Source organism: Mustela erminea, chromosome 13 (genome assembly GCF_009829155.1).
Source record: "Mustela erminea isolate mMusErm1 chromosome 13, mMusErm1.Pri, whole genome shotgun sequence".
NCBI classification, from domain to species: domain Eukaryota; kingdom Metazoa; phylum Chordata; class Mammalia; order Carnivora; family Mustelidae; genus Mustela; species Mustela erminea.
The window spans coordinates 40,621,645-40,693,733 of NC_045626.1; the positions used below are offsets into that span (position 1 = coordinate 40,621,645).

The following is a 72,089-nucleotide window of genomic DNA, read 5'->3' on the forward strand; positions in this document are numbered from 1 at the left end:
AAAACTCTAAATGTAATCATTCATATTTTAGGTACTTAAAATGGCCAGATATCAGAATTTCTTCCACTTGGTTTTAATTTCTGGTATACCAAATACCAGATTATTCATGCTACTAGGGATAATTCTCCCTCCGTCCTTTATATTACCACGTTAGTCAAATTTGGAAAGAATATATACAAGTTGTATTAACCAAGAGACTCAGCCCAGCATTTGATCAGAAGCTAGAGGGAGGCTCCCCTGATCCAATCACAAAGGTGTTCCTGAAGGTGTTCCTGGCACCCCAGAGCGCCCGTGTTGGGACAGGGATACCTGCCGGCTGACTTGGTTCCTGCCGCGGGAATGCGCAAGGCGAGCGGGATAGGGGTCCGCCCCGGGACAATCCGGGAGGCCTGCGCGGGGCGGACCTGGGCGGGGCGGGAGCGCCGCGGGGCAGACGAGGGGCGTGGGAAAGCGGGCCGAGGGTGGGGCTGGGACCGCTTTCTCGCCAGCCAGCACTCGGCGCTGGCCCCCGGGGAGCGGAGGGGCAGGCTAGGGCAGCTCCCCAGCTCCCCGCGTGATAAAACTTGAGAAATAACCAGGAGGGGCGGCCCGGCGTCTCCTGGGTCCAATCCCGTCTCTGGAGCGAACGCGCTCCCGGGAAGGCGAGCCTGACGGAGGCCTAGGAGACTTAAAGAGGAGTAGCAGCGAGGCACGCCCGCACCGCGCGCGGCCGGACCTCCGTGCGCTCTCACCTCCGGCCTCCTGCCCGGCGCCTGGGTTCCCCCTTCCCGCCCTGCGCCGCGATGGCCACCGCGCAGCCTCGGATCCCCCCGCGCGGAGCCCTCGGCAGGCTGCTGCTGAGCCTCGCGGTGAGTGGGAGCCTGGGCGGGAGCCGGGCCACGGCAGGGCTGGACCCGCTCTGGTCCCGCGGGGAAAGCGGAACCGGGGCGAAGCGGACAGAGAGCAGACGGCCGCGGCTCGGCTCAGTCCTGCCTGGCAGGACGAGCCAAATTTGGGCCCGGACGCGGGAGAGCAGAAAACGAGCCTTGGAGGGACGACTCGGGCTGAGTTTTGTATTTGGGACTTAACGTCCGACGGTTTGAATTACGAGTGGCGCTCCGGCGTGGCTGCGCTCTCCTCTGGTCCTTCGCGGGCGCCTAGGGCTCGCCCTCTTCCCCTGGCTCCCCGGGCTAGGGATGACGATCGGGGCACGTCTGGGTGGAGAGGGACGAACTGTACTGGGTCAGGTATTTCAGTGAGTAAAAGACGTTGAGATGAGGTTCAAGAGGCTGCTCCACCCCAGGGTCGCCTGGGATGGCGACGTTAGTGAGCGGAGGGGCTGGAATGGTGCCCTCGGTCCCCGCGTGGAATTAACTCTGAACACCGGCTTCCAGATTGTTACAAGCCTACCTTTCTAACCTAATTCCCAGCTTCTGCTAAAGGCTATTCAGAGCTCACCCACGAGTCTCCCGGCCCTGGGCGAAGCGTGCCTGAGGCACGAGGGCGTGAGAAGGCTGGATCCGGACTAGGATTGGGCGGGGGAGAGGGGCTGTTGGGGTGCAGCGGAGAGGCTAGAGTCGGGGTGGGTGGAGGGGTGGGGTGGGCGTGGGTTTCAGTGGTACTTTGTGTCTCTCCGGGAAGGACTGCGCAAGCCCGGAGCCCAGCTTCGGGTCTTCTGTGTCCTGGAAAACCGCAACTCAGAACGAGATTCACCTGGAGAGGAAATTAGGGATAATTCTCCGAGAATATGAGAGACATACAGCGAAAAATCCGGAATTCCGAAGGCGCGATTACGCTTCAGACGGGACCAGGGTTGCGCTCGGGAAGGGCGGTGGAGAGGAGCCGCAGACCCACTTCCCCGCATTCAGGGATGGTCGTGGGGTCCCGCACAGGGAGGACCTGCCTAACTCGGGAGTGGGTCAGCTCTGGCTACAAGGATTCCTCTGCCCCCAGGCAGGGCGAGTGGATGGATCAAAAAGCCTTGTCTTCTCTTTGAATCAGCGAGTTATAAATTTGGGTTGGTACTTATGATCTAAGAAATGTTTATGGACAATGACTTGTACAAATGAGGGCGTTGAATTGCAAGGCAGCTGTTCCAACAAAAGGAGCTGATGAAATGACTCTTTACAAATGGGAACTGGCCTTAAAGTGTGCTCTTTTGTGATAAATTTGGAAGAATTTCCAATTTTTATGTTTAAAAGCATGAATTGAGTGTTTTCTCTGGGAAAGGGATTGGAGAATGAGGAGAAGAAACTGCAGAGGTACTGTGCTAGCAAGATCTCTCCTGTATTCCCTGGAGGGGAGGGTGTGGAATTCAAGCAACTGTCATGGTGACAGGAATGGCGGTGCAGGTGTTGGGGCGTGGCAAGGCAAGAAAGCGCGTGTCTGTCCAAATGGAGATAGCGTCAGCTCTAGTATTAGACATACTCGTTTAGGATTATTTTAAAAAACAATTTCCTTAAGTTTAGACTGAATGGGATTATCTGGAGACTCGAATACTGGAGAGTGTACATAGTATAATCTCTTTAATCCAAAACCCCCAGTGCACAAGTACCTTCCGTTTCTGCCCTAATGGGTAAAGGAAGACCTCTGTTGACCATCCACCGTATTTCCCTTTGACGCACAGGACTCAGTATAGTGTTAATGGTGTAACACTTTAGAGACAGTTTTCATTTTATAGATACTTTAATGGATCTCTCAAAAACAATTTCTTGTTTGAAGTGAGAGCTCTTCAAAGCAAGTCTTTAACACAAAACTGGTAGTTGTAACAGGTTAGCCTTCCCACTCAGCTGTCCCATAAGCAAAAGCATCTTCCCATTTACACCCTTCTCCTGCATCTGCTTCCCTTTCAGAGCTCTCTGTTCTCAGTACATTCTAAACTACTGTCACAAAATTAATTCCCAGTAGCACCCCCCCCCAAAGAAAACAGCAGCGAAGCCAAGTGGGAACTAGAAAGTAAACACATCAGACCATCCCATTGTTGTTGAAAGTACTGAATGTCTCTTAAAACACTTCCCTGAATGCAACTAAAATTGAGAACGAATTTGCATTAGGTCAGTTGCTCATCTGTCCTACCACATTGCAAAGAATAGTACCTTTCAAAGATATGTTTAATATTGTTCAGCATACCCAATCCACTTTGGGAATTGTCATCCAGTATATTTTAAAGAGTATGTTCTTGAGCACAGTGAATCTTCAGTTTTGCTAAAAGAACTCTTCAGAAGGAATTTAAATAGTGTTTTCCTTTCTAGCTTAACATACTGTTTTCCTTTGGAGTATCAGAATCCTGTCTGCACCTGTGCTGACAAATGGGCATTCTATCTTTCCAGATTTTATTGCATTAATTAACAAGAATAATGTGACTCCTTTAGCAGACTTGTTGTTGTTGTTGTTCTTGATGACATTTGAGATATGAATCTTTTTAAAATAAGAGTACAATAATTTCTATTAATTTTTGCATTAGTGACAAAAAGGCTAAGGCAAACAAAAGAAGTAACTATTTTATTTATTTATTTATTTATTTGACAGACAGAGATCACAAGTAGGCAGAGAGGCAGGCTGGGGGGGGAGCGGTGGGGGTGAGGGTAGTGGGGGAGAAGCAGGCTCCCTGCTGAGCAGAAGCCCCATGTGGGGCTAAGATCCCAGGACCCTGGGATCATGACCTGAGCGGAAGCAGAGGCTTTAATTCACTGAGCCACACAGGCTCCCCAACTAGTTTATTTTAAAACCACCACCCTGAGAAAGTCAAAATTTTGATATCTATTTGATGGGTGCATTATCAGCTAGCTTTCTAAAAGGAGATTGTTGATGTTCATTTTGAGATACAGCTAGATCCTGAAACACCTTCTGAATCACTAAATATATGTGAGCCTATGCACATTTTTGTGTCCTGTTGTAATCCCCTTGGTAGTTAGCATTCCATACATGGAATCTATGGTCACCTGTGGTTAATCATGCTTTCCATTTAACTAGAATTCCTGTCTTACAAAGAGTTTGGTTAGAAAGAAACTTATTTGCATGATCCAAGGAGTGAGAGTACAGAGAGCTCAATATTTTGATTTACCTATGAGCTGGTAAGAGTCTGAAAGGTAATATTTCCATTTTGCCGGAGGCAAGTGTCTATAGGAAAAATGACACTTTTAAAATTTCAAAACTATTATGCTCAGCGAAGTTGGTCCTGTTTATTTTTCAGTCTTCGTATGAATTTCCATTGTTCAGCTTCTTTTCCCTCTTGTAGAAAAAGGGTGTCATTTTAGAAAGCTTACTGGTATATTCACAATAAAACTGTACACAGGAGAAAAGTAAAACAATTTCAGATAACCCTTCTTATTTTCACTCTCCTTTTGGCATTGGATTTTCCTTATCAGGATTTAATTATTTGTATGATAAGCTTTCTATCACACAATAAAATTTGAATAATACTATAAGATGAAACAGGGTAATTAATTTTTCTCAGACCACATGGACAATACTTTATGTTATCATTTTTTAAAACTCAATTTGTTACATTTTCATGGAAAGTTCTGTAGCTTCAGGCTTTATAAGTCAGGTATTTAAAGCTGACCTGGAATATTTTCCATTAAAAGACAGTCTTTAAAAAAAAAAAAAAAAAAGGCCGTCTTTTATACTTCAATATTTTCCGTAATATAGCCAATCTCCACAAATAGTTATAGTGTCAAGAAGCATGACATAACTGAAAATCTATATATGAATATGATCCTTTTCAAAAATTATATTAATGAATTAATTGTACATTCTTTCTAATGATGTACTATATAGCACAGAATATGAATGAGCTACTACTGTAAGCTCAGCATGGATAAATTTCACAAACATCATTTCAGTGAAGAAATCAAGTAGCAATTAGCATATTACTGTATATATGTAAAAGCCAAAAATTGGCAAAATAAACCTGTATCTTCTTTAAGGACACATATATATGAGATAAAATTAAGCAGAGGTGGGAAAATAAATGGTTAACACAAAAGTTATCCATTATTTTTAGGATATTTTAGGATATTTGTGGGAACAACGAAAATACACCTGAGAAGAGGTATATAGAAACTTTGAAAATAGTAACATTCTATTTCTTAACTTTGAAGGTGAGCACCCTAGTATTCATTTTGCTATTTTTTAAAACATATGTACTATATATATATATAGTGTGTGTGTATAGTATATATGTTTAAAACATATGTGTGTGTGTGTGTATGACTTTCTGTATTTATGTCTTACAAAGGATGTTAAAAGAAAAAAGCAATAGAGATGATCAACAAAACCAAAGCTATTCTTTGAAAGTATACATAAACCCTGCTATGGCTGAGCAAGGAAGAAATAGAGAAGTCACAGATAAAGCAATATTAGGACTAAAAGGAGACATAGTCATAGAGAAGACAGATCTTTTAGATAAATAAATAATAATATTAATGTATTACTTCAATTAATTTGAAAACAGAATGAGCAATTTCCTACAAAATACAAATTACCAACTGGCTTAAGGAGGTATACAAAACCTAAATAAACTTAAAACCATTAAAATATGGAGTTAAAAGTTAAGTGTCTTGACCCACAGACACCTTCATATCCATCAAGTCCAGGACTGTGATAGGTAAATTCTTTCATGATTATATGGAACATATATTCTCTCCTGTATATAAATTGTTTCAAAGAACCAAAAAAGTGGAATAGTCTTTAATTCATTTTATAAGGATTGTATGATACTCAAGAGTTGTAACCTGATTTCACTTATGGACATATATTTGAAGTACCAAAATAAATAGCAGCAAACCAAACCAATAATATATTTAGAAGTTATCATGTCCATGTAATATTTATCTCAGGAATGGAAAGGTGGTTTTCTATTATCAAATCTATTATTGTTTTGTTTGTTTGTTTTTAGAGAGAGAGGGAGAGAGCGCGTGCGCGCGCGAGCGTGGGTACATGTGCATGCATGAGCTGGGGAGCCCAGTGCAGCTTGATGGCATGACCCTGAGATCATGACATGAGCAGAAATGAAGTCACTTCACTGACTGGGCTACCAGGTGCCCTAGAAAACCATTATTGTATTTTAACATAGTAATGTATTTAGAGAGAAAAACTATATGTTTCAAAATAAGTGGGAAATTACATTTATTGTTATAAAATATTCTTAGTTGATTAGGAATGTAAGGGAATGAATTTTTTTTTTTTAACTGAACCATACTAAAAAATCAACGAATGAAGAAAGAAAGAATGGAAAAGAAGAGAAGACAGGGAAGGAAGGGGAGAGAGGGACAGAAAGAAGGAGGGAGGAAAAAACTAACTCTTAATGAATGCTGAAGTGGTAAAAGCATTATCTTTAAAGTTAGAAACAAATCCATAGTGGTCACTATATCTACTTTGTCCTATTCAGCATCTACTGGAGGTCTTAACAAGCACCTATCAGATAAAATATGTCATAGCAATAATGAAAGAGGTTAAGGATTTGAAGAAAGAATCTGACTGCCATGTTGCTAGCTATAAGATTAGCTACATGTGAGATCTTAAACTATCTTCACAAACTACTGGAACTAATAAAAGTAAACAAGTTTCCCAGATAAAAAATGTAGAAAGATTTTTTATGGAATTGGTTAGCTGGTCATAAGAATTTTTTGAGGGTAGGAAACTTACAAAGCAAACCTAATTTAAAGGAAGATAATGGGGATTGGGGTCACCATAACAAATACTTCTATCTGTAATAAGCTATAGTAATTAAAACTATATAGTTTTGATACAGAGATAAACACATATGCTGATGAAATAATGCGGAGGGCCCAGAAATAGATTCTGTTACTGGGGTCCATACAGAGGTTGTATGCAGCTTTATCGTTTTTAGTTAAGGGAAGAGTCGCTCAGTGATGGTTCTCTATAGTTGTCTATCCATATAGAAAAGGGTAAGATTAGATATCTACAGTGACTCACACACAAAATACATTCTTGATGAGTAAAAGATTAAAACATTGAAAGTAACTTTAAAATTTTTATAAGAAAATACCAGATAATACGTTTATGACAGGGTAGAGGGGCAGATATTAATAAACAAAAGTATAAGCTAGAAGAAATGTTTAATGAAATTGACTACTTAAAAAAACCAAAGGAGGGGCGCCTGGGTGGCTCAGTTGGTTGAGTGTCCAACTTTTGATTTTGGCTCAGATCATGATCTCGTGGGCTGTGAGATGAAGCCCTGAATTGGGCTCCATGCTCAGTGCGGGTGGTTCAAGATTCTCTCCTTCTACCTCCTTTGTGCTCTCTCAAATAAATAAATACATAAAATACATGGGGGGTTAAGGGGGTAGAAGAAGAATAAATGAAACAAGATGGGATTGGGAGGGAGACAAACCATAAGTGACTCTTAATCTCACAAAACAAACTGAGGGTTGCAGGGGGCTTGGGAGAGGGGGATGGGGTTATGGACATTGGGGAGGGTATGTGCTATGGTGAGCGCTGTGAAGTGTGTAAACCTGGCGATTCACAGACCTGTACCCCTGGGGATAAAAATACATTATATGTTTATAAAAAATTTTTAAAAAAAGGAAACTAAAGGAGATGCTTAATAAATTTGACTACTTTAAAACTGAACCACTGTTTATTAGAAGGATACTACTAAAAGAGTAAAAAAAACAACCTACATAAGCTTACAAGCAAAATATATTTTAAAAAAAGACAATACATGAAATGATTAAATGAAATGAATGGATGATTTACAGAAGGTAAATGGAAAATTAACACAAGAAACGGTACTCTGTCTTGCTAGATTAAGGAAATGCACATTAAAGTGACAGTTATAGAATTGGCAAAAATTAGAAAAGCCAAATATAATTAATCGTAGTAGAGGATTTGAGAAACAGAGGGATCTAATATTCTGGGGACAATATAAATTGATGTTAGTACTTTGGACAGCAACTTGGGAATTGAAGTAATATATTTCTGTCCTAATACTCTGCAACTGAAAAGCTGTTTATGACAGTGTCATTTGTAATAGAGAAAATGGAAACAAGAATAAGGTCTATCATAGGGGAATGAGCAAAAATAAACTGTGGCGAAGTTATAGAAAAATCTTAAATATATTCTTGAGTGAAAAATGCAAGTTGCAAAAGTATACATAAAGACACTTAATTGCACACAGTGTCAGCTCCTATTTTATAGGTGCATACATATATAATAAGAGCACAAAAACCTACAGAGGAATTTTGAATGCCAACAGAGAGAAAACGCTTCCTTTAAGAAGAGAAATGGAAATGGAGTAGAACATAGCCGTATGTGAAATTTTAATTTAAAAAAAATGAAGCAATGGGGCAACTGGCTGGCTCAGTTGGACGAACATGAAACTTTTGATCTTGGGGTCATGAGTTTGAGCCCCATGTTGGAGAGATTGTTAACTATAAGCACTATACAGTAGATCTCTAGGATTTATTTTTCTTATCTGGAACTTTTTCTTTATTCTGTATTAATGTGACTTTTTTTTACTTCTAGGTCTTCAGCTTTGCTTGTGAAGGCTGCGAAAAGGTGACACTTAATATACCTTCCAAACTAGAGGCAGACAAAATAGTGGGCAGAGGTGAGAAATTTCAAAACAAATGTTTTTAAAACAAATTCAGTTTATTTATGCTGAAAAGAGCATATTATCGAAACATTGCCTTTGGAATTAGCCTTAATCTATTTATAAATAGATATAATTCAAGATAGCTTTAAATATATATTCTATTCTTTATAACTCCATTGAATTCTGTGGTTAATTCCCATGCAAATGTTCCAAATCCCCATTTTTGTAGTCATTCATGCTTTAACAGTTTAAAGATTACATAAAGGGTTACACGTAGGGGGCACTTGGGTGGCTCAGTCAGCTCAGTGTCTGACTCTTGATTTCTGCTCAGGTCATGATCCCAGAGTCCTGAGATCCAGCCCCACATTGGTCTCTGGGCTGGGTATGGAGTCGGCTTGGGATTCCCTCTTTCCCTCTCCCACTACCCCTCCCTCCACTCTCCAGTGCGTGCGCTCTCTCTCTCTAAATAAATAAATAAAATATTAAAAAAAAAAAGTTACAAGTGGAATGTAACACTTTCATTACCCTAGTATTCTAAGCATTAGAGAAGTATAGATAAGTGCTGAGAAAATCAGAACAGGTTTTTTTTTTTTTTAAATCAGTGCTAGAGCTGGATTGCGGAACATCACAAGATGAGCCATTCCATCCAAACTGTACTTAATGAGCCATTTTTACATGGAGAAACTGGGGGACTTTATAAACTTTCCCAGCAGCTGGGAAGTTCTGCCCAGGTGTTCTTTTCATGTGGTCTAGAAAGTATAAGAGGAAAGCATCATGTTTGTTTTGTTTTGTTTTGTTTTGTTTAGAGAGATATAACTTGTCCCAGACATGCCAAATTTACTTTTTCAGCAAAGTGTCTCATATCTGGTTAAGTGCCTCATTTAATTTGTATTAAACAAACGTCACTTTAATTCCTACGGGAAGGAAGAAAAAAGAGGATGTAAAAGAGAGGGAATGTTCCTTTGAGAATAGACAAGAAGTTATCCTTATGCTAAAAATGTCAAGATGAGAGAAATATGTTCATTAAACATGTTCATTTCTTTTTAAATCAATGTTTCCATCTGTGACGGATGGGATTAAAGTGACAAGACTTTACATGGGTAGCAGTAATCCTTTGAGAGGCACATTCATTTAAGGGCACATTCATATATCCGTTTGGTTGTTGTTAAAACTGACAGTTGAAGAATGAGATGAATTAGATACTTTTGATATAAGTTTCAAAACAGTACTGTTGATATTTATATCTCATTACTTCTTACTCCCAAGAGGAAAACTCCCAGGGAGAGAAGACCCACATGCAGAGCTTCAATGAGGAACCCTGGAAAGCTGAGACTAGGAACACAGAGAGGACCATGGGCATAGGGGGAGCTGGTGGGAGGTGGGAGGTGGGTAACGGGAGTGCCAGTGGGAAGATTTCAAAGAGAGACATTCCTTACTTGACTATTTGCCAAATTCATACCCCCTGTTGCTCTTTGGGCTCAGGTGTGTAACTTCTGGCTGAATCTTAAAAGACTCACACTATAGTGTTCAGGGGAAAACCTTCCTGTTTGTTTATTCAGCTGTGTGTGGGGGCGTGGATATTGGCTTTGTCATGATTGCAGCACACACGCCTCATTAATAGGAAGATCATTTGCATAACCCTCTAGAAATATATAAAGGTCTAAAAACACCTTACTTGATACATGTATACAATCAAAAATTATTATTATTTTTTTTAAAGATTTTATTTATTTATTTGACAGAGAGAAATCACAAGTAGATGGAGAGGCAGGCAGAGAGAGAGGGAAGCAGGCTCCCTGCTGAGCAGAGAGCCCGATGCGGGACTCGATCCCAGGACCCTGAGATCATGAACTGAGCTGAAGGCAGTGGCTTAACCCAGGTGCCCCTCAAAAATTATTTTTTAACTGAAGGACTGTTTTCATTTTTTATACATGTAAAGAATCTAAAATATTTGGTAAATGCAAAATGATTGGTTTATTTGATTCTACTTCTTGATTTTGAAGAAGTTGTATACTTTGTTTTAATACTTCTCTTTTCTTTTTGCATGTGTTTCTACTCTGCAACTTGGAAACTTTTGCTTGCAGTTAATCTGAAAGAGTGCCTCAGGTCTGCCAACCTTATCCAGTCCAGTGACTCTGATTTCAGAGTTCTAGATGACGGGTCAGTATACACAGCCAGCACCGTGGTGATGTCTGATGAGAAAAGATCATTCACCATATGGCTTTCTGACACCAAGACACAGACACAGAAAGAGATTAAGGTGCTCCTGGAACATCAGAAGAAGGTATTCAAAATACATTGATATGTTCAGGCATGCTTTTCATTTAAATCTTTAATTAAAAATTGCAAAGACGGGGGGCGCCTACGTGGCTCAGTCAGTCAAGTGTCTGCCTTAGATGGCTTAGGTCATGATCCCAGGGTCCTTGGATCAAGCCCCTCCCAAGGCACTTTGCTCAGTGGGGAGCCTGCTTCTCCCTCTTCCTCTTCCCCAGCTTGTGTGCTCTGTCAAATAAACACATAAAATCTTAAAAAAAATTTAAAAATTGCAAAGAGGACAAAAGATAAATTAGTTTTTTATCTTTTGCTTTTCCTTCCCCTTCAGTTTGCTCTCCCTCCCTCCGCCCCCTCTGTCTCTTACGCTTCTCCCCCACCAAGAGTGGCTAACCATTGGCTTTGGATGGTTAGCCACTCTTGGTGGGGGAGAAGCGTAAGAGACAGAGGGGGCGGAGGGATTTTTGTGATGGTGGAAATGTTCTATAATCTGCATGGTCTGATATGGCAGCCAAATATTAATGGCTAATGAGCGCTAGGCATGTGGCTAGTGTGACTGAAGGACGGCATTTTTTATTTTATTTAATTACAATCAATTTAAATTTAAATAGTCACATATAGTTAGAGCTACCATATTGGAGAGGGCAGAGGAGGGTGTTAAGGCAATGAAGAATGTATGTTTTCTTGCTCTGGTTCTCCTGAGTGAGTGAGGTTTTAGCAGAAAAGAACACTCTGTCTTCAGTATTATAAAGAGGACACATTAGCTTTCTCTATGTGAGGGTAAAAAGAGGAAAAACTAAGAGTGCAGTGATGATTTTCCTAACCTGAAAGTATGGTCAGTATTAGAAGGGTATAGAAAGTGAAATTCTTCAGTTTATGAAAACTTTAAACTTTGGATGTGGTCTTTCTTCCCCATCTAATGCCAAAAGACCGTATTATCTGGCATTTAGCTTCAGCTTGGAGAGCTGTGAACTGAGCCTCTTGGGCAAAGTGAGGTTGATGGACTGTCCACTCCTTTGCAACAAAGTCGGCTGTGATACTTTTATTTATTTAATTTTCTTTCTCTAAATTCAGGTACTGAGGAAAAGAGATGCTAAAGAAGCCGTTCTCAGGCGTTCCAAGAGGAGATGGGCCCCTATTCCCTGCTCCATGCAAGAGAATTCACTGGGCCCGTTCCCTTTGTTTCTTCAACAAGTAGGTTTTACATTCTTTCTGATTGGGAGTGTTTTAATTCCCAGAGTCTGCTTTGTTCAGGTTTTGTAAACTCTTGAGAGATTTAAAAGGAAACATATTTGATTGAAGATATTCATGAAGTGTAATCAAAGTAAGTAAAATGAGAAAATCTCTAAAAAGCTAATAATATGAAAAAGACTACAGCCATTAAAGGATGCTTATGAGCTTATTTGTTCAAAAGCCACTGGCTGTTGAGCCCCTGCTATGTCCCACGAAGGCACTGCTCTAAGTACGACCCTAGAAATAAATTTAGCCAAACCCTGGCTCTAGGTTATGAGCCTAGTAAGAAAGGCAGAGATAGGCACATGGTTATGATACTGGGTGATGAGTGCTGTGGCAGAGATGGTTTGGGTGATCTGAGAATTCATGGGATCCATACGAAGTCCTGGTGTGAAATGTGAAAATCAAGAAGAAGCTTAGGGAATCGTCCTTTAGGACCTAGGACCTAAAGAATGGTAAAGCGTTGTACAGGTAAGTAGTTATGGAAGAAGAGGGAGGAACAGAGGGTGAAGGTGAGCTCCTTAGTGGCTCCCAGGTAGCTCAGTCCTCCTGGTTATGATGGGGCTGGAGTAGGGAGACAAGGTTGAGAAGAGGCAGGTAGAGATCAAACCATGAGGGACTACTTGTGTACTATTAGGGAATTTAACTTTTTCATCAAAAGAAGAAGTTTTTAACCAGGTCAGGTTTACTTTTCATAAAGATCTAGATGAGACATATACAGTGAAAGCAGTTGCTGCAGTTGGGCTATGGCCCAGTGATTGCCTTTTCCTATTACTGTGCTTGATGTTTCATTCTGACTGTGTGACCTGTCTCCTCCCTTCTAGGGTCTTCCATGCTCCGGTGCTAGACCTTGTTTCTTATTTTCAAATTTTGTACTTGAAACACTCAGGAGGCATATTAAGAAATGGTTTCTGATTACCAGTTATACCGATCACAGCTAATATTAACCTCTGCATCGCTAAGCCAGTTGCTACCTCTTGGTCCTCTTTTCCTTGACCTGTGTCCCTTTGACATAGCTTATCCTTTCCTCCTCCTCCAAATACTCTCTTCACTGGGCTTCTAGGACACCACTCACCTAGTTTCCCACTTACCTCACTGGCCATTCTTTTCTTACTGAGTTCTGCTGGTTTTTCCTCATTCCTATGCCCATCCTTTCAAAACTTTGGAGAGCTCTAGGCTCAGCCTGTGAACCTTGTCTCTTGTTTATTTGTATTCATTCTCTTGCTAATCTCATCCAGTCTTACAGCTTTAAGTACTACTCTCTATTGGAGACGTAAGGCCTTATATTTCTGGGACAGACTGCCTAATTGATATTTCCACTTGGAAGCTTAATGGATATTTCATACTTAACATAGGCAGGGAAAAAAAGTTAGGGTATTCTCCTAAAAACACCCCCCATCTCAGTTAATGGCACCTCCATTCTTTCAATTGTTGAGGTATTAGAGTCTCTTGGGTTTTGGTTGTAGAGAACATACTTCTCTCTCAGCAGTTAACAGATAGGGATTTATTACACCATATAAGCAGTTGACAGAGTTGTTGGGAATACTGAAGAAAGGAAATTTAGATTGAACTTTCAGGAATGAATCCCCAAGCTACATTGCTGAATCCACAACCAGGGCACATGCTGTTTTCTCCATGATGGGACAGTCACTAATTCAGGAACTTATGCCACTAAGTGGCATAAGCATGACAGAGATTTATTTATTTTATGTGGAAGTGTGATCTGGTAAAGAGATTCTAATCTGAAAAATCACCAAAGACAAGACTTCTTTCTTTTTTAGATTGACCTTGAACTCTGCAGGTTCACGATGGCTCCTAATTGCGTCCAAATGGGGGAGCACATCCCTTCACTTTCAATACAGTTTAGGGCTTGCATATGTTATTTCTGCTCATATCCCATTGACCTGATCTTTTCATGTGGCCATACCTAATTGTAAGTGAGCCCGAGAAATGGGTCTCTTTTGGGCAGTCTTGCACTCAGCTATAAATTCCAACACAAAGGAACATGGGCAGGATAGATATTAGGGGATATCCGCACACTCTGACATAGTGTCATCTTCACACCACACATCCAACCCGTAGGCAAATCCTACCGGCCATACCTGCAAATTAGACCCAGGATCTATGCATTTCTCACCAGCTCTACTGCTATCATGAATTCTTGCAGTAACTAAATGGTCTTCCTGCTTTGTTGCTTACCCACCGTGTTTAGTCTTAACAAAACACCAAGTATTACCTTTTTAAAGTATAAATTAAATATATTACACTTGTCTAAATTTTCCAGTAGTTTCCCACCTGACTCCAAGGAAAAGTCAACACCGTTGGAATCACTTACATGATGTGGTCTCATGTCCTACTTCTTGCCCACTACCTTTCTCTGCTCCAAGCACTGTGGCCTCTTTACTGTTCCTTGAACACTTTGGGCACAGCCCTAACCCGGTCCCTTTGTGCTTTGTGTTTCCTCTGCCAGGAAGAATTGTCCCTATTTATTCTCATATGTCATTCTTTTAATTTTTGCCAGTTCTCCTCCCTAAGAAACATTCAAATTAACGTTCCTTTCACCAGTATATGAGTCTCTGATGGTCTGGCTCCTGCTAAAAATGGGCATTATTGTTCTTTTCCATTTGCCAAATCTCTCGATGGGAAATTATTGTTTATTGTTTTTAATTACATTTTCTTTGGTGACTTTTTACGTTGGACGTGATTTTCATTAAATCTGAGGTTTAAAAAAGTCTTTTGCCAAATGCTCCTTACTGTTTTGTGTGCTGATGAAGTGATAAATGTGATTACTATTTTATTAAATTCTCTTTAAAATAAAAATGATAGAAATGCATAAACTACATTTAAAAAATAACATTTTAACAGATTTTTAATTTAAAAGTTTTACAAATTTTTTTTTCCTCTTAGGTTCAGTCTGACGCAGCACAGAACTATACCATCTTCTACTCAATAAGTGGGCGTGGAGTTGACCAGGAACCTTTAAATTTGTTTTTCATAGAAAAAGACACCGGAAATTTGTATTGTACCCGGCCTGTGGATCGTGAAGAATATGATATTTTTGATGTAGGAGTTTTGTTGATATATGTGATTTTAAATGATTAAACTACGTTTCTTCTGATACTCCATGTCCTCTTTCCTGTCTTCTTGCATTCTTTCCTTAGAGTCAAAGAAAATAGGTTGTGGAATATTTTGGAATATTTGCTCTGCTCTTTATTTTAACTCTGGTAGGTAAAAGTGAAGCAAAGAGGTTAGTTGTATTTGGATATAAATTCCAGTATATTTTCAGAGTTGATTTTGTTTATGAAATACTTTCTCTAGTTACACATTTTCCTCTCTACAGGACATGGCCACCATTGATTGGAAGGGTCTTCGTCCCTCTTCTGTTCTGTTTTATTTATTTATTTAAAACTTTTTTTCCCATTCTTCCTTCTGCATATGTGATTCTCTGATCATGTCTGAGAACTAGATAAGAAAGCAAAAGTGGGAGACCAAACCCAATCAAGGTCAATAAGCCAGGCTTCTGTTATGAGTGAGCTTACAGTCAATGCGGAATAGCTCAGACGATTTTCAGTGTAATATGGTCAGTTCTTTGGGGTTATGTGGTCCTCACTGTGGTGAAGGAGGGGATGTTTCTCCATGAGAAAGAGGGATTCTTTCCCTAGACAAGGAACGGATGCTGGTAAGCAGACATAACTGATGTTTACCACATGGCATTGCTTTTGGTTAGAAAATTTTCAACTTGGTGTTGTAATCACGCTCTGAGTAGCAATACTCTATGTTGGCTGATAGAATTTAAATAAAAAAAAAGAAATACATTCTATTCGCCATTATATTGTCCTTTGATTAATTGGCAGTGCAGAAACTGGTAAATGTGTTCTGTTAAAAAAAAATCTCTTACAAATATGTGATCTATTAGGCAAAACAATAAAAGGTCTTGTTAGTTGCAAGATTGAGAATCATGGCTTTCTTTAGGTAATATAATAGGGATCGTTCCCACTGCATGAGTTTCATTGTTCTCCCCAATATAACGTTCTGATTATGGAGAGAATAAGAACTATACTCTGAGTCTAATGGACAGAGTTGTCTCTGACTTGACTGTACTTTGGAGTCTTATTTGAAGTGCATTTTTAACCAAATACTGAATTCCTCTTACAGCACTTAAAAGTGTTCTTCTATTTGATGTTTTGATGATTAAAAAAGAATTGAAGAGAATTTTTTAAGTCATTAATTACTGAAAAGATTTGCAGAGAAGGTAGCAGATAAAGCATAGTGTTCTCTCTTGCTAGAGTCAAGTATTAATGGACTATTGGCTTTGCTTTTTCCTGTTTTCCAGTTGATTGCCTATGCCTCGACTGCAGATGGGTATTCAGCAGACTTACCTCTTCCACTGCCCATCAGAGTGGAGGATGAAAATGACAACCACCCTATTTTCACAGAAGCTGTTTATAATTTTGAAGTTCCAGAAAGTAGCAGAGTTGGTAAGATAATTTTTTTTAATTGAACTTTTCTGTATGTGCTTTCTTTTGCCATTTATATTTTTTTCTCCTAGGAAATGTATGTTCATTTCCTTTGCTCTTACTTTCCTGGTATTTATCTTGCTCTTAACTGTTTTTTAAATCTAGTTAAAAATGCTTTTTACATAGTAAGGATACTAACCTATTGTCACCTGGCCAATATTTTCCCAGTGTATTGTTGCTTTTCAATTCTGTTTAAAGCTGCTTTTTTGAGGTAAAGAAGTTCAGGATTTCCATTTAGTTAAATCTATCCTTCCTTAGACCCATAAAGGCCTATTCTTTCGTACTTTATGGTAAGGAAATTTTATTTTTTTACTTACATTTTTTATTTAAATGCAATTAATTAACATACAATGTATTATTAGTTTCAGAGGTAGAGGTCAGTGATTCATCAGTCTTATGTAATACCTGGTGCTCATTATATCACGTGCCCTCCTGATTGTCCACCACCCAGTTTCCCCATTTCCTCAACTCCTTCCCTCCAGCAGCCCTCAGTTTGTTTCCTAAGATTAAGAGTCTTATGGTTTCTCTCTTTCTCTCTCTGATTTCATCTTTTTTTATTCTTTCCTCTTTGCACTATGATCTTCTGTTTCGTTTCTTAAGTTCCACGTATGAGTGAGATAATATAATAATTGTCCATCTTGGGTTGACTTATTTTGCTTAGGAAAATACCCTCTATTCCCAGCTACGTCATTGCAAATGGCAAGATTTCATTTTTTTGGTGGCTGAGTTTTATATATATATATATATATATATATATATATATATATACACACACACACACACATATATATTCTTTATCAATTCGTCTATTGATGGACATCTGGACTCTTTCCATAGTTTGGCAATTGTGGACATTGCTGCTATAAACATTGGGGTGCAGGTACCCCTTTGGATCACTACATTTGTATCTTTGGGATAAATAACTAGTAGTACCATTGCTGGATTATAGGGCAGCTCTATTTTCAACATTTTTTTTTAAATTTATTTATTTATTTGAGAGAGAGCATGAGCGGGGGAGAAGGGGTGACTCCCCAGTGAGCAGGGAGCCCAGTGTGGGACTTGATTCCAGGACCCTGGGATCATGACTTGAGAGCCGAGGACAGACATTTAACCGACTAAGCCACCAAGGTGCCCCTATTTTCAACTTTTTGAGGGACCTCCATAATGTGCTCCAGAGTGGCTAACCAGCTTGCATTCTTACCAGTGGTGTGAGAGGGTTTCCCTTTCTCTGCATCCTTGCCAATATGTCATTTCTTGACTTGTAAATGTTAGCCGTTCTAACCAGTGTGAGGTGGTATCTCATTGTGGTTTTAATTTGTTTTTCCCTGATGCTGAGTGATGTTGGACACTTTTTCATATGTCTGTTGGCCATTTGGATGTCTTCTTTGCAGAAATGTCTGTTCATGCCTTCTACCCATTTCTTGATTGGATTATTTGTTCTTTGGGTGTTGAGTTTGATAAGTTCTTCATAGATTTTGGATATTAGCCTTTTATCTGATAAGACATTTGCAAATATCTTCTCCCATTCTGTCTTTTATCTTTTGGTTTTATTGACTGTTTCCTTTGTTGTACAAAAGCTTTTTATCTTGATGAAGTCCCAATAGTTCATTTTTGCCTTTGTTTCCCTTGCATATGGGAACTTTTAAAAGTAAAATGTATTATATTAAATATTTTTGTCTACATTTTTTGAGACGTTGGGTTTTTTTTTACCCAAGACCAGATTATCTTGGGATGATACAGAACCAGTATCTACTTCCCAGAAAATATGAATCCTATCATATCCAAACAGAGTGTAACCTACAGGGTAGTACAGGAATCTCGTGTTGTCAATACGATACCAATTAATTATAAAAACAGATAACAGTTATTTAAGCTTTGAATTATATTTAGTTTATATACCTTATTTCACTTTGTCATTTTGTGGGCTTATCATTATTCTCACCTCCAAGACAAGACATACAGAATAAAGTCACAATAAAATTAAAATTAGTATCAATATTTTTATTAGGTTTTATTTAGGAAGGTATTAAATAACACCTACTGAAAACACAATTTTTTAAAGCTCTTATTTATATTATCTCCTTTCTTAAAACTACTACTATACTACTTCCAATTTAGAATGAATACGGGATAACTTTAGAGACAGTTACATCACGTGTTCTAAACACTTGTTCAGACACATGGAAAACCAAAGTATTCAGGCTAGTTGGCCCTTCAAATGTGGCATTATGATGTCTTCTGAGATTCACAATATGGAAAATAACCATTCACAATAAAGTTGAAAGAATGTGGACTCATTCATAAAGGATGACTTTGCTAACTTGCCTATTAAGTTTCAAGTAGTTACTTAGATCTTCACTAGATTTTTATATCTGCTATTCCTCTTTATATTTTACTTTGATAATTTGATGTCATAGATGCTAATCTCTTTATTACTCATATAGTACAATTAAAAAAATAAAAATTGTTGGTTTGGAGTTTAAAAAACCTAGTTTTCGATTTGGGGTCTGTTATTAACTCACTGTGGGAAATGGTGGAAGTCCCTTTGAGCTCTCTGAGCTGTAAAGGAGTTAATTACATTAGATGACATATAATATTTTTAGCTTCACAGTGACAATGACTCTGGTACTATTTTCTTTTTTTTGTAAAGAGAGATTATTGGTTGCCAAGTCTTTCTCGAGGATTCTGTTCTCTATGATAGTGACAGATAATAATCAAGGACAAATTCTTTGATGCCTTGATTCATCTAAGGCACTTGAAGCCTCTCACATGAGAAGGTTTGAGGCAGTTTGGGCTGTGATACTCTGAACTATTAGGTGTTCCTTGACTTTGTCTTAACTCACACACAGAGGTTTGGACGAAGGGTGCTCAACTAATATTTAAGTATAGCACTCATGAAGAGGACTTTTGAAGTCAATATTTTAGGAAGATTTTTCTGTGTAAGTAATGCAGTTCTTACCCAGAGAATTAAAATAGTGTTTGTGTCCTGTCAGTAAAATTTCAAGAAGAACGTATTCTGCCTTACAAAGATTAGAAACTTTTTCTATGCAAACATGGATAAACAGCATTTTTTTTCTTATCATAAGATGATTACTTCATGTCTTTGTATGGATCTGCTGCAAAAATCTTGTCATTATTTATAAATAGGTAATTGGATATTCTCTACTATTTTTATATGTATGTATATATATATATACACATTTATTTATACATACACACACATATATGCAAATTTTAAGGACGTATAGTGAAAAATTATTTAAAACTAATATTTCCTTACATTAATTAGTTTTTATTTCAACAAATCGTATATGTGTGTGATATGTATATATGTGACTGTACCTGTCTATGTATTTTTCCCCAGGTCAGTCTTACATACAGGGCTATAGGCAAAGTGGATCTATGTATTATATTTTCATGGGCACTGGAACACTGTCCTTAGCACTATACAATACCACCTCTTTGTATGCTTTGATAGCTGTAATCCTTTACCAGAAAAATTTTCTTACGTTCCGTACAGATGACAAGTATTAAGGGTTCCAACTGAAGAAGCAGTTGACTTAAATTCCTCCTGAAGGGTGAATAGTACGAAATCCCTTCCTGAGGATTAAGTGGGGCTGAGGGCAATGAGGTGTTGATGCTTAGTGGGTGAGAAAGAATGAGACACGTCAGAGACCAGTAAAAAACATCAGAGAATAGAGATTAGACTGTGAAAGGTCAGCTTGGCCATTTATACAATTATATGCCAAGTCAGTCTTGATTTATCTATTAATCAGAAATTAAATTTAAAAATTTGATTTATGTAGGAAATCAAATGGTTTCTCTCTCCAGCTAGATTTGTTCTTGAAGTGTGTGGAAATATGTGTTGAAATTCTTCTTTTTTAAAGAGATTTTATTTGAGAGAGAGAGAGCAGGAGTGGGGCGGGGGACAGTGGGAGAGGGAGAAGCAGGCTCCCCACTGAGCCGGGAGCCTGAGGCGGGGCTCGATCCCAGATCCCAAGACCCTGGGATCATGACCTGAGCAGAATGCAGACGCCTAAAGACTGAGCCACCCAGGTGCCCCATGTTGAAAATATTCTTGATTGCCATTTTAATAAGTTTTTAGTAATTTACTGTCAAACATTTTTAACAGTGAACAGAGTAAAAGTGCACTTTGATTCCCAGCATCATAGGGTTTTACATTATAAACCTGAAGTCCTCTTCACTGGTGCTCTCTAAAGATGGAATAGCTCAAATAAGAAATGCACTTAAAATTAGATTGCCACTGTCATTGTTAAAATTTGAAAAATATAAGGACTCCTAAATATGTTTTGTAGTTCTTGAAATTAAAGGCTCTTTTTTTTTCCCTTTTTAACATGTAGGTACTACAGTGGGAGTGGTTTGTGCCACAGACAGAGATGAACCAGACACGATGCATACACGCCTGAAGTATAGCATTTTGGAGCAGAGCCCGAGGTCCCCAGGGATCTTCGCTGTGCATCCCAGCACAGGTGTCATCACCATAACCTCGCACTATCTGGACCGAGAGGTAGCTTTCCACTCCGTGGAACATCATTTTACTGGGGCTCGAGATTCCTACCCCATTTACTGCAGTTGGCTCTCCCATGGTCCTAGGTGTTTCTAGACATCAGAATTCCTGGTCTTGTTACCTGTATTTTTGTTTTTGTTTTTTTAAATTATTACTTCTATTTTCTTAGGTAAGAGAAGCCATAGGATTATTGCAGATCAATTGTTGCTTAGTAGGAGTAGGAACAACATATATTTCTTATGAAAGTTGCTATTGTTAACTACTACTCTATTCCTGTATGTGACTAGTTGGTTCCAGCTCAGTAAAGGCTTCAGTGCTCATGTAGGACAATTAATTTTGCTTGTTGCATGAGTTTAGATCATAGACTGACCTCTGTCCAGTTATTGTTGATGGGAGCTTCTTAAGAGGAATGAATTAGTTGATATTAAGTTGATGGATTATTAGGAAACTTGTCACACTGGTTGGATAATAGTACTAGCATGTTGTCAGGTAGGGAGCACTTTTAGTTCAAATTCTTTATGCCTAATTCTATGCGGTCTATAATTTCCTTGCTTGACTGGATAGGTGTTCTATCCAATCTATAGAGGACAAATGTGACAGTCATAGTGATTCTCCTGAATCAAATTACTGCTCTGAATCATCTGATTTTTGTTATTGTTGCTCTGTCTATATTGTCAGCCTATGTTTAACTCAAAGCCCTGAATTATTGACTGAGGCAGATAAATCGATTTCATGTGCACTAAAGAGCTTGATTACCACACCTCCGTGGTTCCCACTATAACCTGATTAACACAAATAGAGAGCTCAGTATGACATGGAGAGATAATGTACAGAAGAAATCAGTGTAATTTGATGCCAAAGAAAAAGGGAGGGAATGATGAGAACCCATGAAAAGAAATCAAAAGTAGTATAAAGGTTCTGTTGGTTATTATTTTTATTTTTGTTTGTGGTCCGGACATTCTATGTGAGAAAGCACAGGATGGTAATAACAAATGGGCAAGTTTGAAGGGTCAATATGCATGTGTTTTTGTGTATGTGGGATAGGTAGTCTATGTAATAAGCAAATATAAGCATCTTCCCTCATTTTTTGCGGGTGGAGAAATGAGGCTTAGAGAAATTAAATAATTTGAGGGTACACAGCTTGTGAGGTACACATCTGTGGTCAAACCCAGGTCTGTTTTCCTGATCAAAAAAAGGCCAACTGGATTTTTCGGGGAGCAGCCTCAAAGTGTGTTGTGAGAACAACACAGAAAATGAAGAAATGAACAAGGGAGATAAAAACAAGCAAAAAACTCAGTGCATTTAGAGGAAGAAAAAGCAGGGTATCAGACATTGGGGCCTAAAGGAGGAGCATTTCAGGGTGAGAATGTTGGTTTCCAGTGTGGAAGGGGGATAAGCAAAATGAACACCGGAGGGAGAGAGAGCAGGAAATTGAAGATGAGTCAAGTCAAAAAGTGAAAACAAAACAAAAAAAGGAGTGGCTACTGGATAGTAAGAGAGAAGGGAAAGGCAACAGAAGTAATTGTGTCGTAAAGTAGTTGAGTTCGTTTCATCATCACCACACCAGTTGCAAAAACTCTCCTCACTGAAGTCCATGGTGACCTCCTAATGGCGATGTCCACCCATGGCCTGGAGCCCCTGTCTATTGTTGGCACCTAATAGAACTCGTCTCTTTCCTGGTTCTTTTTCCGGTTTCCCTGATCTTTCCATTTTAGTACGTATAGCTTAGTGTTCTTACTTACCCTATTCTTGAAATGCTGCTGCTGTTCCTACTATCCTCAGTTCTTCCCTTTCCCTCTCCTAGATAGTCTGATTCCTGCTACAATTTGAATGACCATTTACACATTATTGGCCCCCGATTGGTATTTCGGCTGTGAGCTTTCCATATATGGCTGTGAGCTTTCCTGTAGGTATGGGGCCATACATCCAAGTGCCTTCTGAACCTGTCTCCTTCTATTTCCTTTAGGTGCATAAAATCCAGTATGTGCCAAACACAGCTCATTCCTTTTGGCTCTCCTTGCTAACTTTGTTCACGTCAGTAGAGAACGGGCTCTCCAGCATTTGCTACGTGACAGTTGATGATACACGCCCTCTGTCTGTCTCAGTAGGATGGCTGAACATCATACTCAACTTTCTCTCTTCTCTTATGTTTTATATGGAACCTACCATTACATCCTACTGAATGCTAACTCCCAAGGAACTTGCCTGTCACTCTTTCTCTCTGTCTTCGCAACTACTACCTCAGATTTGGATCAGCTGTCTTAGATAATTTCTTTGGTTTTCAGCTCAGTTTACCACAAATGATACTAAATCTTGAAGAAGCTTCTTTCTAAAACTCAGATGTTCTTATTTTGTGCTCCCCCTAGGAGTCCCACAAAACTTTTCCTAATTATCTGCTACTTAAGTGTAAATCTAAATTCTTAGTATGGCTTTTTGTAACTTAACCCATATTTACCTTTTCAGCTTCTCCCTGTCTTCTAATTTCTTAAAGTGTACACAAATACAGAATCCAATAAAAGCATGGATAGGCACAGATAGAAGAGTGTACAGTTGAGGTTTCATTTGTAAGTCAAAGCATATGTTTTCAAAACTAATTAAATACTTGCTTTGTTTTCAGACTGTAGAAAAGTACTCACTGATAATGAAAGTACAAGACATGGATGGTCAGTTTTTTGGACTGATGAGTACATCAACTTGTATGATCACAGTAAAAGATTCAAATGACAATGCACCGACTTTCAAACAAAATACCGTAAGTATATAAATTCAGAATATGCCTCCACTTGTCAACTGTCATTTGTTATTGAATATGAATTAACAAAATATAGATCATGCTTTGATGTATGTTTATTTTTATGAATAAAATTAAAGTTTAAATAGCTGACATATAATTCTCTTTTATTTATTCGTAGCAGTATTTATATTACCTCCTTCTAATAAGAGCAGGTAACATTCATCTTCATTTATCATGTTCTTTCATTTCAAGGATAATCCTTAATGAAACAACAGTCCTTGTAATTCATGGCTTTAAATAAACTAGATAAAAACTATAAGAACCAGTATTCTTAGAGTGGAAGAAATATTTTACTTCCTTTGTAGAGTTCTTTTTATTAAGTAAGTTTTTAATGAATTTTCTTCTGTTTCAGTACGAAGCATCAGTAGAGGAAAATGCTTACAATGTGGAGATATTACGAATACCAGTAGAAGATAAGGACTTAATTAACACTGTCAATTGGAGAGCCAATTTTACCATTTTGAAGGGCAATGAAAATGGACATTTCAAAATCAGCACAGATAAAGAAACTAACGAAGGCATTTTGTATGTTGTAAAGGTACAGTAATAATGGATAATTGACAACTTCAATCTAATTCATTCAACTAATGGTTTAATCAACGAAAGAGTTTCAGATCAAAGACTCCAGAAGTTGGAATAGAGCTTAGTCTGTTTAGTCCAGCTGTTCCCATCTAATGCTGTCTTTCTTCTATAATTTTATTGCCAGTCATTAGTCACCAAGCTTATGCTTGGACATTCTCAATTCTAAGGATCTCCATTTCTCCATTGGCAGCTGATTCCATATTTGGAAAGCTTTGATTCTCAGAAGTCCTTACTTCTACTGTGCCCAAATTATTCTCCTTATATCCCCTGGTTCTGTCTCTAATGGTCTGGGTTCCATCTCTCTTAGAAGAAATAGAATTCTTTTGAAAAGATTGCTTTGTTCTTTTGAAACTTACCTTCTCTATGGTAAATTTTCCTGATTCCTTTATTCTTTGCATGATACAATTTAGAAATCCATATTCTTTTTATTCTCTCTCTCTCTGGCATATGCCTGGTTGTATCTGATCCTTTATAGGTGGTACTGAGGGTGAAATAGTGTTGTATCAGACAGCACTGAACGAATTTGCTCTTTATTTTACATATAGTATTTTTGGTTGCATTGTTTTATTCTAGGCTCCAGGTTATGAGGGCAGAAAAGGTCCTATTTGGGAAGAATGGTTGGTTTTAAATTCATACCCAAAACAAAAAAGAAAATAGGCAGGTATATAGGCATATAGGCAGGTAAAGGAGTCATCCATTAATCAAAGGCTGCTTTCCTGCCAACAACAGTAATGGTGGAGACTTGGATACATAAATATCTATTTATAATTATTTCCTTTGTAAAAATTTCTAGAGATTATGGAATAAGCCTCAGCAAGTTCTACCCAGATGTGAATAGTCAAATATATTTGTTCCAAATTACTCTCAACATCAAATCTCTATATTTCAGTTTTCTCTAATGTGATCTGCTCAAGTTGAGGACTGAAACCGACTACTTAAGAAAAACAAAACTTTACAGCTGATAGTCGTAGGAAAGAAAGTAAGCAGATGGTACTGATTGTTTTTCCTCCTTACTGGTCCACCTCCATCCAGTCTTCATTTGGACTCTCCAGAAGGCAGCACCCAAGACAAGGAACCCAGTGGAGGGAAATATTTAGAAAGTGGATCCCAGGAAGCCAGAGTAAAAATGGAAAAGAAAGACAGGAAAGAATGAAAAGTCAATCAAGTCTGCGTTATTGACGTAGTCACCTTGGATGTTTGGTCCTGCAATGAACCATGAAAATGTACTTCAGAATTATCTCCTGAAAATGTGGTACCTGGGGCTTATCCATCAACTGCCTTTGTTGATATCCATGTCCCTCACCGGTTGAAGGTTGCCTCCAGGGAACCTCAGCTCTCCTGCACTTCTGAGCTTCCCTGGGCCTCATAGGGGGAGAGCACCCTGGCTTTGCAGCGAACTTTGAATCTGAAGAGCTGAATCTTTGTGTGCTTGAGCATACATGGGGGCATGTCCACCACAGCTGCAGCTGAAGTCGGGTAGGCTGAGGGTCTGTGGTGTATAATTGTAAAAAGAGCCACCATGCGTTAATTTCCAAAGTTGGACACAACTACATAGTGCAGGCATTTGTTTCAAAATTGATGATTGGCAACAGATGTTCCATAAAAGATTTCTCCTGGACACCTAGTCTATGCACCCCTCACTCCCACCTTGACTTCTTTCTAGAAATAAGTCAAAGAAATAGTTTGATATCTGAGATGAATAGATTATGCAGTAGTTCACGTTAAAGACCCAAGCTCAGACCTTTTAGAGTTCTCTGAATCTGCTGCTTGATTAGAAGGCTGCTCCTCTGTTCTCTCTCATTTAAGTCCATTACTAAAGACCCATTTTTGCTATTTTTTGTTTTAAAGATTTTATTAATTTATTTGACAGCGAGAGATCACAAGCAGGCAGAGAGGCAGGCAGAGAAAGAGGAAGAAAGCAGACTCCCCACTGAGCAGAGAGCCCAATGTGGGGCTCGATCCCAGGATCCTGAGATCATGACCTGAGCCAAAAGCAAAGGCTTAATCCATTGAGCCACCCAGGTGCCCCATTTTTGTTACTTTTTAACTCTCAGGGATTTTATCTTGTTTCAGAAGGCAAAATTTAAGTAACACTAGAATTAAATTTTTATTGTGAGTTTTTTTTGACCAATACAAAATGAATATTTAGTATACGTTCTCAAAAGAATGTATTCTTAAAAAAATTCCTAATTATGTTAACACATTCTATTTTGTTTTCCATATTCAGAGTGCATTTTTTCCCTCAAGGAGTGTTGATCACAGAGACATTAAGAAAAATGTTTCCAAATATTTTCAGAAATTATAGCCTGTATCCTAGAATATTTCTCACTCTGTGTGACTAATAAACATCTGTTTTATTTCTGGTGAACAGCTTTTGGGTACCATCTCAAGATTCCCCAGGAGGGAGAGCAATTAGACGGTCATACTTTATTTTTTTGTCTCTGGTTCAGTTTAAGTTAATTTCACATATGAAGAATAAAGAAAATCCCCCCAATAAAATTTTTATGCATTTATTCCCATTATCTTTAAATATAAGGTAGTCACATTTATGTAATTCTATAATTACATCCTAGTTCTTATATCTAGGAAATGCTTTTAGACATTTAAACGCAGTTTTCAAGTACTGGTCACCTTTCATGTCTGTCACAGGGAATGAGGCTAAGCACCATAGGTAGATTATAGCTGGTTGTCATATCCCTTTTAAGACAAGATACTATTATTACCCACAATTATTATTACTCACAATTAAAAAAAGATACTTACAGTTTTCTTTTGCACAATTTCTGTTGAGGGTTTTTTTTTTTTTTAAGATTTTATTTATTTATTTAACAGACAGAGATCACAAGCGGGGAGGGGGGAGAGAAGCAGGCTCCCCACTGAGCAGAGAGCCTGATATGGGGCTCCATCCCAGGAACCTGAGATCATGACCTGAGCTGAAGGCAGAGGCTTAACCCATTGAGACATCCAGCCCCCCGCCCCCACCACTTCTGTTAATTTTTTATGGCAGTATTAGGCTTGGCTTATGATAATAACTTATTTCGCTTCTTTTCCCAAATTCTGAAATTGTAAACAAAACAAAAATACTAGATTCAAAAGATTTATTTTTAACCTTTGAAATGATCCTGTGATTGTTCCTCTCATTCTTCCCCATTTCTAGATGAGGAGGCTGAGTCACAAGAAGTGACTTGCCCCCTTTCCTACAGATGGGAGGTGATGGAGCCAGTAAATTCAGATGCTCTTGATGCAGAATCTTCCTCAGAACCACTGGGGACCCCTGGGTCATGTTCCCCTTGCTCTCTTCTTTTCCATACTGGGGTTACTTGGCTTGATAAAACAATGATTTTAGTCACACATGGGGTCGTTTTTTGGAACTTGAATTAATTTCTACTTCTGTGAGTTTACATTTTTTAAATTATCTCCTTTCTCTGACATTATTAGATCCTTGATAATTTTACCTTCTCTCTTTCTTTGAGCCATTCATAATAATCTCTAACATTTTGGACAATAAAATTTGCATTTTCCGTGGTATATTTCCCTTTCCATATTTTATGTAAACCCTTAGAAAACTTGAATTCCTTGCACAGTTCCTTTGGTGGCCACAGTGGTCTTTAAAGATGTTTTATTCCTTTCTGTGCTAAAGATTTGTGTTTGTGTACTCAAGTTGTATCTTTAAGTGCTTTCTAACTTTGATGAGGCATCTTCTATTTTAAAATCAAACACTGAGAGCATCTGGGTGGCTCAGAAGGTTAAGTATCTGCCTTCAGCTCAGGTCATGATTCCAGAGTCCCTGGAAGGGAATCAAGCCCCAGAGTGGTGGGGAGTCTGCTTCTCCCTCTCCCTCTGTTCCTCCCTGCTTCTTGTGCTCACTCACATGTGTGCTCTCTCTCTCTCAAACAAATAAAGTTTTTTTTTTAAAGTTTAAAATCAAACATTGTATAATCAAGGCATTCTGAAATCTATCATTCTCTAATGTAGGCTACTTACACAATGATGGCAAGGAATGAAATTTATTCATCCCTTTAAACCAAAAAGAATTAAATAATCAGTAAGTTAAGTAAAACCAAAGATTGCTCAAATATACTTCTTTTATCTGAACAAAGCTTCCAAACATTGCCTTGTTAGTTGGTGTCTCCCATTATTGAATTATATTAACTGTTAACAAAACATAACATCACTTTCTTCTTTGAGTTGCCTGTATGACAGCCTGAGAGTTTCTCATAACCTATAGTGGAAAGCACTCACTGTGGGCTTACAGTGTTGAATGTTATTCTTATCACAGTTGTGCAGGAGACAAAACTTAGTCTCAGAGAGATTAAGAAACTTAGCTGAAATGGCACAGCTAGGGTGTAATAGGACAAGATTTGAACCTGGGTCTCTTTGATTGCAAGTACCTGCTCTTAAGCACTAGGTTAAATTGCTTTGTGTAGCTATGTGATTTTGGAAAGTTAGCCTCTGTATTATCTATAAAACATAAAAAAAAAATTACTTCTCTCTTCCTCCCTAGTAGCTATTCCATTATAACAATGAAAATGAAAACACTTGGTTAACTGTATTATTATTCTGTTTTTAGAAGTCTTACATGTTCGTGGGGCTAGTGTTACAATTTTCCATATTGGGTAACTTTTCTGCAACCATAGAGCATGAACTGATGCAGTCTTGAGCTCAAGCCTGGGTAATCTTTCCATCCCAGCATTTCCTTTCTAACAAGTAGTGCACATGGGCTTGAGTGAAGAAGGTATTGTTCTCGGCCATTCTCAACGTGGAGGTTCCACGACAGAGCAGTACTTCATATTCTAGGGAGCCATTAATATCTCAGTGCAGATATAGGATATTTTTGAGCTTTTAAAAAAATTGGTTAAAACATAAAGCTAACTTGTAGTGGAAGAGAATTGCTGTTTTTTCATTAATCACTGATTTCATCCCACCAGATTTCCAATCTTGCAGAGTTTTAAGCCTTGAAAGCAATATCCAGTGTAAGCCTCAAAAAATTACATAAAGCACTTCTAAGGCTTTATTTAGCAAGGGGTCCTGGTTGGAATAAGTACACCTCCTCAGAGCAGCAGCTGTTTTGTGAATTTCTATGCAAGTCTCACTGCCAGCAGATGCTCTTATTCTCTGCATGATCATACCGACACATGTCATTTGTGAGATAGTGTTCATTAGTAATAGATAAACATATTAATTCTTTTTCCCCTCTTGACTCTCCATTTTCTGGAATGTTCATAAAAAATAAAAAAGAGTTTCACATACATTTCATGGATTCTAAGATTTAGAAATTTCCTTGACTGCCTAGTGGACTTATCAGTATCTCAGCTTGATAATAGCTAGGTATGGGGAACGGTTTAAAATAAAAATTTGACTCTTCCGTTTTGATCTTTCAATGGTCAGCCAATGATGGTTTTAATAAGTAGAAAGAGAAAGAAAAAAAATGCTTTTAAGTTTGCAAAACAATGTGAAATAGTGTTTTTATGGGCTTTGCTTGATTTGCTGTCTAAAATTTAATTTTAATCAACAGATTCATTAAATATTTTTAGAGGCTGATAAACCAGTTAAGCAGTATCGTATAGCAGAGGGATTATAGTGCGGTGGTTAAGGAGAGGAACATAGGCAATAGGAAGCAGTAAGTCAAGCAAAATTGCATTTCCTGGAGTTAGATGCCCCTTACACTGGTCCTTCAGTGCTCTAAAGCAGGGCCGTAAAAACACTTTTTTGTTTTGTTTTGTTTTGTTTTCCCATTATCTCCAGGTTCAGAATAATTTTCCTTTGTAAGAATAAACTATAAAAGTATTTCAGCAATTATTTTTCTGTAACTCCATAAGACCATCTGCAGAAACTTCCAGACCACTCTTGCCAAAGGCTTTGTGAAGAATCACCTCTCTCTTTAGAAAAGGGTAAAAGTCAATATTGATTGAATGGGAACATAGAATTTATGTGGCACTGTTCATATTTACAGAAGGTCACTTGTTATTTGAAATAATGTATGTATTTTACACTGATGCTGATATCCATGTGCTTTTTTAAAAAGCCACTGAATTATGAAGAAAGCCACCAAGTGATCCTGGAAATTGGAGTAAACAATGAAGCTCCGTTTACTAGAGATGTTGCACTCAGAATGGCAACCATGAACCGAGCCTTGGTCACAGTTCACGTGAGGGATCAGGATGAGGGGCCTGAATGCAGCCCTGCAGCCCAATATATACGGATTAAAGAGAACTCAGCAGTGGGGTCAAAGGTCAATGGCTATAAGGCGTATGACCCTGAAACTAACAGTGGTAGCCGCTTAAGGTACAAAGAATTCTATAACTATGTAGGAATAATGTATTTGTAATAATTAAGATAGTAACTTACTTTAATATGTTTTATATTCCTGAAGACTTTTTATTTTATATTAATAGGTACAAAAAATTGCATGATCCTAAAGGATGGATCACCGTTGATGAGATTTCAGGGTCAATCATGACCTCCAAAATCCTGGACCGGGAGGCCATGACTCCCGGAAATGACGTGTATAACATTACAGTTCTGGCAATAGACCAAGGTAAGGAAAAAAAAAAGTTTTCTTTTCTTTTTTTTTTTTTTAAAGTTTAATATGATATTTTAGAAAGGAATTGGAGAATATATTGCAGTTCTTCTTTTGCAGACTTTTTTGGATAAATATTTGGAGTTAGAAATTACTTTGAAGGCTATTCTTATTTCTCTTAATTATCTAACAAGGGTGAACCTTGTAATGTAAACCAGGTCTTACTTATCTTTGTATCCTCAGCATGGTGGGATCTCAATTGTTTATAGATCCATGTTGAAGCGCAAAGATGACACTCAAGTCTAGGCTTAGGTGAAATGGCCTCACTAGACTCTTCTGTATCTCTTTAAATAGAATCTTTGAGAAACTCAACTGATTATTAGGTCAAAGTGATCCTTTCCTTGAATGCTGTTCCTTAAAACAACCCAGAGGTTCTTAACCCCAGCTTCATATTAGAATATTAGAATAACTCATAATTAGAATGATACTCTAATTCAGTTAGAATAATAATAATAATAATAATAATAAAATAATTAACTTTGGGTCCTTAAAAAAATCATTTTGTAGACATGACTTAGACACACTGAATCAGATTCCTGAGTTAGGGAACCCAAACATCAGATATTTTTAAAAAAATCTCTCTAAGTGGCTTAAATATGTATCAGGATTAGAATAACTTTCTGTAACCTTTTAATGTTCATTCACATCCGTACCAGAAGGAAGCCGCCCCAAAACACAGAGTTTGCAATTCACACACTGATTTTTAGTGTTTGGTAATAATCCTGGCATAAGGGTTATTGGCAGTTGTGGCTGATATTATCAATGGCGGTTCTCATTTTAGATGATCTGTAGGTTTTCATTTATCCTTCTACATTCTTATTTCCCATTTTCTGTAATCATCAGCTTATTTAAGAAACATATATATAGAGTGTCGTAATTCATTTTATTGGAAACTGTAGAAGAAGGCAAAAAGCGACACTGAACCTTTTCTCTTTCTTCCCAGATGGTAGATCATGTACCGGAACACTCGCGGTTAACATTGAAGATATGAATGATAACCCACCAGAAATACTTCAGAGTTACGTAACAGTTTGCAAACCAAAGATGAAGTACACCGACATTTCGGCTGTCGATCCCGACGAACCTATCCACGGTGCTCCATTTTATTTCAGCTTGGTGAACACTTCTCCAGAAACGAACAGAATGTGGACCCTCACCAGAGTTAATGGTATTTATTTACTTGTTTACCTTTATTTATTTGAGAGAGAGGGGGAGGGGAGTGTGTGTGGGCATGTGAGCAAGGGGGTGGAGAGCAGAGGGGCAGAATCTTCAAGCAGACCCATGAGATCATGACCTGAGAGAAAACCAAGTGTCAGACACTTAACTGGCTGAGCCACTCAGCCGCCCCAAAAATATTTAATAAAAAATAATGATTTATATGCTATAAAATAAGTGGATTTCCTTGTTTACTGTAATATTCTCATTAATATATTTGAGGAGACTAAATCTTTTACAAATATTATAGGGGGTCTGTGTTATATATTGCATATAAAGTGAAAGAAATAATAATTTTTATGAAGCAAAATTTATGTTTACAATAGACAAAAAACTTATTAAAATATTGCAGATTATCATTAAGAAAGGTTTTTTTTTCGTGGGTTTTTTTTTGTTTGTTTTTTGTTTTTTGGTTTTTTTTTGAGAGAGGGTGGGTGGGGGAAGGATAGAGGGAGAAGAGAATCAGGCAGACCTCAATCTCATGAACCTGAGATCACGACCCAAGCCAAAGTTCAAGTGAGATGCTTAGCCAACTGAGTCACCCAGATGCCCCTGGCATATTTTTTAAAGTGACAGCAGTGAGCAGTGTGGTGAGGTGGAACAGAGATGGGCAGTTTAAATTTTTGGGGGGCCCCTGGATGGCTCAGTGGGTTAAAGCTTCTGCCTTCAGCTCAGGTCATGGTCTCAGGGTTCTGGGACTGAACCCTGCATTGGACTCTCTGCTCAGCGGGGAGCCTACTTCCTCCTCTCTCTCTCTGCCTGCCTCTCTGCCCACTTGTGATCTCTGTCTGTCAAATAAATAAAATCTTTAAAAAAAATAAATTTTAGTGTAAGTGAACTCTAGAAAGGAGGATACTGGGTGTAGGAGGCAAGCACTCTCTAGTATTTTGGAAGGAAACATGGTGGGATATGGACAGAGGCATGACATCATGACGTTGGAGCCCCAGAACAGCCTCCTGTGATGGTGGTTTCTGGGGGGGGGGGCAGTATTCTATATTTCAGCCACCCTTCACTGCTGTTTTGTTACTGTGTCATGCTCTTTCATGCAAGTGGACTTTTGGTGTAGGCTATCCTTTCTGCCTAGACTACCCCTTCGCATGTCATAGTTCAGTAGTAACTCATGATACCTGGGGAGCACCTCCCATCCACCATGCCCTGTTCCGACCCTGCAGATATGTGCAGAGATTAATAAGACAGACATGACCCCGGCTCAGATGCTCAGAGCTATGAAGTCTTTCTTGAAGCAGAAGTAGCTTCATGACCTTTTTCTACCTTTATGATAGCTCCTTTCATGCTGTATTATCATCTGTTTACCTATTCTCCTCCAATACACGAGTCTCTCAGGATGTTTATGATTCATCTGTGCATTTCCAGCATGTAACCCAGTGCTTAGTAGATACCAACAGCTTAAGGACTGTTTGTCTAATCGATAACAGGTTAATACATATGCACAAAAGAAGGAAAATGCTGGGGGATTCAGTAAATCAGTGTTGTTAGTGTTTCGGTTTTAGCAAGAATGCCAAAAGACCGAGTGGGAGGATGGATGGAATCTGGTCGTGAGGGGCCTGAGTTTTGTACACACAGCAGATGTGCACTGGGAAGTTTGCCAGGAAGGAGTGCTGTGCCCAGATTTATGTCTTAACAAGTTGGCGTTGGTGGCGCGACGGTATGAAGAGGGCAGAGCGGTAGTGGCAAGGACGTCACAGGCTGCTGCATTAGTACGAATAAACGAGACGTGACTCCCGCGGAGCTTGCGGTCTTGAGGGAGGAGAGGAATTGGAAGGATTTTACTCTAGCCGCACCAGGATCTGGGAGGGTTCCACCTAAACCTTAGTAGTAATTCACATGCCTTTGGGGAGCTTTACATCTGAGGTGCAGCCAGAAATTTTTGCAGTTTTTATCAGCTGTAGCAGTGCATTTAAGAAAGGTTTAGAAGTTACAGGGCGCCTGGGTGGCTCAGTGGGTTAAGCCTCTGCCTTCGGCTCAGGTCATGATCCCAGGGTCCTGGGATCCAGCCCCGCATCGGGCTCTCTGGTCAGCAGGGAGCCTGCTTTCCCTTCCTCTCTCTGCCTGCCTCTCGCCTACTTGTGATCTCTCTCTGTCAAATAAATAAATAAAAATCTTAAAAAAAAAAATTAAAAAAAAAAAAGAAAGGTTTAGAAGTTACAGATGGCTTCCAGAATGTGCATTGTGCACCTGCGTCATTTCGCTTACTGCAAAACTTGGAAGGTTGTAATTGGCAATTGAAAGTGCACAGAGCTTTTGGTCAGTTGATAATGAAGTCATTAAAATAGGTATCAAGGCTATTGGGGATATAGCATAGTTGATAAAAATGTATTGTTATGAATCAGATACATCCGTTTTTATGTAAAGCTTATTTCTGGCCTGGGTGACATTAATTAGCTTTCTGGTATTGAGACCACTTCTAAAGGGAAGCCTTTTTTTTTTTTTTTAAAGATTTTATTTATTTATTTGACAGAGAGAGAGAGAGACCACAAGTAGGCTGAGAGGCAGGCAGAGAAACAGGGGGAACCAATGCAGAGCTTGATCCCAGGACCCTGAGATCATGATCTGAGCTGAAGGCAGAGACCCAACTCACTGAGCTACCCCTAGAGCGAAGGCATTTTAACAGTGTTTATTGTACTTTGAAAAGTTACCTTATGTGCAAAGATAATGGACAGTTACCAGAAAGTAAATGAATAAGAGAATGTCAACTTAAGACATACTTTTTGCATTAATTCTTTATGAGTACCATAAACTGGTACCATAGAAAAATGCTCGAGGTGTCTGTCAAGGGTCCATCTACCATCACTGGTTTGTAAATAAGAGAAAGACAAGGGAATATTAAATATTGCTGAAATGCTACTGGATCACTCCAAGGTCAAATTATATCTCTCAGCCTCTCTTGTAAAGAGTTACAGTGAGCATACATGGTAATATTAGTGCTGAGAAAGGTTGAAGGTAGTTCTCCATTTTAATTCATTTTCGTGTGGCAGGTGGTCCCTTAAGAATACCATGTGTAGAAACAAGTGCGGCAAAACAAATGCTAAGGGAGAAATAAATGTCCATTAAAGAACTAATTCTTTCATTTTCTTTCAGACACAGCTGCCCGTCTTTCGTATCAGAAAAATGCTGAATTTCAGGAATATAGTGTTCCTATTACTGTAAAAGACAGAGAAGGTCAATCTACAACAAAAACTGTGAGAGTTAATCTGTGTGATTGTACTCATCCAAGCCAATGCCTGGCCGCTCGCAGGAGTGCAGAAGTCATACTCGGAAAATGGGCGATCCTGGCGATCCTGCTGGGTATAGCATTATTATTTTGTAAGTCCTTTTACTGACTTAAAGTTAAAATGTATCATAAATACCTGAGTGCAAGAAAAGGCCTCTAAAAAGTAATCTTGTCCAACTATCCATCAGGGGTGGGCAATTTACCAGTTGCTTTTGTGTTATTATCTGAGTTCTGATGGAATATTTCCAGGGAGAAGGAGCAAGATCCTTTTTGAGATACGATTTCATACTTGCACAGAGCTGTTTAAAATTCCTTAGACTGTACCAAATCTGTCAACACATAGTTTTCATTTTTGGTCCCGATACTACCCCTTTAGGGCTAAATAAAACAATCTAAAACTTCTGCCATATAAAAGTCCATGACAAGCCACTGGGATCTCTTCTCATCCTTTAGCCACGGCCTTATGGGAATGACTCGGATCATGGCAGCATCTCTCTTTGGGGGTGTATCTTGCTAGTTTTTTGTTTTTTTTTTTAACCTCCTCCTTGCTGGTTGTTTAGCTCCCAATGACATCATAGTTTCTCCTCCTTTCTTCCACCCACTCTTCCAGCCTGAGTTAATGGTTGTTCCTTTGTTCTGTGATAGGACTAGAGGTTAAGAGCAAGTACCCCTGGGGATAAAAATATATGTTTATAAAAAAAATTAAAAAATTAATTTAAAAAAAAAAAAAAAAAGAGCAAGACTCTGGAGCCAAACTATCTGGGTCTGTAACCAGCTGTATCATTTGCAAGCCATGTGACCTGGGGCGAGTTACTTACCGTGCTTCAGTTTGCTCATCTACAAAAGGGGGATATTTGGAATAGCCTGCTTTATGGGGCAGTACTGAGCCGTAATTGAGTTAATGCATGTGAAGAGCTTAGAATAGTACAGTGTTCAGTATTTTCAGCAGCTCCACAAAATACATATCTACTGAGGACCTACAATATGCCAGAAACTGTCTAGGTGCTTGGGGGTCATCAGTGAACAAAACAGACAAAACCAAACACAAACACTGTGCTTTGTGACAGCAAGCTAATAAAGAAACGAAATGCTGTAGAGGAAAAATTGAGCAGTAAAAATTGAGTAGTCCCGTGGAGTGTATGTGGATGATTGTGGGAGATAATCGTGAGTGACAGCAGCTTTTGATGAGTGGTTTGGTTGAGGCTGACAAGGTTATCTTTTCTTCTTCTTCTTTTTTTTAATATTTTTAAAAAGATTTTATTTATTTATTTGACAGACAGAGATCACAAGTAGGCAGAGAGACAGGCAGAGAGAGAGAGAGGAGGAAGCAGGCTCCCCACTGAGCAGAGAGCCCGATGTGGGACTCGATCCCAGGACCCTGGGACCATGACCCGAGCCGAAAGCACTGAGCCACCCAGGCGCCCTTGTATTTTACATTTTGCAGGCCATGTGGTTTCACTTGGAACCAATGAAATCTGCCCTTCTAGTAGGAAAGCCACCATAGAACATTTTTTATGATGGGCATGACTGGGTTCCAATAGAACTTTATTTATGGATGCTAACATTTGAATTTCATATAATTTTCACATGCAATAAACTTCTTTTAATTTTTAAAATTTATTTAGAAACCATAACTCATGGGCCATATAAAAACAATGCAGTGGACTGGATTTGGGGCCGCAGTTTGGTCACCCTTGATTAGAGGGGCTTGTAGAACATAGTAAGAATTGTCATTATTACAGCTAATTTTATTATCACATATTTCAACCTTCCGCAGGTATGATGTAGAATGAAAATTCTGAACAGACAAAATACAGAATAGTTTTATTTAAGGTACTTGGAGATAAATCTGTTCTGTTGAGAAAAGTCTATCGTGTTTTCATATAGGCAAACTATTCTTTTGGGAATCAGTAAATCTCTTTAAAGTCTCTGTCTTAAATAAACATCATTGAATTTTTTGAAAATTTATTAACTCAAAATTATATATACTTTAACGTCATAGAGACAATCCAAACTCTTTTTTTTTTTTTTAAGATTTTATTTATTTATTTGAGAAACAGACAGTGAGAGAGAGCATGAGCAAGGAGAAGGTCAGAGGGAGAAGCAGACTCCCTGTGGAGCTGGGAGCCCGATGCGGAACTCGATCCCGTGACTCCAGGAACATGACCTGAGTCGAAGGCAGTTGTCCAACCAACGGAGCCACCCAGGCATCCCAACAATTCAGACTCTTAAAAGGAGCTATAATCAAAATATACATATAATTAATTCTGATTTTAAAGTCTAAGCTAAATCATGGCCTATTAATTTAGGAAAGCCAAGGTAACTCAAGGTACCATGCTTAGTGGCCTTGTGTTCCTCCCATGTACCTAAGCTAGTAAAAAACAAAAGATGAGTATTTTATTCTATGTATGTTAATTTTTTTTTTTTTTTTAATGCAGCTGTATTGCTAACTTTGGTATGTGGAGTTGTTGGTGCAAAAAAAAAAAAAAGGTTTTCCTGAAGATTTAGCACAGCAAAACTTGATTATATCAAACACAGAAGCACCTGGAGATGATAAGGTGGTAAGTAATTTTTTTAAAATGACTGTTTATCTGAGTATCTCCCATGATTTCTTTTACTGATTCTCATGAAGTCATTTTGTAATTTAGGAAGTTAATATTTGTAGTTTTAGTTTAGGTTCAGCTTTCATAGGCAGAAATATTTTATCTGTCAATAATTCAAATATTTATGTAGGTGGCATTATTGAACTTTTAAAATCAGATGTGTTGGGGCGCCTGGGTGGCTCAGTGGGTTAAGCCGCTGCCTTCGGCTCGGGTCATGATCTCAGGGTCCTGGGATCGAGTCCCACATGGGGCTCTCTGCTTGGCGGGGAGCCTGCTTCCTCCTCTCTCTCTCTCTGCCTGCCTCTCCAACTACTGTGATTTCTCTTCTGTCAAATAAATAAATAAAATATTTAAAAAATAAATAAATAAAATCAGATGTGTTGTTTTAATTATCATTCTTCCACTCTCTAGTGTTATGATATGAAACTTTCTCTTTGATGTTATGAAATTATTATAATAACAGTGTTTTCAGCCTTCTCTCTTCCATGTACATTTCCAGATACTACTTGTTTATCTGACTCTTTGACCACTTATCATAGGAAAAAAAAAAACCTTATTAAAAGTTTTCAAGATAAACAATGAACATATCAAAGAGATACATATATTTTTAGAAAGTGTGGGGGAGGACAGATGAGTCAGAAGAGTATTTCCACTCTCTTTCCTTATGTGTTTCTTGAGACCGCTGAGGTTTGCTGAGTACTGGGCTTCTTGTTTTGGGGGATGTGTATTTAAAAAGTTCTTACAGGTCATGTTCTTCCCTCAAAATGATTTCAAAGTATTTATGAGAAATTGGATCTACTTTTATGGGAAAAATAAGTAGGAACATGCCAGTATACCATTAGCACCAATGTGATAGTCAGTGTTGTTCAAAGATACTTACGGTACGAAAGTGCGTTCCTGATGTTTGGATGAACTGGAAAGGCTTAGTGAATGAAAGAGGTACACATTCCTCGCTAATTTAAAGAATAAGAAGGGTGAGAGAGTGGAGAGATGGTGGGAATAGCTAACGAGGTGGAAAACAGCCTTAAGGACAAAAAAGGAGATGGCAAAATTTAGAGATTATCCCACAAATAGTAAAGAAATTGATTTGAAATGGAAGAAATGATGTTTCACAATAGAAGCTTGACATTAAGTCAGGCTTTTGTGAGGAGACGGTGTAAGCGAGGAGTAGGACATGAAACCTCTCGTATGCCAGATTAAGGATTTGGGATTTATTCTCTTGGTTCAGGAAGAGCCAATGAAGGCTTTTCTGCATAGAAGGGCATAAAGGAGCAGCGTGATGCTGAGTGAGTAGGGTGGTCAGTGAAAGAGGAAGATGTAAGGGACAGGGAAGATAAAGGGTTAGAATCTCAGTGTTTGAAGCAGTGGGTAACTCTGATAATAGTCATTGGAAATAGGGATAATAAATATTTCAAATGCATAAATGATAAGCTTGTTAGCTTTTGAGTAACAAAATAAAAATGAAGTCAAAGTGACAGAGGCCATAACTAAGGACAATGACTTTATATCAAGCCTTTTCTGTATCTTGGTGTGAAGGGATCTAGAAAGAATTTTTTTTTTTATTTAATTTTATTTCTTCAGTGTTCCAAGATTCATTGTTTATGCACCTCACGCAGTGCTCCATGCAAGACATGCCCTCCTTAATACCCACCACCAGGCTCACCTAGCCCCCCACCCCTGTCCCCTCCAAAACCCTCAGTTTGTTTCTCAGAGTCCACAGTCTCTCAGTTCATCTCCCCCTTCGATTTAGCCCAATTCACTTTTCCTTTCCTTCTGCTAATGTCCTCCATGTTATTCCTTATGTTCCACAAGTAACTAAAACCATATGATAATTGACTTTCTCTGCTTGACTTTTTTCACTCAGCATAATCTCCTCCAGTCCCGTTCATGTTGATACAAAAGTTGGGTATTCATCCTTTCTGGTGGCTGTGTAATATTCCACAGTATATATGTACCAAATCTTCTTTATCCGTTCATCTGTTGAAGAGCATCTTCTTTCCACAGTTTGGTGATTGAAGGCATCTTTTGTATTGACTTTATCTCTTTAACCACCTCCCACCATCAGGGAGAATCATTGCCCACCTCTGCCTCATTAGGCCTACATTATGGAACCTGTAATTATTTCTCCATTCAGAAAACCACATTTAGTCCCTTAACAGTCCTTGACTCATAGTAAGTTCTTATTTTATATCCGAGAAGGAAATTACTGAGATGTTCATAATATTTGTTCTTGGCTATTTCATGCCAGAGCTGTAGCATTAATGGGCCTCTCCACCATAATGTACTCATCCGTATTGTTACCTGTTCTCTGTTAGGAACACTTATCAAAAGGACTCAGAATTATCAGTTTAATTTTAGGTATATTTTTATAAAAGGTAACAACATTTCTTAGTGGATGTGTAAGCTCATTTTAGTACAATGAGTACAGGTGATGATGACTTTGATTCTGGAGCTAAATTTAAGTCAGAGACATTTAGGTGGGGTTTGGAGCTGGTTGAAAAGTCAGGACCAGAGAAGTTAAATCTGCAAATCATTGACATGGAAAAGGAGTCGTTGATACCTTGTGAGAATGAGCTTTTGGGCAAACACGTGGAGATGGTCAGGAAGGAACAGAGAATAGAAGAATGTGAAACAGGGCGCTATGGGCTGAGTCTTGGTTTTGGTTAAGCTTCAGTTTTCTTCGTATTAGCTTGCATGACCTCTGAAAAAGTGTTTATAATGATAAAAATTATACCATCAACGATATTTGATAATGAGAGTTTTTTATTTTGTTTTTTAATGAAATTTCACTGTAGCAGCAACCTAAGCAAAAAATATAGGGTAGCAGTGCCACCAAATGGCTGCTTCTCAGTTCTCTTTTCTGGTATAATTTTCCCAGGCAGTGAGATACCATGTATGACATTTATAGATACGTTTCAGATTCTGAAATATCCAAAACTCCAAATCATCTGAACTTGAAAATCTTCCGGTTTAGTTAGAGACTCTGCATATTAAATAGAAGAAAAACAAGTTGGTAACAAGATGGCACAATGGAGCCTGATTCTAATGGAGGTCTCGCCTGACAGTCACAGTTCATAATTAGAACTGACACGCTTGAGTTTACTGCTCTAACTTAACGTCTCACCGGCAGCCCAGAGTTCCATATGAGGTTCCCGCATTAAGTCGGTGCTTAGTCAAGTCTTTTTTTATCTTCAAACACTCCCTCGACTGTCCTCCTCTAGTTCCTTGCTTATCTCTTTTTCTTTGAAACTGGGCTTGAGAGATTTATACTTGATTTCTCTATGATATTACTTTCTGTTTATTCAGCACTTCTTGGAAATTCTTTTGACAAAGATCACCAATGGCCACTTTTTTAGCATGAACCTCATCGGTGGATTATTGTATTCGAACTGGTTCTTAAACCACTTTGATGTTTTCTCCTTCCCATAATCCTCTCTGTGTGGTTTCAGAGTTGTGCCTCTTGGATTCCTCTATTCTCCAGAAGATATTTCGTATCATTTCTGTCCTCTGATTCCCTTAACCACCCTGTAAAACGTGTTTTTTTTTTTTTTTTCCCCCTTGTGGTTCTATTCTTAGCCTTCTTTTTGTTTAGGTCTACCATTTTCTCTGGGTGTTAGAGTTGATTCCCGTGGCTTCAACTACCTCCTGTGTGGTGGTGACGTCTGAAATTATGGCTCCAGCTCGACTCCCCAACCTGAACTCCAGCCCCATGTATGCATATACTCATTTTGGGCATCCATGGGTTTCTCAAATATACCATGTCCAAAATTGGAACTGTTCACCCTCCTGTCACCCACGAGTGTGTCCTTCATCCCTGCTTAAGTGAATTATACCATTTATCTACTTGCACAAGCAGAGCACGTAGGAATAATTCCTGACTCTTCCCTTTGCTGTTTCATCCATCTGACCATCAGTAAACTTTGTATGGAGTCCAACCACTTTGAATCATCATTGCTTCTCCTATGGCCAACGTTTTTATCATGTTTCACCTAGAACGATTCAGTGACTTCTCTGATATCCATGACACTCAACTTGTCTTCTCATTTGTCTTTTACATTTTTGCCTAGAATGGTTTTTAAAAAATACATCTCTTTCCTGTTATTAAAACCCTTCTTGGAGTCCCCATCATCATCTTGATTGTTCAAATTTTTTAGCATGCCATATGGATCTTCATGTTCTCTGGCCTTTGTAACCCCCTCCCCGCTACTTCCCTCTCTCACTTTGAACTCTTTGTGGTAGCCATTCTCAGCAGGTTGAAAGTGGAGGACCCTTTGTGTGTAAACCTTTCTGCAGATAGTGCTTTCTTCTTCACATTTTTCAAGTAGGAGTCCCTCAGTACAGTGTTTTCTAGTCTGTTCCACTTACTCTGTCTGGGCTTGGATTTTAATGCTTTTTCCTATAGCATTCTATATTCACCTATGTATACATTCTTAGAGTAATTACCTATTTTTCTGCCTCATTGGAATAAGAGCTTCTTGGAGCCACTGAGGGATAATGTCCCTCTTTGCATCCCTACACTGGGCAGAGAATTTGAAAATATAAGTGTCCCTGAATGAATGGATGAATCAATGAAAGGTTAAATAAACGTTCTCTCTCCCTTGTCTTCTTATGACTTTACTTGGAATCTGCTTCCTTTCAATGCAAATGGTCTTTTTAAAAATTTTATTTCAGTGTTCTGGTAACGGCTTTATGACCCAGACAGTCAACAGCTCCGGCCAAGGCTTTTGCGGTACCATGGGATCAGGAGTGAAAAACGGAGGGCAGGAGACCATTGAAATGGTGAAAGGCGGACACCAGACCCTGGATTCGTGCCGGGGAACTGGGCACCATCACACCCTGGATTCCTGCCGGGGAGGACCGGTGGAGGTGGACAACTGCCGATATACCTACTCCGAGTGGCATAATTTCACTCAGCCCCGTCTTGGTGAAGTGAGTTTCCCTGAGTGTTTTGCCTCTGCATTTAAATGCCCAAGTGTAGAACAATAGGAAATTGCAGTTAACACGGACCTTCAGAAGCTGCTTTTCCATATTTTTCAATGTATCCTTTCTTTTTCATTCTCTGGTCATTCCCTGCACTCCCCCCAACCCCCACTCCATGCCCTTTGATTTTGTTACATTCTTTAACATAAAAGATTTTATTCCATCTGTCCTATTTCTTTTAGTTTCTAAAATCTTGTGAGAACTTGAAGTTTTTAAAAACATAACGCTATTAAAGTTGCACACCATTTTTAGATGTCGTTTACCTCATCAACTAGTTTAATGTAGACGAATGTGAAAAAACATCTCATTCCCTACAGTCACAAAACTCCCCAATCCCATCCGCGTGTCTCACTGAAAACAAAACATCTGTACACAGTTCTAGAGTGAACATTCCCTAATATGAGCTACAGGAACTCTGCATAATGTAAGAAGTACCATTCAAATCCAAAGTGTTTTTATTCAGGGCAAAGCACGGATAATCAAAGAAAAGAGGGATTAAATCATGGATTTTCAGTCCGGGCAGCATGTCAGAAGCCCCTGGGGAGCTTTGAAATGATGCTAATACCTGTGCTCTACCTGGTAGGATTTGGATATAACTGGTTTGGCTTATTATTCTTATTATTACTTTTAAATCCCCTCAGGTGATTCACATGTGCCACCTGGGTAGAGAAGCACTGGATTCAATATTCTATCTGGGACTAAGTTGTCTGTTTATCAGAGTGTACGGGTACTGTTGTAACCCCCCCCTACAGTGGACCAGAAGCCCTAATCCTTTAATGGGACTGCAGATAGACACCAGTCCGTGACACGGCTGCAGCCAATCACATGTCCAGAGCGTATTTTGTTTCCCCATCAAATTAAAGTATTCATCTTTGTTCTGTTTCTAGACAGTCAGCATGCATGTATGATCAGGTTGGAAAGGAGTGGAGCTTAAGAGGCATTCTTAGGGGTGTGTACTAATGTGTGCCTCGGGTAATGGAGTCTGAGGCTGAAATGATCCCGAAGAAAGACACCTGGTAACATAAGTCACAGAAAGACGCCATGGGTCGGAGAGGGAATGGGACCCCAGGGGAGGAGGGAGGAGGCACAAGAGTTCCGACGGGCTGGCAGCCAGGCCGGTAACAGATGGTGAGGCTGGATGCTCAGATGTGGCTGAATGCTTGGGCGTTCCATTCCAAAGGCCTGGTTTCTGCAATGAGGGTGATGGTGATTATTTTTAATTTCGCCAAAATGCTGGGTGCATCTCTATTTTGTCACGTTTTGGCTCTCTTGGAAACTTGATTCTGAAGCCAATGTGGTAATTCTTGCTTACTTTATAACTGTATGTTATTGTGGTTTCAGTTCATGTTTATTGGATATTTACTACTTGCTGGGAAAAAATAAGAGCATATTTGGTGCATTATTTTTTCATCATTATCGTGAGATAGTCACTGTGTATATTCCCATTTTAGACATAAGAAGAGTTAGAAGTGAGACTTGAAGATGCTTAGTAACCTGCCCAAAGTCATAGACATTGTTGGTAAAGCCAGAGCTTTGACTCAAAATCAGGACTCTTTGAGTATCCAGTATCAAATTCTTAACCTCCATACATACTGTCACCATTTTGTGGACTAGCCTGACCTCTAGATATAAACTTTAGGGTTAAGCATTTAACGATAATTTAAATGTGCTTAAATATGACATTGGTATATATATATATATATATATATATATATATATATATATATACACATATATATATATAATTTTTTGTTTTGTATGGATTACTAGAAATGTAAGATATACTGACTTTGTGGTACGGTTATGCTATCGACCAATCATGTGCATTTTTTGTATGTAGGACTCCATTAGAGGACACACTGGTTAAAAATTAAACCTAAAAGGTAAATAAAAAATAAATTTTATGTTTGTATGTGTAAGAGTGTTTAAAACAATAATAGAATCCTTTTTTTTTTATTTTACAGAAATTGCATCTGTGTAACCAGAATGAAGATCACGTGCCATCTCAAGATTACGTCCTTACATACAATTACGAAGGAAGAGGATCTCCAGCTGGTTCTGTAGGTTGCTGCAGTGAAAAACAGGAAGAAGATGGCCTTGACTTTTTAAATAATTTGGGAGCCAAATTTACTACATTAGCAGAGACGTGCACAAAGGGATAATGTTAAAGTGTTACAATTAGACATGTATTTGCCAGACATCTTGGAGGTTTCCAAAAGGAAAGAGATATTGTAATGTTCAATTTCAATTTCTAATACATATATGGATATATATTAGACTTTTAATTTCTAATATATATAAAGCTAGAAATATATAGATATTTTTAATATAGCTATACATTAGAAAAACTATGTAATTTTTCTAAATTTTGAATTGTACTATTTACCAATTTGTATTTTTATAACAATTTGTTGCTTCTGTTTTCCAAGGAGTTTGAAATGTTAAAGTGCATTTTGTCTTCTTTACTGCCAGGTAAAGAGACAGCTAGAAAATCTTATATGGTATCATTGGAATTAAGGTCTATAAAGAACCTGCAGTGAATGTGTTGAGTTAGTATTAGTCCAATGATAGCTAAGCGGTACTTGATTGGATATAGAATAGCTATTTGGACTAGAAATTCTGTTCTTGTTCCAGATTTAAATTTAAGTGGAATAGGATTATATCAAACATTGTGTTAAATTATATTGCATTTTTTAGTTCTTCAAAAAATCAGTACCACTGAGCTGGTAGCTCCAAAGACTACTAGAATTTCATTTTCCTTCTAGTTAGCCTTTAGATCACAAAGAGCAGTTCTATCCACTTGATTGCCCTAATAAGCTCTTAAAAAATACATAGCTATGGTGTTAAACTACACCAGGGAAGTGTAGACCAAAAAATTGTGTTGTTTTTATGCTTTTGAATGTGTGCTTTATGGTTTGCAAAAGGATTATTATGAGGAATATATCTGAGTTTCCTTATTTTCAAGAAATAACTATATTCACTATACAGAGAATTATTGTCGGCATTTTAATGAAAAATGCCAAAGATCTATTGAGATTGTAATCACAGGTCTTGACATCTTTTTCCCTGAGATTCAGGACTACTATTGATAACTTGCAGTAATGAAAATTATGCTGAGGAAAGAGTTACTTTTCTTGTTTTTAATATTGTACTTGCATATTTTTATTTGCAGGTTTAGCACATATGGCATTTTATTTTCTCTCAATCGCAGTTATTTGCAATTAAAATATGTTATCCTTAGGTGGATCGTGTCATGCCCCATATTCTGAAGAAACAGACCCGATCAGAGTTCGGAGATGAGTGTGCATTTCTATTCACTACCATTTTCACACAAATTCCTCCTTATTAAGGTAGATAAATATTTTAAAATATTGTAAAGAATCAAAAGAACCCCTTGGTGCAATTTAATATCTTCCATAATGTTGCTTAAAGTATAATGGGTCTAAAATTTGTTCAGCGATACGGTCCTTGGAAGAACTTGCAAAATATCCCAAAGCAATGGTGTTTAAACTTAAAATAATTAATACCTAATTTTATGATGAATCTAATATCACATTATTATATACTCACTTCAAGTGTTAGCTTAAAAGTAGACAAGAAATATGAAGTATCACCAATTGAAGAAAATTTTGGAAGACAAGACAATATTAACTTAAAAATTTTGCAGCTTTTTGGGACTTACCCCTCCACCAAGCCCCTGAAACTCTTTATTTGACTTTGAGTCAGAATTTGTGACCTAGCCCATGTAGTGGCAAAGTTCAGTATGAATATAGGCTTACCTGACTTTCTCTTTCTCTATACAGAGACAGAGAGGGAGAAGAGACAGACAGTGGTATCTCCCACTTTTCAAAATTTTGTGTTTCACGAAAGACCTGCATTAATACCTGTTTTTGCTAACTTAAAGATGAAGAAAATTTTTGCTTATGTGAAAAAAGATAAAAAGTGAAAATAGCATTTACCAGTTGTCCTGCAGTGAGCCCTTACAGAGGCAACACTTCCCCCCCACCCAGGGCAGCAGGACCCCACCAACCCCCACCTTCCCAACTGTCCTCTGCTTCTCCACATCCAGCTGACAGAGCTCTGAATTGGTGCCTGTGAGGATCTATGTTTTATTTCCATTTATTTTGTGTATCCCTCAGTAAGATATGTCTTAAGGTACCAGAAAAGCCAAAGGGAAGTTAATTTTGGGGTCTGGAAACACACAGAAATTTTCCATGTAAATGAATGGTAATTGCTTCTTTGCTTCATGCCATTTCAGCTTCCAGAAATTTTCATAGGAATGCTATAAGGGTAAACACACACACACACACACACACACACAAACACACAATGTAAATATATGCTTATATAAAACTATTACTCAATGCCATGTATAAAATAAAATGAAAACCAAAGGGGAAGATGGTAACATAAGGTTGGGTATGGGACTCCAAAATGGGAGTCCAGGGTTTTAGAAAGAGAGAGCCTCTCATACTTAGGTCTTCTGTGCTGCAGAGCTGAGCACATCAGGAAATAGTTCATGTACATTCATGTAATTTCTTTAAAACTGTAGAAAGCTAATTAAACATCGCTGGTTTCAGTGGAAAGGAGAGAGGAAACTAGGTGGAACAGTAGCTTTGCTTCGCAGATTGACTCTGCAAGCACAAATTAGGAGCAAACTGGGAAGGCTGTTACAGCTAGGGCTGCCTGACTCCCGGTGGCAGGGTTCCAGAGATGAAATGCTTTTCTTGGAGCTAATACTGAAATCTTCTTAAAACCCAATTCTGGTAAAAGGATTCTATCACCATTTTCTTTTTCTCTCCTATCTACTGACATTTTAAAAATTTAGAGCTGGATAACCATATTCTGTTGGACAGATTTGAGGGGATAAAAGAAGCTGGCATGGGAGCACAAATCTTACTGAAGGGACTGAGTGGGGGCATGACCATCCTAAGGCCCATCGTCACGTACTGTGTTCTAATTTGAGCCTGGACATGATAAAATACCACTTCCCTATTCACTGCCTGGTTTCCACTGGCATTGGTGTGATTCAAAGAAATCCAGCTCTCTTATCAGTCCCCTTTAATCTCTCTCCCAATATTGTCGATAACACTTAGGTGGCCAAATGCTCCAGGCTGTCAATCACCTTTTAATTTGAACTAGTTTTTATGCGATTGCCTTCTTACAGGGATTTTTTCATGTAACAGAAGAAATAGAAATTTTGAATACAGTAAAGAAAAAGACCGAGAAGTCATTTGGAAACACGGGGGACTTAGGGAGAATGCAGGCCCAAGTAGGGTATTTGGACAGTTAGCAACATGAAAATCCAGGCCTTCAAGGGCAAGACGAGAAGCCAACAAAGGGACAGGAGTGGTAGTAAATATTATTTGCTACCTAAATTTTCCTAGGCCAGGCCCTCCTTTTTTCTTCTTTTCAGGCCAGTGGAGGCTCCCATTTGATTTGGGTGAACTATCACTTCCCCTTTCTTCCTGCCTCACCTTATTTGGAGTGTGGAATCAAGGGAAGAGCTGACTGCGTGGTGTGCCCGCAGGCATTTACAGGATGGGCCTGAACTGGCTGTGTGGAACAAACCCGGCATTCATGGGGAATGCTTGTTCCCTTACGGAGCCCTCTGGGCATTGAGAGAGAAGGTTCAATTAGGTGTGTGTCTGCATTATTTACTTGGTGCCACATTTCCCATTTTCTAATTTTTCTCTGAAATGTAGATTTTGAGACTTAGGCCTTTCAAAGGGTACTTTTCCTTTTAAAGTCTTCTTATGTTTAATGTAAACATTTATAACGTGGTATTCATCTTTCCTTATATGTGTGAGGGGGAAATTATGCTATTTCAATGTGAAAATTGCTCTCATTTTTTTCCAGTAAATATTCTTGAATTTTTAATGTAAATGTACAGATTGTTTTTTCATATTTTTATAAGGAAGCAGTGAACTCTCTAAAATGCAGTGAGGTTGGGGTTGTAGCATTTTTAACAAAACTTTAAGTCTGCTATTAAAAGAAGTTACTTCTCTTTTAAAGAAACAAGGCAGGTTAAAATAAGCAACAATTGGATGTGTAAAGTAATAGTTGCAGATACAGGTTGTAATAAAACTGTTAACTTGTTATCGTGTCTTTACTATATTTAGAGATTAAATGGTTCCAAAATGATGATGTTATAAAATTGTGCTTAAGGCTGGCATGAAAATAGATCCTTGATAATGTCTTCATTGTATTCCTGGAGAATTTTTTATTTTATTTTAATTTATCTTTAAAATATTTTATTTATTTATTTGACAGAGACACAGCAAGAGAGGGAACACAAGCGGGGGGAAGGGAGAGGGAGAAGCAGTCTTTCTACTGAGCAGGGAGACTGATGTGGGCTTGATCCCAGGATCCTGAAATCATGGCTTGAGCTGAAGGCAGACACAACCAACTGAGCCATCCAGGCACCCCTCCTAGGGAATATTTTAGAGAATCGGTCATTACCAGGCTGTCAAGATCATACATATTAAACTGTTTGGGGGGAAATCATAGTTTGGGGGCACATCTTTACAAATGATATCCAGATAGATATCATTAGTATCTAATGGATATTAATATTAATATTAATGGATATCTAATGGATAGAAATCATAGTATCTTTCCATCTACCAGACTGTCATTGGGTAAGAAGTATTGGAAGGTAGTTGTAACTGTATAGTGTTCCAGAAATAAAATGCTATTATAGCATTCTCACCTAGAGCAGTGTAGTCAAGTGGAAACATTATGAGTTCAAGAAAAAAAAAAAAAAGCAAGAGATATTCCAGTCTTTGTTCTGTCACTTACAGAATATGTGACCTTCAAGCTTTGTTCACAATTAAATTATGGTGCTGTTTATTTCATGGCGAATTTTTTCCCCAAGTGTGTGTGTGTGTGTGTATGTGTGTGTGTGTGCGTGCGTGCTTTCCCACAAAGGTAAAGCTGACCATTTCAAAAATGTGCAAGTTGTATCAAAAGTTTAAATTATAGTGTAACTTGGACAATACTTTCAATTTCAGGAAATTTTATTGTGATTATTATTTTTATTTCTAAATATTTGTCTTTAAAAATGTTCATTGAATTTTTGTTTCTGATATCAAAACATTCAGTGAATTCCAAGCATACAGCAGAATTGACTCTGAAATACTGGCTCACAGAGGTTGAGAAGGGACATGTCTGGTCTAGAGTTAGACTGTTCACGTGTGAATCCTCGCTCTGCCACTCACTATCTCTATAGCTTTAGAGATGCTACTTATTCCCTTTCTTAGTCTGAGTTTTCTCATCTTTAAAAGCAAAATGACAATACCAAACTCAAGGGGTTGCTGACATGACTATATGAGTTACTATGTTTATAGCATGTAGAACACTGCCTGTGATAGGGAAAGATATATAAAGGTCAGGTATATAGGCAATAAAATTATGTAGTTGCATATACTATAATATCTAATCTTTTTTTAGGGAAGAATGTATATATATATATATATTCTGAACAGATTCTTTACTGACAGTGGAATTATGGTGGATTTGTATTTTGTGTTCGTTTTCTACAACAAACATATTTAATTCTTTTTAAAGGGTTAATCCTAGTTCTACAGTTTCTTTAAGGCTTTTGTATTAGGATTAGAATTGGCTATATGGACAGAAAATAAAATGTCAGTGACTTAAACAGGATCCAGATTAAGTTAGCAGGTCTCACTATTCTGATAGCTTATTTTTATTCCATCCATTTGAGCCTTAGAACTTTTGTTTTCCCTTTACTATTTTTCCCTTTAATTATGGTAAAATTCACATAACATGAAGTTCACCTATTTAAACAATTTTAACGATTTGATTTTTAAGTGCTCTCCACACCCAACGTGGGGATCGAGTATACAACCCTGAGATGGAGTCAGATGCTGCACCCACCCAGTCAGCCAGGTGTTCACCTGGAGCCATTTCATTTTATTTTATTTTTATTTTTATTTTATTTTATTTTTAAAGATTTTATTTATTTATTTGACATACAGAGATCACAAGTAGGCAGAGAGGCAGGCAGAGAGAGAGGAAGGGAAGCAGACTCCCTGCTGAGCAGAGAGCCTGATGCGGGACTCCATTTCAGGACCCTGGGATCATGACCTGAGCTGAAGGCAGAGGCTTTAACTCACTGAGCCACCCAGGCACCCCACTCCTAGAGCCATTTTAAAGTGCACAATTCAGTGGCATTCATTCAGAACATTGTACAACCAGAACATTTCCATCCTTCAGTTTCCAAAAAGAAAACCCTTGAAGCTGCTTACTCCCATTTTCCCATTCCCTCTGCTCCTGGCAACCACTGATCAGCAAGCAGAATGGTGGTTGGCTGGGGTCGAGTGGGGGTGGGGAGGAACCAGAGGGTTGCTGTTCAATGTGGATAGTTTGTCATGCAAGATGAAAACATAACAATGTGCTTATAGTTAACAGTACTATACTGTGCACTTAAACCTTTGTTGAGGGTAGGTCTCAGGTTTCCTGCGATTCACCACATTGCAACAATGATAAAAGAAATACTTCCCTTCAAGATAAACTGGTTTTGCAGTGTTCCATGGGCGAGGTAAGTTCCATGAGTCCTCGAGGTAGAAGAGACTTGGTGTTCTGCCGGTGCCTCCCAGCTCCCAGGGTCCATGGTGCATTTTCAGCTATCTGTACCAGAGTGGAGGACACACTGTTCAGTCACACCTGCCTCCCCCGTGCTTGAGCACAAACAGGAAAAGACACTTGGGCAGCACAAACACGTGGGCTGTGCCCCAGAAGCCTGATGTTCCATTTGACTTCAAGAGCAGAAGGATCTTTGGGAGCCAATTTGGAAAAAACCAAACGCTGGCAGAAATACCTGCGACCTTTCTCTTCTATAATTGTTCTCTGTCTCCTGTGTACGATGCAACCGCAGTGGGAGGTAGATCTGCACTGTGGATATGAGCCCATAGTTTACAGTTGGGGAAGCTAATAGATGTAATATGACTCCAGAAGAAACCTGAATATTTGTTACTAAGTTCCCACAAAATTTGCAGATTTCATTTTTTTCTTTTCAAAGTACATGAAGGGAATTATATGCTGGTGTGACATTACTGTACTGACATTTCATTTATTAAAAGATTTACATTCAAACTTTAGTAGGTTTACTTCCTGATAGAAGTAAATTGGAGTCTGTGGAGTTATGTTACTGTTTACAGAGTTCTGCTGAGACTGGCATTCTGGCTCACAGACTGTGCAAGTTGCCCTGATGTGATGTGACAGGTTCCAAGCTAAAGGGCAATTTCACAGAAATTCCTAGTTTCAATTTCTAATTGAAATTTGTTTTCTTTTCTTAATATGGATCATCACAGACAGGTTAAGCAAATACATAATTATATAAGATTACTTGGGGAGAGGCAAGAAAATGGCTCAAGTATATGAGGCATGAGAAGAGGAAAAAAAGAAAAAAGTGATGTAATTTTATTGGACTCAAACCAGGTTAGTCACATTTCTGTTCTGTGATTCTGACTTGGTGAAGCTGGACGCATCTGACCCACCAGGGCAATGTGTCTCTGAGTGAAACAGCAATACCCTTTCCAGTCCAATGCTCAAACTGTATTCTTTACAGGGGGTGCTCTCTCCCCCATACCCTCTTGACTCAGAAAGATCATGTATCATTTCAAAGGAATTCTGTTATATATGTGTTTACTTAGGCTACAAATAATATCCATGATTACAAATTCAGATGTAGAAAATGTCAGTATTTTTTCATGATTTGTCTTTTGTCTTCCTCTACACCCCATTCAGAGGAATGGGGCAGAAATGAAATAAAATGTAAATTTTATGAGTCAGATTAAAATTAGGGTTCTCCCTCACTCTTCTATTATGTCTGAGCTCCAAGGAGTTTATGCTACTTCCAGCAATTGGGGATCAAAGTGCCAGGTCTCTGTTCCTGAGATCTTGAGAGCCAAGGTGTCTCCCATTTGTTTTCACTGTATTTGCCAACTCTTGAAAAACTTGTGTGCTCCTCTAGCTCATCTTTCTGAACAGATTTGCTTAGTGATCTAAGAATTTAAATCAATTCAAATTATTGAAATAAATTATCTCAGACAGCCAATTAGTCTAATTTCCTATCTCCAATCTACACACCAACACACATACCAAATATGTGACAATAGAGTAAGACTATTATCTTGATAGATGAGACTAAGAAAACATAAGAACAATGCTCTAAAGAGAACAACAACAACAACAACAAAAAAAAAAACCAAAAAAACCCATGGGTATACACAAACGAAACAGAACTTCCAAATTTGAATAGAATTTCTGTTGTTCTAAATAGGTACAAAAACTGTTGGGCCTGGCATGCGAAAAATATTGAATTTGTCAAGTAACCTGGAGAAGCTTTTTAATCTCTCTGTGCTTAAGTTTATTGTCTAAAACTAGGTTCTTCAGTAAGTGAGTCAGTCAGTCATTGACAATTACTTCTTGGTCATCTACCACATGCTAAGTGTAATTCTAGGTGCTAAAGATATAGCAGTGGGGGCTCCTGGGTGGCTCAGTCAGTTAAGTACCCAACTCAATTTCGGTTCAGGTCATGATCTCAGGGTTTTAAGATCAAGACTGGTGTTAGGCTCCTCGCTGTGTGTGGAGCCTGCTATGAAGATTTTGCCTCCCTCTGCCCCTCCCATCTCTCTCTCTTAAAAATAAATAGATATAAAAAATCAGGACACAGCAGTGAATAAAATACAACAATTGCATTCCAAGAAGGGAGGGAAGACAGAAAATGAACAAATGCACAAATATGTGTAAAATGTCATACTGTAATAAACAATAGAGAAATAAGACAATAAGAGAGAATTATGGGAGATTTTATTTTATTAAGAGTGGCTGCAGAAAGTCCTTACAGGAGGGTGGAATTTGAGCAAAAAAACCTGTAGGAAGAGAGTAAGCACATCATGCTGCTATGAGGGCAGGGGAGGGAGAGAACATTTTGGGGAAAAGAAAGAGCTAACACAAAAGCCCTGAGGTAGGACTTTGCTTGGTATATCCCATAAAGCTCGTGCAGCTGACCTGGAGAGGAAGAGAAGAAGAGTGAGAGGAGGTGGGGTGGGGAGGCCAGCGGGGAGCCCCGTCCTTCAGGGTTCTGTGGCTATGAGAGTGGTTTCGGATCTTCATTGAATAAGGTTAGCCTGTTGGAGGGAATGAGTTCTAACGATGACTATGCCATAACGAGAAACGAGTTAGCATATATAAAAAGTTTTCTTCTTCCTCTTCTCTCTCTTCTTCCTCTTCTTCTTCACTACAGTATCTTCTTTTATAAGTTTTATTTTCCACCTCAGTTTCTTTTTCTTCATTTCTTCTCCTCTTCCTGCTCCATCTCCTCCTTGTCACCCCCGCCCCCGCCCCACTTGGTGTCTTCTATTTACTGCCTCCCAGAATCAGAACTGAGTTCATCCCAGCTTTGCTACTTGGCAGATCCCTTCATTTGCGCATCTCAGGGGAGGCGTCTGTGTGAGTGACTTTGGACTATCACAGAGAAGACATAAATACGCATGAACTAGCAAGTCTTTTTGAGAACCTAAACTGCTAACATCAGCATTTGGCCTCTTGTTCTTCTAACAATGGGAATCTGACTTTTCTGACATGTCTTTACAATGTGAGCCTGGTCTGTTCAGATCCCGTGTTTGCCTTCTGGCCGATTTACATTCCCTTGAGGTTTTGTCTCCACCCCAAGTCAATCTGTTCTGGTTATAGTGCTTGAAAAAAAATGCCTTTTAAACAGAGCCTGCTTGTCCTTCCTAATCTTACATCATTGCTTGGCCTTCTATATTCTACTGTCTAGATTTCTTTTCATCTATATGCCAGCAGCTCTGTAATTTTATGTGCTGGTAAGAAAGGTAAAAGATGTAAATAGTCCTGCTCCAAGGAGCCTACTAAATAAATACTCAGAATGATCTTGATGATTAAGCAGATTTTAATCTGCAAAGATCTCAAGGAAATAAAATGGCAATATATCTAAATTTATTATTAATTAAAATTCATCTCCATTCTGTGTACTGATGTTTTAGTTTATATAAAAAGAGATGACATTTGTCAAACTGTTTTACTAGAGAGCTTTTCCCTTTGGGATTATTTATGTGTCTAAATAATATGTTTCTGATATTTTAGGAAGGCATCAATGTGGCTAGTGTATGATACAATGATTATTAATGCATTTTATCTATTATTAATTACATCACCTGTACCCAAATTCATAGTTAATATGGTCTTATTTTCTTTTTTTTTTTTTCCTTCTCCTCTCTCTCTTTAAAACCAAATGCTTTATTTCATATGCCATAAAAGTTCAGTGCAATTCATGTGTGGTGCATAGATATTTATAAGTGCTTTCTTCCTGCTGCTGCTGCTTATTCCAAACATGAATCAAATAAATGTATTTGAGATGGTTTCTATGAGAAAATTAATTTATTTTTCATACCTTGACAACATTAGGTGAAAATCCCAGTTTTGGGTTATGGGCTATTTTCTAAAATTATATTTTATAATTAATGAAGTTAAGAATTCAGCGTAGAGACCAAAATAAGTGGCTTTTTCCCTGCTCTTTACTTTCCCCCTAAAATAATACTAAACATGCAGATATTGCCCACACTCATGCCTCTGTTGGTGAGAAGACTTCTCCCCTCTAAAATCAAGGCATGTTCAGAGTTCCCGTATTTTGAGGAGTCAATAGGAATTCCACCCTCACCCAAGGAGAGTTATGTATTTTACTAATTTCACTACGAACCTTGAGACTGAGATAATGGGCAATGGTACCAAATACAGTACTTTATTCTTTATTCAAGGACGTTTTAACTGGCAGGTTTCTTTCTATTCCTTAATAACAATACTACACAGCAAGTTGGCATAATTTTCTGCACTTTGAAATTTCTCAGAAGAATTTTGTAAAGTAGTTTTTGGAAGAGACATACAATTCATAGATTTTTTGTCAGAGATTTCACTCTGAATAAAGTTGAGAGTCCACCAGTGGGATTCAATCAGAGAAGAGAAGAGAGTTCCCATACCAGTACCCACCTTCCTGGACTGCTCTGAAGATTAACCTGCCCGTACACGCACTATGCTTAGGCCCGGTGGCCTGGCCTTGAGTGAGCATTCAGGAGAAGTGAGCATTTGTTTGGTTATTCGGTATTAGCAGACCTAAAGTCAGAATTGGGTTTAAATTCCCAGCTTCATCACTTACTAGAAGCTCTCATCTGTGGTACTGTGGAGGCCCTCACAGTGAGCTGAGTGTCCTTAATGCCTGGATTCTACAAAAAATACATTGAGGGTCATAAACTAGCAGGTTCCCACTTAGAAGCTTGACCTTCATTGCTATTTGGCATCTTATCCCTAAGCGTCCAAGCTAAACAAACAAAAAAAATCTATTTGAATGATTCATCACCTGAATGGCTTGGCACAAGGATTAAGATATACTATGTGTCAAATAATAATGTTATGCTCTACATCATACCCTATGGTGATCCTTGATCAAATTCCTTTTATTAACCTAAGATATCCCTGCTCCTCTCAATGCATTTCATGATGCTTTTCCTTTCTGGGAAGAGTAAATTACATTAGCGTTAAATAAAACGTAACTTATTAAATTAGCTAGTTGAGGAGGCTCCTGGGAAGGAGAGGGCACAATTGTATCCTCAGTGAAGATCCTCTTCCTCTTTTCATCTTCTTGCAATTATGGCTCATCTGTGCCATGCCTTCTATAATCGTGCATTCTTTGATTCTATCTGTAAACCAGCCTAGGTCCTCAATGGTAACTACTTACCCCAGATTCCATACAATATTTGAGAACAAATTCTGAAGCTTTTGTAGTTTAGCATGAGCTCTCACTTTTTTTCTTTTCCTTTTCTTTCTTCCTTCTTCCCCTGCCCCCCTTCCTCTTTCTTTCTTCCCTCCTTCCTTCCTTCCTTTCTTTTTTTCTAGGTCTCACTTTCAAAGAATGTGTTTTTTAATGGGTACCTTCTGAAGTTTCCCCCCACTCACTTTTCAACTCCCTGCTTCTTTTATTCCTCAGAAGGTTTCTATTTGATTGCACTGGTCCCAATTCACCAATTCACTGATTTTACTAGTCCTTGTATTATTTTGTTGTCTGAGAATTATTTTTGTATGATCATTTTCTACTGTTATGTAGAAATTACCACAAATTTAGTGGCTTACAACCACACGTTTGTTATCTTGATTCCTTGGGGCAGGAGCTGAGCCCAGCCTAGCTAGGTCCTGTGCTCAGGTCTCATGAGGTTGTAATCAAGATGTTAGCTGGCCTGTGGGCTCATCTGGAGGTTTGCTATGGAAGAACCGCTTCCAAGCTCTTTCAGGTTGTTGGCAGAATTCATTTCCTTATAGCTGTAGAATTGAGGGCCTCCACTTTTGACTGGCTATTGTCTTTATAGATTGTCCTCAGGACCTTCAGGCCATGCAAATGCTCAAAGCCACTCCATGTCCTTGCCTGGTGGGCTTCCTCAACACAGGTGCTTGCTTGTCTCCCTCCAGTCCAAGCCAGAGACTTACATAGAGCAACCCAATCATGGCAGTGATGCCCCATGGCCTTTGCCATATTCCACTGGCTATATGCAAATCACAAGTCTAATCTGCATGCAGAGATGGAGGAGTGACACAAAGCCACGGGCACCAGCAAATCATAGGGGATCACTTACGTCTGTCACCGCACCTTGTCACACACACATGTGTCTCCTGGTCTCACTGAAAATGAAGCTTCAAGATTTTATATCTATATTTTGTTTTTAATATTTCTTACTGCTGTCTTATGAATTCCGAGAGGAAAGGTAGAAAAACACTGACAGATCTCTCTGTTTAGGGAGGTGGGTGGGGAATGGGTTAGATGGGTGATGGGCACTAGGGAGGGCCTATGTTATGATGAGATCTGGGTGTTATAGGTAAGTGATGAATCACTAAATTCTACTCCTGAAACCAATATTACATAGATGTCAACTACCTGGAATTTAAATAAAAATGTGAAAAAATAAAGTCAAAATAAAGATGCATTGACACTATTAAAGAAAAAGATCTCTATGTTTATACTGAATGCCCATTGATAGAAATTTTAATGATTTATTAAGAGATACAGAGTTTTGGATATATAACATCTTACATCTCTGTCATAAACATGTGGCATTTTCTGTTGTAGCTGTTCTGTCTAGAGGCAACTGATTATAATTTGCATCTGTAATGGTTAAGATGATTGGGAGAGGAAGGGAAGGAAGAAAACTAACATTACTGAGTACATGTTGGATAGTTAGAATTTAATTCTGACATGTTGCTATGTTTATTTTATAGATTCAGGAAACCAAGGTCAGAGATTAAAGAACTGGCCCAGAGCCATAGAAATTGTTGGGGGAGAGCATGGGGCTGAAGTAGCTCAAGTTCATACCTCAATCTGTCTCCCTAGGATGCTCCTTAGTTTCTATGTTTTTTGTTCCTAAGTGGTTACGGTGCTGAGAGTTCTATAGAAAACTTCTCAGATCGGTGCAGTCAACATTTCATTATTTGAAATTGTTAAAAAATGAGATATTCTAGTGCTTCTCAGAATTGAAAAGGAAGTACATTCTGAGGTTGCCACAGTAGCTAGTGTTTTTGTGTGTGTCATTTAGGTCCATATGGATAATTAAGTTGTTCAAATATTGTATTTTCTTTCTTTGTCCACCCATTCTATCACACTTCTTGTACTGAGGGGAGGTTAAAACCTCCTACTATTAATACGGATTTGTCTTTTCATGTCTCTGACAATTTCATACAAATTTGGAATTTTTACATCTTCCTCTTGAATTGGTCATTTGGCCATTATACAATTTTTCTTTTTATCTCTTGTAATATTTTTTGCCTTCAATTCTAATTTGTGTAGCTACACCAGCTTTCTTTTGCTAAGTGTATGGCATTTCTCTTTCTCTTTCCTCTATTTTCATCACATCTGTGCCTTTACTTATTTATTGTATATTTTTAAAAGATTTTATTTATTTATCTGTCGAAAACAGAGAAAGAGAGAGAGAGAGAGGGAGCACAAAAGGGGAAGTGGCAGGCAGAGGGAGAAAGAGGCTCCCTGCCCAGCAAGGAGCCCCACGCAGAACTTGATTCCAGATCTCTGGGACCATGACCTGAGCAGAAGGCAAAAGGTTAACCAACTGAGCCACACAGGTGTCCCTATTTATTTATTTTATTTTTTAATTTATTCATTTGAGAGAAAAAGAGTGAACAAGGGAGAGCATGAGAATAGGGAGGGTCAGAGGGAGAGGCAGAAGCAGACTCCCCACTGAGCAGGGAGACCAACAAAGAGCTTGATTCCAGCACCCTGAGGTCAGGACTTGAGGCAAAGGCAGATGCTTAACCGACTGAGTCATCCAAATGCCCTAAGATTTGATTTGATTGGATTGGATTTTGAGAGAGAGAGAGTGGGAGGGGCAGAGGGAGAGGGAGAGACACAGAATTCCAAGCAGGCTTCATGTTGAGAATTCAACACGGGCTGGATCTCACAACCCTGAGATCATGAGCTCAACCTAAATCAAGAGTCACTTAATGGACTGAGCCAATCAGGCAACCCTAATTCAATTTTTAAAAAATTATTTCATTATATCGCTACTAAAGTTCTCTCTCTCTCTGTCTATATATATATATATATATATATATATATATATATATATATATATTTAGATAGCTTTTTGATATGAAATTCACTATCATACAGTTCACGTATTTGTAATGTGCAATTAATTGAATGGTTTTTTACTATAGCCAAAGTTGTATAACCACCATCATTAATTTAAATACATTTTTGTCAACCTTCAAAGAAATCCCATACCCATTAGTTATAATTCTCCAGTGTCTCCAGCCTAATGCACTAACCAACCAGCCCACAGATTTGCCTATTCTGCACATTTTATTTCAATGGAACCATACAATATGTGATCCTTTGTGACTGTCTTCTTCAACTTAGTGTAATATTTTTAAGGTTTATCAAAATGGTGGCAAGTTACTTTAGTCTTTTATGGTTGAAAACAATCCACTGTCTGTATATACACATTTTGTTCTTTATTCATCAGTTGATGGACATTATGATTGTTTCTATTTTTTTTTCTTTTTTTTTTAGTTTTTATGGATAATGCTTTCATGAATATGCATGTACAAATTTTTGTGTGGATATGTTTTCATTTCTCTTGGGTATATAGCTAGGAGTGAAATTACTGAATCACATGGTAATTCTATGTTTAAATTTCCAAGAAACAGTTAAAATGTTTTCCAAAGCAGCTGTACCATTTTACATTCCCACAAACGTTGGGCGAGTGTTGTGATTTCTCCACATCCTTAGCAATGTTTATTATCTGTTCTATTGTAGCCATTTCAGAGGATGTGAAGTCATATTTCATTGTGGTTTTTATTTCTTTAAAAATTTTAGGCTTCTATTAATAAGTATATTGGCCATTTGTGTATCTTCTTTGGACACTTATCTATTCACAGCCTTTGTCTGTTTTTAAAGTAGGTTATTTTCCTTTTTATTATTGAGTTCTAAGTGTTCTTTATATATTCTGCAGTCAAATGCTCTACTTCTGAGCTATACCCCTCTAAGTGTTCTTTACATATTCTGGATATACATCTGTTACCAGAAATATAGGGCTCCTGAGTGGCTCAGTTGGTTAAGTGTCTGCCTTTGGCTTAGGTCATGATCCCAGGGTCCTGGGATCCATTCCCGCATCAGGCAAGGGAGCCTGCTTCCCCGCTTCCTGCACTCCCCTGCCTGTGTTCTTTTTTTCTCTCTGTCAAGTAAATAAATAAAATCTTAAAAAAAAAGAAATGTAATTTGAAAGTATTTTGTTTCATTTTTTTCAGATACCCTTTTTACTTTCTTGATACAGTTCTTTGTGGTTTTTTTGTTTGTTTGTTTTATTTTTCAAGATTTTTAAAATGTAATCTCCACATGCAAGGTGGGGCTCGAATTCACAAGCCCAAGATCAAGGCTCAGATTCTCTACTGACTGAGCCAGCCAGGAGCTCCTGATGGTGTTTTTTAAAGTACAAATATTTTTCATTTTAAGAAGTCCAATTTATCAGGGTGCATTGGTGGCTCGGTTGATTGGGCAACTGCCTTCTGCTCAGGTCATGATTCTGGAGTCCTGGGATCAAATCCCACATCAGGCTCCCAGCTTCTCCCTCTGTCCCTCCCTCCTCTCATGCTCTCTCTCTCACATTCTCCATCTTTCAAATAAATACATAAAATCTTGGGGGGGAAAAGTCCAATTTAACTGTTTTTTTTTCTGTTATAGCTTATAGTTTTGGTGTTATATTTAAGCAATTGTTGCCACATCTGAAGTCACAAAGGTTTTTTTTTCTATATTTTTTCTAAGCATTTTACAGTTTTATCTCTATATTTAGGTTTTTGATCCCTGAGAGTTGATTTTTACATCTAGTATAAGGTACAGATCCTGCTTCTTTCTTTTAGATGTGACAATCCAATTGTCTCATCACCATTTGCTGGAAAGACCATTCTTGCCCTTATTGAATGGTTTTGGAGTCTTATCTTAAATTTAGGTTGACTCTAGAAAAATATATGGGTTTATATCTGGGCTCTTCGTCTTATTTCATTGATTTCTATATTCTGACACCACTAGCACACTTCTTGATTACTGTTGCTTTGTAGTAAGCTTTGAAATCAGAAAGTGTGATCCTTCCACTTTGTTCTTCTTTTTAAGATTGGTTTGGTTAGGGGCGCCTGGGTGGCTCAGTAGGTTAAAGCCTCTGCCTCCAGCTCCGGTCATGATCCCAGGGTCCTGGGATCGAGCCCTGCATCAGGCTCTCGGCTCAGCAGGCACCCTGCTTCCTCCTCTCTCTGCCTGCCTCTCTACCTATTTGTGATCTCTCTCTGTCAAATAAATAAATAAAATCTTAAAAAAAAAAAAAGATTGGTTTGGTTAATCTGGGGCTCTTCAGTTTCCGTATAAATTTTAGTGTCATCTTACGAAGTTCCACAAAAAAACCCCAGCTGGGATTCTGATGAGAATTGTATTGAATGCAGACCTAGGATTTATTACCATTTTAACAGTATTGTGTCTTCTGATCCACAAAGGTGAATTTTTATTTATGATGATCTTTAATTGCTTTCAGCAATAATTTTTCAGTTTTTAGACTACAAGTTCTACAATTTTGTTATATTTATTCCTAGTAGTCTTTTTTTTTTTTAATGTTACTGTGAATGGAGTTGTCTCCTTTTTTTTTTTAAGGTTTTATTTATTTATTTGACATAGGGAGATCAGAAGTAGGCAGAGAGGCAGGCAGAGAAAGAGGGGAAAGCAGGCTCCCCGCTGAGCAGAGAGCCCGATGCAGGGCTTGATCCCAAGACCCTGAGATCATGACCTGAGCTGAAGGCAGAGGCTTTAACCCACTGAGCCACCCAGGCGCCCCAATGGAATTGTCTTCTTAAAGTAATTTTGGAATGAAGATATCATTACAATTTTTTCCGATCTTTTATTTGATAGGCATCAAGTCAGAGAATATTTGAGGGCTCATTGAGAAGGTAAGTGGAAGGTGGTAATCCCAACATTTTGGCATCACTTTTTCCCATGAGAAGCTTATCAACTTGAAAATAATGTATACTTAAGACTGTCTTAAATTCTTTGTTTGTGCTAAATCTGATGTCTGGGCCTCCCCAGAGGCAGTTTCTCTTGATTTATTTTGTTTCTTTGAATGAACATTGTCCTGTTTCTTTGTCTGCCTCATGATTTTTGTTGAAAATTGAGCATTTGATTTTTATACTGTGACAACTTTGGAAATCAGATATTTCCCTTCTCCAGGGTTTGCTGGATTTTAAAAAAGCTGTAATAGTATTTGCTCTGAGACTTTCCCAAACTTCGCAACAAGTATTCCTTGTCATGTATGCTCATGGAAACCTCTGTTCCTTTAGCTCTTATTCAGAATATGTTTTGACAGAGGTTTCCTTGAATGTTAGGAGCTGAAACTGATACACAAAAACACACGACCAAAGGAAGGAAAAGGAAGGAAGGAAGGACGGAAGGAGAGGAAGAAGGAAGGAAGGAAGAGAGAGAGAAAGAGTTATCTTTCTCAGTCTTTACAGAGTAGTCTGTGTGGTTTGGGGTGGGGGTCGGGGGATGTCTTTCCTGGTATAGCTAGGTTTGCTCCAAGTCTAGGAATCACCCACAGTGAAGGTTTAAGGTTTTCTCAGGACTTTTTTGAGTATGCATCTCGCCTAGGCATGCATGTGACTTCCTAAAATCCTCTGTATAAGCAGTCTTTTTTTTTTTTTTAAAGATTTTATTTATTTATTTGAGAGAAAGAGAGCACAGCAGAGGAAGAGGGAGAAGCAGTCTCCCCACTGAGGAAGGTCTCCCCACTCAGGGAGTCTCCCCACTCAGGAAGCTCAACGTGGGGCTCCATCCCAAGACACTGGGATCATGACTTGAGCCAAAGGCGGCACTTAACTGGCTGAGCCACCCAGGCACCACTAAGCAGTTGGTTTGGGATGTCCAGATTTCCCAGTCTCACCGCTAGATTTTCCTCCAGGCCTTAGATGGTCTGTTATAGGTCTCTGTCCATAATCTTTTATTCCAAGTGCTGTAGGTCAGTAGTCACTTTGTAGCTTTGATGAGGAATATTTGCTACATTTTCATGCTTACATTTTAACTTATGGAAGACAGAGGCTAACAAGTCAGTTGTACAGATATCCTTCAGCCTTATTAGACAGACATACAGAATTATGTCCAAGGATTAGGGCAACTGGGAACTGGGTTGTTGCTGCTGCCCAAGATCAGGGAAGAAGTAGGATGAGGGAAAATAAAAATACAAAACTTTCCTGCCATTTTGGAGTTAGTTTTCTCTTGACTGGGCCTTTGCTACGTAGCAATGTTTTGTTTCCAGAGCTCTTACAAAGTTGGTTTAGATAGCTTCTGGTTGTTTTGTCAAAATTTTATGGGGGAAGGAGTGTTAGGACCATCCTAATCTGCCATTTTGCTGATGTTGGGTTCTGTAAGGGTTTTTAGCCACCCAAATAATTCCAATTTTTTTCCATGTTTCTCTCTACTTTCTGGCATTTCATATGTGAAAGATGAGCTAGGGGATAAAAACAAAATCAAAGGATGCATTGTTTACTGTGCAAAAGAATAGCTTTATTCCCCATTATGCCACAAGTAAGATACTAAGTCCTAATAATTCAGGTTCAATGATAACATTTGCCCATAGAAATTATTTATTAAATGTTTTCTGATTTGGATAACATTTATGTAAAACATCTTATGACACTGTATTTGATTTTCCTGTATAGTTGGTAAATATCTTTATATTTTAAATGCTTTAATACAAACTTCAAATATTGCTTATATTTTATTTCAAGTCATAAAATTATTTGCTTTCAATTAAAAGCAGGGATAACTATTTCTCTCTCTTTTTCTTTTTTAAAGATTTTATTTATTTATTTGAGAGAGAGAGAGAGAGAGAGAGTTTACAAGCAGGCAGAGTGGCAGGCAGAGGGAAGGGGGGAAGCACGTTCCCGACTGAGCAGAGAGCCTGATGGGGGGTTCTACATGGGGATCTACGTGGGGTTGGATCCTAGACCCTAGGATCATGACATGAGTTGATGGCACATGCCTAACCGACTAAGCCACCCAGGCTCACATAGAGACCATATTTTAAGCTATCCAGTGTAATGTGGGAGTTTTCTTTTCCACAAAGGTATGGATTTTTAATCTCTGTGAGAGAGTAGTGAAGAGGGTAAGAATGTTCAGACTAAGAAGAATAGCCATCCTACGAGGGCACAGATATTTTTCTGATGCCTAGAAGTAAGTGGGATATCACATGTGGCACAGTTGAAGGGTGTTTGATGAAGAAAATAAATATATACAAGGCGATAAAGATGGCATTTGAGTATGTGCCTAAGAGCTTCAGAAGAAACTAATAGGCCGTTACCAAGAGAAATAGTAGACAAACATCCTAAACTGTTACTCTGAAAACCAAAAGCAGTGTGAGAAATTTATTAAACATGCTAGTATAGACAGAAGTAAAAACAAAATAGCTAAGATCTTTATCTAAAAGAATAGACTCAATGCCAGAGTTTAGAGAAAGTAAGGGAAAACTAGAACTCTGGAAATGAAAGCATTCAAGGGGACAGCATTCATGCGGAGGGCTTAGGTTATTTTATACCACAGTAGAATCTAGTAGAATTAAGGAGGGTTTTACTAAGGCCCAATGGAAAAGAAATTTTCATTAAGAGAGGCAAAGAGAAAAAATAGGGGAGGGAGATGGAAATTCCCAGCTATAATTAAAAAAATGAAATCAGGCGGGCCAACCAGATAACTTAAAACTATGAGTTTGGATTCATATGTTGATGTGGTTATGTACTCAAAATAACAATGCATACAAAACCACAGTTAAAAAAAAAAAGTGGGAAGAAGATGCAGCTGTCATAAAATCAAAGTACAGAAAAAAATCTAGAATCCACTGGCAAGGTAAAAGGTAATGCTGGTTAACACAAAGAAACAGAAATTAATCTAGTCAACAAATCAGGTCAGGGTATGTACTCTGGACTCTTACCACGTAATACTGATTGCCTGTGAATGCTTCTTCATAAGGATATGATCTGTATCTTTCTATGAGACCAATGAACTCTTCTGCAGATCATAGGGGTTTTCTTTTGCTTCTTGTAAGTTTGCTAAAAGCAAATGTAACAATTGCAACCACCTTTAACTTAAGCAAAATGTGATGGTTTAAAAACTCTCAACCTAAAGCACTTTGGTTATAGACAAAACACTGTGTACAGTAAGGGGACATGGACCTCAGTTCATTGCATCTTATACTCCTCTTTCTATTTACTATGTAGACACTGATGATCTAGCATCTGCTCCTAGACAACAAACAAGAAAGGGAGGCCAGAAACTGATACAAAGATAGCAAAGAGACCTGTGGCTATCGTCTTTCACCTGATGGTGCCCAGAATTCCTTTGAGTCAGATTCAAAGCCTGACAAGCTGTCAGATTGACCCAGAACCGTTCAAAGCCGCTTTTCCCTCTGCCTTCTGGTATACCATCCTGTAGTGTACAAGCTAAAAAAATAAAAGTTACATTTCTCAGACTGAGTTGCATTTCGGGCTTTGGTGCAGTTTAGGTTCTCATCCATAGGATGCTTTTGCACAGGAGCTGGAAGGTAGAAGGCAGGCAGAGGCCTGGTTTCTGTTTCTTCCATGAAAATAAGTCTTTTAGAGGCAACTTTTTCCCCTCTGACAACTTCCTGATGATTGATGTTTCTTGACTGTGGAGTTGTCCTGATTGTGGTAATTTCATGACTGTGGCAGTGGCCCAGCGCCAGACACTGTAGGAGCAGCTCCCCCCAACTCCCCTGGCGCCTTTGTTCTTCAGGGTGGCTCTGTGTTATTTCCTACATGTTCAACCTGTTCGGTTCAGTTCAATTCAATTCAGTCTGTTTCCTCAGGCTTCACCAATCCATAAGCACTTCCTTCCCTTCTATCTTTGGCTAAACCTAGCTTTACTATATTGTTTTCTCTAAATCCTGACTCATACAGCACCCTCTTTAACGATGAGTCCAAAATTCTACTATGATCACTGACTAAATCATGTGTGATTAGATACAAGCCGGGACCTTACTTAGATAAGACTAAAGTTAGATACTGGCTGGGACCTTAGGTGGCTCTGGAAATTCTGAAGCCAGCTGCTGACTTGGATACATTGGTCACTAAGGTGTCTGGATTTCATGTTATCCAATGTATTTTCCAATCACTGAGACACTTCCTTACTCTTCCTTTGGAATGAGACTAAAGACATTTTATCAGGCCTCAAAGACATGGTGGATATGTCATTCCAGTTAGAAGGGCACACTCCAGTCTCTTGTGTGTATGTATGTGTGTAGTAAAAAGTTAGATGAGGTCTTCAGGATGACCACAAACTTCATCAAGAAGCTTCCTCCCATCTGTGGTAGGAGGAGTTCTAGAATGGTTCCCAATAGCATCCATATTCCAGTCTTTACACCCTTATGTATGATGCTAGCTTAGCTATAGTCATCACAAGGCTCAGGTGGGCATGAGCTGGACATAGTGACTTGGTTTGAACCAATAGAGCACAACAAAGTTGGTGAGATGTTAATTCTGTAATTTGGTTACAAAATACTCTAGCTTCTATCTTGCTTGAAGATGCTATTGCCTTCTTGTGCTTTTTGTACTTTTTGATGAGGCAAACCTCCATGTTGAGGATGCCTTACCCAGAAAGGCACCAAATCCTCATAGCCCATAAGAAACCCACATCGTGCCTACAACCCTGTGAGTTTGGGGGGCATATCTCTGCCCACCTGAGCTCTGTGATGATTATAACCAACCTGGCACCATGACTGCCACATGTGAGAAACTTGAAAGCATACGGATGTATCCTTTTAAGCCACTGAGTTTTGGGATAATTTGTTATTCACCAAAAGATTTTTTTTTTTTTACTTACTTTTATTTAGTTGTACTGAGTTTTTAGGTTGCACATTGAAAAAGCACCTAACTTTTTGGTTGGCACACGGGGATTCTGAGAGCTTCTGAAAATCTTAGTTTAGAATTCCAGAGATCCACAGCAGAGGGGGGAAAAAATCAATGAAATGAAAAGATAACCTACAGAAGGGGGAAAAAATATTTACAAGCTGTATATCTGGTGAGCGGTTAATCCCCTAAATACAAGAGAACTCGTGTAACTCAATAACAAGAACAACAACATTCCCCCCACCCCCGCCAATAACTTGATAGAAAAATGGCAAAGGACTTGAAGAGCTACTCCTCTAAAGAAGTCATACAAATAGCTAATAGGTGTATGGAAAAAAATGCTCAATGTCATTAATCATCAGGGAAATGCAAACTGAAATCACAGTGAATATTACTTCGTATTTCCGAGGATGACTATTATCACAAAAGCAAGTAACAATAAGCTGTGATGTGGAGAAATCAGAACCCCTCTGCACTGTTAGTAAGAATGCAAAATGGTGCAGCCACTATGGAAAACAGTGTGGAGGTTCCTCAGTCAACTAAAAATAGAGCCATTCTATGGTCTAGCAGTTCCACTTTCGGGTATTTATTAAAAAGTGAAATCAGGATCCCTAAGAGATATTAACAGACCCATGTTTATTGCAACACTATTCTCCATAGCCAAGTCATGGAAACAAACCAAGATTCCATTAACAGATGGATAAAGACAATATACTATATACATTCACTGAAATATTTATTACTTGGCCTTAAAAAAGAAGGAAATTCTACAACATGCAATAACAATGAATGAACAATGAGGACATTATATTAAGTGAAATAAGCCAGTCTTAGAAAGACAAATATTGTGTAATTCTTATATGAGATGACTAAAATAGTCAAATTTAGAGAAACAAAGAGTATAATGGTGGTGGCCAAGGGCTGGGGAAGGGAGAAATGAGGGGTTGCTGTTTAGTGGGTGTAGTGTTTCAGGCATATGAAAAGGTTCTAGAGATCTCCTGTACAACTCTGACCCTATAATCAACAATACTTTACTGTAGACTTAAAGTTTTAAGCGGGTAGATCTTGTGTTGAGGGTTCTTACTGCAATAAAATAAAATTTTAAAAATTCCAAAGATTAAAGTTTTTGAAACAAATGGGGGCACTTTTATCATTTTAGCCAAGTTTTTCAAATTTGTAACTCTGTTGAGTAAGGGTGGATTAAAAATAATCACTTCAAAAACAACCATCTCTCTCCGTCTTTCATTCTCTTTCTCACTGCTTCATAGGCCAATCGTCTTAAACTTCAGTCAGTGGTCATAGTACCATGGTTTCCTATCATAATTTTATTACATATCTAACTTTTTTCCTTTCTTACTTGTTAATTGATACTTATCTTTCCTCAGGGACTTCTGAACTTCTTTCCAGGTGAACAAGCTATGACCCCCCCCCCCCCCACTTCCCGCCCCAACTTCTTCCTACACTCTGGATGTAGTGAAGAAGACATTTAATGTATCCTCGAAGAGAGGGTGACTCTTTAGGGCAGGATGAACCCATCCAGAGTGTGTCAGCATCATTTTTAGTGACCCCACTGTCAGCCTTAGAAGCTGACCTCAACCCTCTGTGGTGTATTGACAGAGGCTCTCAGGCGCTGGGTTTTGAACAGTGTGAGTGGAGGGGTCACACAATTATATCCAGAGCCCTCAATAGTCAGCCGTGCTGTTGCCATGTAAATGCAAGGGTCACATTGCTTGTCCCAAGAAAACTTGCACTTCACGTCCAACAGCTGAGTGGGATGAACAGCCTGCCAGTGTCTTAAGGCTACACCACAATTTTATCTCAAGGTGATTTCTGCTCCATGATGTTCTCAGCACCTAAATCTCCAAATAGATTTCTGGACACCCGGTGTGGTGGGTATGTGGTTGCAAATGAACTCTCATTTCTGTACTTTTGGGGTTGAGCTGGGTAGTTTAGTTTACTTAGTCTGGGGAACATGGCAAATAGATGCCACTGAAGTATAACCAAGCCCCAATTTTTGTAACACAAAGAGACATAACAAAGTTAACACAATTCACTGGAAGAAATACATATACTGAAAGCGTTGACTGCTCAGGAATGGTGATGTCATAATTGCTGAAGAATGGTGATGTCCGTATATTACTAATTGATGCTCCTCTTTACACTGAGCCCGTTGAATATGTGTTTGGTCTACTTAGAATTCTCATTCCATTATCGGTCAGATCCCCTCTAGTCAAGCTAAATTGTATTGATTATTCAAGAATCGTTGTAAATTTTAGAGTCTTCCAAACCTTTCATATGGGATTAGATATACCTGTTATTGCTTATGCCAGCTGTGTACCTGGAGGATATTTACCCACTATTCCCTTCCCTACCACCATCATCACCATCACTACTTAGCATCTACCTCTAAGTGTTGCTGGGGTAGGAGAATGAGTCGAAGAAGCAATGGTTTTTACTTCCTTTTACCTAAACAAATGACCAGAAGATGCCTTGTTCATGAATGTGATCTGGCTTACAAAGCGGAAAGCTCCCAATAGATGAAGTTTCAAAATGTCTTCTGTGTCAATATGTAGTTAAAAGATGGTCATCAAAGGGTATATATGGTCCCATAATGGACTTAACATATTACTTGCTTATCTTACACAATAGAAGACCCTGGGACATAGCTAAAAAACAAACAAAAAACAAAACAAAACAAAACAAAACCCCCAGAACTGCCTCTGTTCTATGGTACAGAGGAAATATTGCCTGTGCTGTGGATAACTGAGGGGTTGTTTTAGGAAAATATCTCTTTTTCTTATTGTGAGTTCAGGCTCTCTCGCCCTGAGTTTGTATATGCGTATGCTTGTGTGCTGGAAGTCTCCGTTGGGTTCATTGCTGGCTGGCTGGATGCCCAGAAGAACAGAGTACCACTGAAGACCTCCCTGGTAGACCGTCTCCAAAAGGAACTGGCTTTAGGGGCGGACATCCACTCTTAACAGTTTGGGGAGTCTTGTTGGAGAATGACATTTTCTGGTTGGATGTCTATGGGGGCTTAGAGGTGACCCACTCCTGAAGGTAAAGTGTGGGATTTTCGTACAGACAAGATAGGTTCATATAAGGGTTTGCAAAGTCAGGAGTTATCTGCGAAGAATATGAAGCTGAGGACAGGATGGCACTTTTAGGAATTTGGGTCCAACCCCAGAGACGTCTGTTCTGAGACCTACACCTGTTGGGACTTACTATTTTTGATTATGGTCATGATTGTGGTTAATGTACAGTTTTTCTTGTATGTTGGAAGTCTTTCTATTTATTCTTAAATATTTAGTTCTCTCTTGTGAATGCTTACAGTGTTTTGTCTTGGTATTTTGAGACACCAAGAAGGAAACCAGGGAAGGAAGGTGGGCTGTCCCACATGGACTAAGTCCTGCGGTTGACTGTGGTGAATGACACATGCTGGGACCAGCAGGGAAGAGAGGCAGAGAAATAGCTGCTGGTACACAAATGGGTGGACGTGTGAAAACCCCTTCTCCCCCAGGACACTGAGGAAGGGGGCTCGGAAGGGATGCAACTGATTCTTTTCATTTATTTTTATTTTTATTTATTTATTTCTTTTTAGATGCAACTGACTCTTCAGTAAATCTAATTAAGTACTCTCCATGTCTTATCATCTCTCAATGTTTGTTTTCTCCTACAGAGGCCCATGAAGCAGAGATTTGGTATATCCTGTTTATTATTTATTTCTGCTCACAAGCATGTAGTAAGGCACGAAGTAGGAATTTAAAAAGTATTTGTTAAACGAATGAAACTATAACTATTTTTAAGGCTTAAATTAGACACCTTCCATCACTTGGGGGACTGAATCCAAGTTTAATTTGTATTATTTGCCATTAGCTGATGTGTTATGACTATTACTTCTTCTGAAAGCAATGTGACAATCACTAACTTGACATTATCGGTAAATGGTAAATTAAATGCATATAAGTAAAATATGTATGACCAGGCAGATCAAAACCAGCTTAACACCCAACCCCCTCAAAACAGTAAACTTCTTTACACATAGACGCACTCAGGATATTTAGAAAATTGATCAATGAAATAACGAAATAGAAGATTTCTGAAATAAAATTCTCATAGCAATTAAACAGAATCATAAGTTAACTTGAGTTCAATAATGATCTACTCTAAAGTTCTATTTCTGGACAGAATCACTGTGAAACACCTTTGAGTTTAATGTCCGGTTTAGTCCAATCTGTGATTTAAGAAATGGCCACTAGATGGCAACATATATTGATAAGTTATTTTTCAAGGTTAGGTCCAAGTTGTCATTACATGGTGCACAATTTCCAGATAAAAATTATTTTATTTTTTAAATTTTATTTTAGATAAACTGAATTACACATTATTTAAGACATACGAGAAATATCGTTATGGGTTAAATAGGGTTAAATAGGGTTAAAATAGGGTTAAAATAGGGTTAAAATTGTTGTCTTGGGAATTTTGGAATTTGAAGAAATTTTCCCCAAGGTTAAATATTTTGGGTTAAC

At 38.5% G+C, this 72,089-nt stretch overlaps 1 protein-coding gene across 1 annotated transcript; it reads left to right on the top strand.

Moving 5' to 3' along the window:
• Positions 1–463: 463 nt before the first annotated feature.
• DSC3 (desmocollin 3) lies at positions 464–45,341 on the top strand. Its single transcript, XM_032311058.1, is given in 17 exon segments — positions 464–848; positions 8,470–8,554; positions 10,624–10,823; positions 11,885–12,004; positions 14,951–15,106; positions 16,377–16,521; positions 20,922–21,088; positions 23,706–23,840; positions 24,235–24,420; positions 30,490–30,749; positions 30,860–31,002; positions 31,988–32,212; positions 35,359–35,583; positions 37,930–37,975; positions 37,977–38,052; positions 42,766–43,023; positions 45,039–45,341. Coding segments are annotated over 17 exon segments (2,691 nt in total). The 5' UTR covers positions 464–782; the 3' UTR covers positions 45,237–45,341.
• The last annotated feature ends 26,748 nt before the right edge of the window (positions 45,342–72,089 follow it).